The sequence below is a fragment of the Taurulus bubalis genome, assembly GCF_910589615.1.
Source record: "Taurulus bubalis genome assembly, chromosome: 9".
NCBI lineage: Eukaryota > Metazoa > Chordata > Actinopteri > Perciformes > Cottidae > Taurulus > Taurulus bubalis.
In genome coordinates this window covers 9926513-9998601 of record NC_136597.1, presented here as the reverse complement: position 1 = coordinate 9998601, position 72089 = coordinate 9926513, and the positions used below count along the sequence as shown (strand labels likewise).

At 44.3% G+C, this 72089-nt stretch overlaps 2 protein-coding genes across 2 annotated transcripts; both read left to right on the top strand.

The window, feature by feature from the left end:
• Positions 1-15153: 15153 nt before the first annotated feature.
• Positions 15154-21084, top strand: ptpn5 (protein tyrosine phosphatase non-receptor type 5; the record flags this gene model as incomplete). The annotated part of the gene is made up of 12 exons (XM_079224021.1): positions 15154-15423; positions 15926-16048; positions 16157-16252; positions 16474-16724; positions 16894-17086; positions 17517-17601; positions 17885-17964; positions 18102-18239; positions 18348-18458; positions 19632-19792; positions 20119-20232; positions 20991-21084. 12 exons carry the CDS (start codon positions 15154-15156, stop codon positions 21082-21084), a joined length of 1716 nt encoding a protein of 571 aa, XP_079080147.1.
• Positions 21085-31656: 10572 nt separating this feature from the next.
• Positions 31657-65046, top strand: dusp8a (dual specificity phosphatase 8a; the record flags this gene model as incomplete). The annotated part of the gene is made up of 6 exons (XM_079224004.1): positions 31657-31893; positions 40938-41076; positions 62405-62571; positions 62691-62850; positions 63205-63328; positions 63545-65046. 6 exons carry the CDS (start codon positions 31657-31659, stop codon positions 64785-64787), a joined length of 2070 nt encoding a protein of 689 aa, XP_079080130.1. The 3' UTR covers positions 64788-65046.
• Between the last annotated feature and the right edge of the window lie 7043 nt (positions 65047-72089).

Sequence of the window (72089 nt, the reverse complement as noted above, 5' to 3'; positions counted from 1 at the left end):
CACAATGTGAGGCGCAAACAAAGATACAAAAGAAATTGTGCAATATAGTCACATAATGCAAATAAAAATGCAAATGAATGTTGTCTGTTCCTGTCCTGTATTTGACATTCCGTCATTGTGACGCCCATGTGTGACGTTGACATTGTCTTAACAAGAAGTAATGCAAATCAGACATATTTTCATATACAGACATATTTCTTGTTTCCATGTAAATTATGTTTTCAGGTGATTTATAAACATCACGGCCACAAGTTACATTTTCAATGGCATTGCTGCCATGTTAGATTCTTACTGTAAAAATAAAATGGTGTCTATATGATGATTGACTGTATATTTTGATTGCACTTTTTATCAGCGTAAACTGGAAAGAGCTTCAAAGAGCAACAAGAGCAGAGTTCAAACATCAGTCTCAAAAGGTGATCCTTTGGATGTGGAAGTTACATGCTGGAAAGAAACCAAAGCATTTCTAGCTCCAAACCAAATAATAAAGACAATGGAGGAATTTCCTAATTAATCCAAAATGGTTATATACATTGGCTGTAAGCCACACACTCAAACTGGAGGTGTTCATCAGAGATAAAGAAATGTTCCAGTTGAAGAATGTGAAAAAGTGATTGCTGGTTGTTTGGCTTGTAAAAGGACATCTACAATCTAAAATCAATGACTCAAAAGACGCTTTATGTACACAAAAGCTGGCAGTGTTTTTTATATGGGCAATTCAAAGCATTGTTAAACTGAAAATGAAGCTTTCCATTCCGAGTCATCTCATGTCGAAAAGGGCTGAAACTATCTCTTATCATCAGATACACACAATATTTTCTTGACTTTTATCCCAGTTTAGGATAACTGGGAGGATGTTATTAAATGGTTCTGGTCCAAGTGAACCCAACCTTTTCCTCAGCTATCTGTGTGATAAATTGACAGATCTCAGATTTTTTTTAAAGGCTTGAAATAGAAAAAAAAGATCCAATGTTTGCTCACGCAATCTGCCGCCAATTGAAAGGCTTTCCCTCTTTGACTTTCTCTCTATACATGCAATACTGTTGCTTATCAATTACAGAATTGGTCCAAGAAACTGTGTAGTTTTAGTAACAGCTTTAAATAACGACTTGCTAGAATGTGTTGAATGATGCTGCAATATAACCCAGCTGGGACAGATTCAAGAGAAGGAGTAGCATGAGTAAATAGTTACCACCACTACTGACTGTCAGTCAAGCAAACAAGTGAAATTAAACACTGAGACAACATTTTGTATTGATACTTTATATCAAGAGAGCATTTTGATAACTGACATTTAATGGACTCAGTTTCAGGTAGCATTTTACTCTCTCACACACACACACACACACACACACACACACACACACACACACACACACACACACACACACACACACACACACACACAGTCATAAGCCTACGGCTGTACCGAATGGTTTAAGGTTTGGACGCGTCATGCATAACGTTAACTTTCAAATGAGTATCATTACTCATTTGAAGTAGCTGAAAAAGCTCGAAGCTCAGAGCAAATGAGCCTACAGGACTACAAGCTAACAGCAAAGAGCTCACGGTTAACTCCATGACGGCCACAACGAAGTGCACAGACAACATGTTAGATCTGGTCTCGAAAATACATCTGAATATCAAAGTTGGATTCAGAGACTGCCAAATTGTTGTGCTCCTGCAGTGTTGTTTCACATTTTCCACACAGTGTGATATGTTATATAGTGTAGTTATGATCCAACTGAGCACTACCTGTTTTCCTTCATTGTCCATTATGCTGCTCAATGGAGCGGTTGTATGTGCTGTGAATTGTGACAGCAACATTTACCGGTCCAAGTAAACACAGTTTCACAGCTTTATCCAGATGACTCCTGCTGTTTTTACTTTTCGTGTTCCTTTCAGAACGATGTTCCAAATCTTTATAAACCGTCCTCGACCAAGTACCACTTCTACCAAAAAGCAGAGAGGAAAAACAAAAGAGTGCCTTCTTATGTATGCTAATGCTGCGTTCACACCGAACGCGTTGTGAATTATTTGCGTGAGTAGATTACATGCAAAGTCAATGAACAGGCGCGAATGGTTGCGAAAAATGCGGCCGATGCTGAGTTGCGAAAGCCAGTCAGCGTTGAGATGCTCCGCCTGTTGCCACCGCCGTCCTGCCGTTGCCACCGCCGTCCTGCCGTTGCCACCGCCGTCCTGCCGTTGCCACCGCCGTCCTGCCGTTGCTGAATCAAACTGCTGCTGGTCCGCCTGAAGTAGCTCTGGTCTTCATTCAGACACTCGTTCTGGAGGAGACTGAGCTGAAAAAAAAAAACAGAGAGAAAATTCACAACGCAGCATTACACTGTTACACTTATTCTTTAAAAACCAAAAGGAAAGAATATCTGCGGTTCATTTTAACAGCAGTTTGAGTGTTGGTAATATCCAGTGGCTGGTGGGCACCAAGGTGCTTAAATTCCAATTTCTCCTCCAAATTAAGGGTTTCAAACCTGTGCTTGAGTATATACTTCATTTATTTTCTGAAGTTCGCTAGTGATCGCTAAGAAAGTCTACCCTCTTCTTGTCAAGCAGTCAATTACAAGCTAATGTTGCCTCCGACAGGTAGCCAATCAAATTTGAAATATGAAATTACTCTGTAGTGGGGCTACGGGCTGTCAGCTCCACTAATCATCACATATGTGTGATCTACATAAAACACGGTGAGCATGTGTGTTCGTACTTTACCACGTACAATACACATTGCATTGTGAAAGAGGGGTTTTCCCCACCGAGCCGCGGCCGCTGTATGCCACACAGGCCACCATAGGCCCACCGCAGACCCCACGAATCAGGAGACGTCTGAAGCAGCATGACACTGGCTACACATGATGACAACATTACATTCTAACACAAATGATATGCAGTTTAGGAAGATTCTTTATTCATCAATAATACATTATAGCAGATAGCTTTGAGAATGAATAATAACATAATTGGTATATGCACAGATCTCTCCGATGACCCACCTGCTCCTAATGACCAGTCACCACATTATTTTTGTACACTACTATCAATCCTATCCCTTATTCCTAGACCCGGACAAACACAATTGCAAACTATCCACCCCCTACTCGTCTTAATTATTCAAGACAGGATCCCTACTGTGAGTTTTATGCTGTGTGCTGAATCCTTGTCATGGTTAAAATAACAGGCCTCTTTTTCTTTTCTGCTCAATGTCTACAGGATAAGAACGTGTGAAGTTCAGATCTATTTCACAATATTTAAACATTTAAACATTAGTCCTGTTAATCATATCATCTCTAGCAGTGACTCCCAACCAGGATAACTTGTATTCCAAGGGATATGTATGCAGTTTCCTGGAAGAATTGTAAAGCAGCTAATTTGAAAAAAGTCAGCTGACTGGGAGTTCATGGAAATTAGTTAGCAGGTTAAACAAAAGTCTTAGCTGGTAGCTAAAAGTAATGCATAAGCTGTAATAGTTAGCTAAATGTCAAACAGTTGAAATAGCCAGCTGAAAATAATGGATACATAGTTGAAGTATCTAAGTAAAGGCTAAACAGTTTGCTAATAGTAATTAGTAAGATAAACAGTTAAAATAGCTAGTGCTAAATGTAGCTGTTGTAACCAGTTGAATGGTTGAAATAGTGAGCTTGATTAAGTGGTTGAAAGACTCAGCATCTGCCTTTCTTCACTTGTTCAAACTGGCTTGTGTGAAAACATGATTGTTTTATAAAAAGTAATAGTGATCAACAGGGCTCTTAAGTGTCACGCATTGAGCGTGACTGTCACGCATTTCGGTCTTAAGTCACGCCCTCCCGCCACACATCGTATTTCTCACGCTGAAAAAAAACTCTAGGCTATTTAATGTGCCGCAGCGCGCAAACATGACCTGGTCGCGCTGCCCTCACCATGGAGGAATCAAGGACGTCTCCCCCGAATCCCCTGCCAATCAATAAAAAGAAATGGGCTACACGAATAGCCAATCAGAAAAACGTATCTGTTGTATCTGGGTGAAATGTAATCCCCCAAAATCCCTCAAAATCTCCCCCTCTGCATAACTGTCTCTCATTTGTTTGTTTATGTGGAGCAAATAGTCATAATTGCAGCTATGACCCATGAACATGTGTGTTTACATCTTTGCTGTCAGAGCTTGTTGTTTAGATTAGAACGCTGGAGTAAACAGAGACCGCTAATCTAGCGTTTGAAACTGTCCCATCTGAAGTCGCGTCCCTTGATGTGTTCAGTGTTGAAAGAAGTTACTTAACAACAGTGGGGTGGTGAGGTCGCAGAGACAGATCCCTGCAGCGAGGGCGGAGATGCACTGGAAATACATTATCTCTGCGCTCCATTAAAAACTCCATTAAAGACATCGGAATTTCTTAGTATTTTCAGCTTCCAAGATTAGCCTCAGATAGACTCACTCTCTTCTTTCGCTGTCACAAACAAATGCATTGTTGGCTAGGATACATGAAATAAAACCTGCAGAATCCCACACACTACTGGAATGGTAAGGCACACACAGACTCACAATCATTCACAGATAAACACATAAACATTTGTGTCATTTCCAATACAGCATCACATTTGCAAAAGTAAAGAGACCCTATAATGAATCCACTCGTGTCACGCATGCAACTGCCCTTTGTTCTAGTTTTATTGTTGGCTGTATAACACACTATGTCATGTTCTCCCCATTATAACTGTGATCGTCTTTTTCTAATTGCATATTGCGGTAGGTTAAGATATGTCACTTTTTCCCTCCACAGTCAAGTTTTGACATCTCTGGTTCTCAGGCGACAGGGACGTGTCAAAGTATTTTAAATAACGACACAGGAACTGGGAGGACGTGTTTTTGACTACTTACTGTCATTTTAGTATGAACATGCAAAAACATGTTCCCGGGTAAAGGCCTGAGAATCATCAACATGTGCCAAAGTTAGTTAATATCCAACCCGCTATCATTAAACCCGTCACATACGGACACATGGTCAGGAGCCGTCTGCATCACTTTTCAACACACTGGGTGACACTTGGCTCAAGGTTTAGCCAACACAACTTCTTGTTTGGCCTTGCAAATATCTCCACTGTGGGACTAATAAAGAATGATCTTATCTTCTAAAAAAAGATTGTGGTCTGGGTTAAAATAAGGTACATGTTGTATATAATGTAGCCGACAATGCATTGCGTCAGTTTGAATAGTGTTGCGTCACCTCTCCTGGTTGCCCTGCGTCAGTATTAGACGGTAGGGGCCTTGACAAAATGTCAGGCTGGAATGAAACATACAGCAATATGAAATGATAAGTTACTGAAAAGCATATGTCTAGGTATGTATTACTATTTTGTGTCCTCCTAAGTTCATCCAAGTTGACCAGCAGCTACTACTGGGATCATTGGTCATTCAGTAGATACTTGACAGCATAATATGAGTACTGATATGAGTACCCACATTGCAATTTGCATCTGTTTGTTAGATCCTCTGTGCCTCGTAGAAAGACAGATTTTTTTTAAACTACAGCATATGTTTATTGCGATTTTTTATTTTCCCGCACAACAGAAGATATGATGCAATCAACGCAAACAGAACCTCCAAAATGTCAATAATGGACAGGAAAAGAAAAAAGAACTTGGATATACATCAGGCATTATAGTCATTGATGTTCTCCCTCCACACAGCTGTTCCCCAGGTTGTACTTCCCATTATTAGATCAGTAAATTGATCTTGATGTGCACAAATTAAAGTTCTGCTTAAATTCGTTCATAATAATTTTCTTTTTAGGTAGGTAATTGTGTGCCTTACTGTATAATGTTATCATGAATGTATCAGTAACAAAGAATATTCTTTTTCTCTTTCATTTGTATGCCTTGTGATGATTTGTGTTTGGTTTGAGCATGACTGACTGAATATACCTCGCTATATTTCATTTACCCTTCCAGTGAAGATGGTTTCCACACAGATAGCACTCTGTCATAGCCGACTGCAGCAGACTGCAGTCATCAGTCCGATGAACACTTCACTGCTCCCTGATTCATTCCAATGTAAATGTTCAGCAAGATTAGCCGGCCTGACTGCGTTTAGACTGTGTTTTATAACTCAAGATAGGCAGGCTGTCACCTGGGTGTGATGAGACACATTCAAATCCGAGATTGACAAGGGTTTAGTGACAGGAAAGCTTTGAGCTCAATTAGCCTGGTAAAAACTCTCAAGACTAAGCATCACTTGGCTAGACTCTCCAGAGGAAGCTATGAGACTCAGCTGGCTTCGATTCATTCATAAAGATACCAGCAGTAAGCCATTAGGACCACTAGATGTCTTCATTTGTCACTGCTGGAATGCTGGTCCTCCATCGTCTCAAAGAAGTAAACTGAGATTCCAAAAATTGTAATCATTATCTTTCTTGTTTTGACTAATTGCAGTGTTGGTGATTTCCAGGAAGTAGCAAAACGTCTGTTGCTTCTGAAACTTACAAATTCAAACACCACATTAGAGTGAAATCGCGAGTGCCAGTTTTGTAGAGTAAAGCTGAGAAGCAGACGGCTCAAGGCAGCCGGATATCATCCTCTGTTTCCTGTGTCATTATTAACCCCCCTGTCGTGTTCGTTCCTCCCCCTTACTTTAGTGTTCCCGGTCAAATTTGACCGGTCTGTTTGAACTGCTCTTACATTAACACAAAAAACATGAATCATCACCAAATTTTATTTAACACCTTTTTAAACTGTAAACAATGTATCAGACTAGTGGTTTACATTAATAACTGCTGTGATTATACAAAGAATAGACATTGAAAATGTATCGTTAAATTCGGTCCAGAGCCTCATCAGTCGCCTCCTCATTGTGTTCACGGAGTAAAATGAGAGCAAAGCACAAATACAGGTCTATTTAGGGGGAAAGTGAGAAGATATGAAGCATTGTTTAGTCTGGAAGGTGTGCTTCACGTGGGGGGATGGGCACATAAGTACGGGATAGAGACGGGTTCCCATAACAAACACCTGACTTTTTTGTTTGAAGTTTGAAATGTGTACAACTTTATATATGGGGCTGTGAACAGGTGTTCACACATTGTGATTGTGTGTGTGTGTGTGTGTGTGTGTGTGTGTGTGTGTGTGTGTGCGCGTGTGCGTGTCTGCATGTGCATGTGCATGTGTGTGCATGTGTGCATGTGTGTGTGTGTGTGTGTGTGTGTGGCAGGGAAAAAAGATAAAAATAAATGTGTTTCTCGCTCTTCAAAAAGACGTCCAAACATACTGACTTTCAGACATGTTTGTGCTCTCCGGGCAGTTACATAGGCAGCAGGACTATTCAATTCAATTCAATTTATTTTGTATAACCCAAAATCACAAATTACAAATTTGCCTGACAGGGCTTTACAATCTGTACACATGACATCCTCTGTCCCAGGACCTCACATTGGTTCAGGGAAAAACTCCCTTTCGGGAGAGCAACAGAAGAGGATCCTTCTCCCCAGGCGGACAGAAGTATAATAGATGCCATGTGTACAGAATTAACAACATATATGGGGCTGTTTCCATCTGATAAATGTACATAATCTAGTGTTTCATATTAATTTCCTACGGCGGTCACATTTGACCGGGAACACCATAGGTGTTACAAAGTTGACTAAATCACTAAAAATTCAATGTAAGTAATGATCAGCAATTTCATATGTTCAAATGCCTTGTGTGGAGGATATCATAAAGTTGTAAATCGTCCAGATTAGACCCAAGCAAGACAGGAGGGTTAAATTAGATGACTTATTTATTTCACACTCACCATTTGCACTGTGTGTGTGTGTGTGTGTGGGAGAGAGAGGTCATTTTAAAGGGGGATGAGGAGGAGAAGATAAGGAAGGATAGGGGAGTTCATTTAGTTGATTGGAGCGGGGGAAGGCGAGTCTGTGTCGGAGAAATACAGTATATGGACGGCGAGGAAAGGACTCTGTGTGGGTCATAAATAGTGAAGGCAGAAGGGAGAGAGGAGGAGACAGGACGTGTTCAATACAAGGAAATGGTTTAATAGTAATGGCCTAAATAATAGTAATCAAAAAAGAGATCATTAAAAAAAGTCAGTGCAGTTTAAGTTATTCGAAGAACAACCCTGCTCTCGTGTCTGTACGGTAAATCTGCACCTAGCGCCAGTAGCCATTTAGATTAGCTTAGCATAAAGACTGGAAACAGTGGGAAGCAGCTAGCCTGGCTCTGTCCAGGAATCTGCCTGACAGCTCCTCTAAAGCTCACAAATTAACACAATCTTGTTTGTAAAAGTGTCAAAATAAAACACGGTTTTGTCAAACTATTTCTTGGCTGGACTCACATGACTCTGTGGATTGTGTTACCTAAGAACAGCGCCACGTGTCACCCACTGATGGATACTAGAAAATAATGCCTGTTTAAGGCACTTAGGCATCGGCTTTACTTTTCAGACCCGGTGCTTCCAGCCTGGTTGAGAAACACGACTCCAAATACATGTTGCTCCGTTTTTTGCTGCTGGATATGATCATATGTTGTGTTTACAGCTTGCCTGTTTCTGCACTATAATAACCATTACATTAAGTATTTAGTCATTCAATTATTTGTCAGCAAAGATGTATGTTTCTTCAATTATATTATACTATGTATACTTTAGTGCACTGCTGTACAATACAGTACAGTGTACATGTTGTGTAACAAAGTAGGGCCTAATGTGAATACCATGTATTGTCTTTTTTTCTGAATTATAATATAAGTACATTACATCCCTTACACAACATTTGGCAATGCTATAGGGTCATGTCAATAAAACAAAAAAAATGACGTAGTGTGTTTCCCAGTATTTGTGTTAGATCACTGTCTGCTGCTCAGTTCAGGGAGCTGACAGGGAAAGGCTAACATATGGCAAGACAGGAAGGAGGGAGAGATAAAGAGAGAGAGAGAGAGAGAGAGAGAGAGAGAGAGAGAGAGAGAGAGAGGGGAGGGGAGGGGGGATAGGAAGCGAGGGATAAGTAATTGCAGCGAGAATATGGGGGACGACCGAAACGATACCACGAGACCAGAAAAAGAATGAGGATGACGATGAGTGGGAGGAGGGAGTGAGAAACAGGGTGAGAGGGTTGCAGAGCCAATAATTTGGAAGCAGAGGAGGTGACAGTGGGGGGGTGTTCACTGCTCAGTGATCCGACACACACACACACACACACACACACACACACACACACACACACACACACACACACACACACACACACACACACTAATGTGTTTTCGTCATTTAAGAGGACACAGACAGAAAGACTTACTTTTAAAAGATAAAGCTGGAGACATTCTATGTCTTTATTATTGTACACAAATTCACTGTAAATAAAGACCTACATGTTTGTCTGTCTCTTATTAATTTCTGACTTAAAAAATAAAACTATATATTTTATATATAGTTTTATTTTTTAATAAGGATAAATAATTTTCTATAGCTGGACACTAGTTTTTGGAAACATTTCTCAAACAGGAGTACATTTGTTGGGGACTATTGTCAGCTACAAATGAATGAATATTTACGACTTGAAATGAACTTGTAATAAGGAAACATGTCACCTGCAATATCTACCTTATTGGTGACACAGGGAAACTTGTTTGTTGGATACATTTGTTGTTGGAAATGGTGTTTTTACAGGATTTGTTGACAGAAATTAAAATATTGAATGTCACCAGCTTCATCCTTTAACCCCAAAATGTAATTGTTTAACATGTGGGAGTGATGCTTTGCAGGCGAGACTCAGTAATGTGACTGTGTGAACAATGTGATTAATACACACATACACACACAGAGTATCTCTCCCTCTCTCTCTCTCTCTCTCTCTCTCTCTCTCTCTCTCTCTCTCCCGCTCCCTCGCTCGCTCTCCCTCATTCTGTCTCTGTTGCCAAGGCTACCGTACAGCCTCTTGCTGCATATACCTAGACGAAGCTGCCGCCTGTGGATCTCTCTCTCTCCTCCAGGATACAAACAAAAGAAAACCCTTCAGACTTTGTATTCCTCTATTTCGCACACAAACACACATTCTCAGATTCTGCCGTTCCTACCCTCACACACGTCCTCTGCCTCTCACTGTCAGTCTGTCTCCGTCCTACATGAAAGCACGCTCCCTCTCCTCCCAGACAGAGGGGCAGTAAAGGGATTGCCGTGGTTCTTGGTGTTTGGCTCCTGGTCTTTGGCTCAACGGGAGCAGAGCAGCAGATGGCGATGTGAAGACGGGCTCAGCCAGGTAAGAGGACTTATCCTAACCAGACTTAAGGCTCTGGGTGAGTGACTGTTCCAGCTCTCCTCTACTCCCTCGCTCTCTCCCTCTTTCCCCCTCTGTGGCTGTGCGGCATAAGGTGAATACCAATTCCTCAGCAAAGCCCCCACTGTTCATATGGCTGCTGCGCTTTCCCGGCTGTGAAAAGGTAGGGATGTGTGATGTAGCCTCTGTATGTACGTGTTCATTTTCTGATTTTCAGAACTGATTATTTGCCAACAGGTTGGTTCTTTGGCGCTGCTCTCACTGCAGTCTCCTCACTCATCTTTTATTATTCAGAGCTTGATTTCCACTGTGTTGTATCATGTCTCTGTCACAATGTGGGAGTTACCAGAGCGAGATGCAACAGTCCACCTCCCTGGGTGATTCATTACTAATCCATCCAGCTCTGCACTGTGTGGTCGCTCTCGCTCTCCGTAGCCATGTACGTGATATGAATGGTGTTTTGTCCTAGCATGAATGACTGCCAGAGAATGCCATTCCTGCACTGGTGTTTTGATGCAGTGCAATCATGTAACGTAATCCTTTGTCACCGGCAATCCAAATTTATCTTCGGCAGCCTGTGAATCAATTCCCTATGCAGCACATTTCAATTATTCATACAGTATAGCTTCGACTGAATTGTGAGTTTATACGTGTGTTAATAACATTTATCTTTGCAATGCCCCTGGAGCGGTTGTGAGAGATTGTAGGAGTGTATGTAAACAATAGAGCTGATTGATTATCTGTCCCTGTGATGTACATTAGGAAGCTGCAGGCTTGCTGGGTATTTAATGCTAAGGTCATCGTAAGCTCATGTGTGTATTGATACCAGGATGTTATCTGTGTGAGTGTGTATGACAGAGAAAGGTTGACGAGGCAGGTCTTGGCCCTCGTGACTTTATCTCAAGTTACCATCCCGTCATCACTTTCAGTAAGAGCTTCCTCTTACCTTGTCCCCCTGCCACGTTCAGCACTTCGACAACACGCTCGATATTTCAACCTCGACGCGCTTTTGATTCACCTGGAAACAGGAAATGCCGCTCTACCTGAGAGTTATGCTGTGATGGTGGGGACAAAGCAAAACAAGTCCTGCACATTCATGGAAATAGAGCAGATTTGAACACATTATATTTCCAGACGGACACGCTGGGAGCCTCAGGAATGTCCACTAAAACACAAACCAGCTGTCACCAAAAGAAAAATAATAATAAACCAGATTAATTCCCCTTGTTCCTGATTGCATGGACAGAGCTTCACACAGCTGTCAGCAGACAGCGCTTCCTGGCCCTGCGGTTCTGCTGTATGGCCCCGTTCAGACTCAGCAGGGTGTTGGGTGCTTTGAATGGACGCAGATCAATGGAAACACTACACACATACTCTATTTGAAGACTGAGGGGGTGGTGTTTGTAAGGACCCAAAGACAGTAGACCTTCAGTGAGGAATGAGGCTGAATCAGCTGTCAGGATTCATGACATATTTGCCATGAATCCACTTTTCACAATACATTTCCCCCAGAATACTGTATTGTGGCTAATTGGAGTTTATGTACCATTAGACTGTCAAAGGTGTTTAACTAAACTGCCTCCCTCTACGACTAATATTCAGCTTGTTACTGCAGCTTGGTATGGTCTGTCACACTCTGATTTTGTGTCATTTTGAACACCAACTTTATTGCGAGCTCCCCAACAATCGACACGGATATTGTAACTATGATTAAAATAGGCAGTTTGTGATAATTTAAGGGTATTTATAACAATCACCATCATTGCGCAAATCCACAGAAGTGTATCTTTTAATTCTAGTGGGGATCGCAAAATCTCCAAAGATACCAAATGTGTGTCAAATGAGGCTACATTTTGGAGAAAGGATGAACAAGACATCTCGAATATTTCAATATTGGATGGGCAAATAAATTAGACTCATATAGCTTCATGTAAAACAGGAACATGTTGATACAGAATACATGAAACTGACACTCACAGTGTGACATTAAAAACTCAAAGAGAAAACAAAAGAGAAAAACAGTTTGTTGAAGGTTTAAATGCAGTGACTTATTTACCATTCAGGACACTGAGGTCATGTCCTCAGTATTATGTCATGTACTTGGGGGATTTCAAATGTTATATTCTGATTTCAGTATTTTCAACATATAAGTTCTGCAACCTCTGTCGATAAGAATGTATTTATCATAAACCTACCTAGACTTCCTGGCAGTGAGAAGACCTTTGACACAGCGTGTTGGGATATAAAATACAATGATTCACCGTTCAGACTTTTCCGGTGTCTTGTCAAAAGTAATCATGACCTCAGTATTTGTAAAATCCCATCTCCAAGTGTACCAAACATTTCACCAAGCAATCACCCAGCAGCCGAAGCGAGCAACAGAAAAAACAAAGATATTTACCTCAAAGAATCAAAGCAAAGAGATTTTTTTTTTTTTAGCCAAACGTGAATATTGTCACTGTTCTCCCAGTGCAGATGTTTGTGCTTTTCATTTCTCATGCAGTGTGTCTGCCAACGTGTGTGTGCTACAGTGTATGATGGTTGCCACAGTTACCAAAACGCCAACCTCACTGCGTCATTGCCTCAGACAACCTTCACACACAAAAAAAGAGCTGCTTTTCCTCCCATTCATCCCTCCATCAACTCATCTACTCGTCCACCTATTGTTTGAAAACGGAAGCAAGCTGAACTTTCTCAGCTCCTCTTATACAACACACTCTGTGTGTGTGTGTGTGTGTGTGTGTGTGTGTGTGTGTGTGTGTGTGTGTGTGTGTGTGTGTGTGTGCACTGTGTGTATGCAGGTTGCTATGAATACAGGCAAGGCTAACTGGCGTCATCACTTCAAAACCACCTTCGCAGCAAGCAAAGAAAGATAGAAAAGGACTCAAAGCAGCTCCCCTCTGGTCAACACCTGCACTGTCTCTCTCTAACACACACACACACACACACACACACACACACACACACACACACACACACACTGAGACTTATCTCCTGCTACTGGTGTGGTCTCATATTCCGCTGAGCTCACCTCATTCGTTCAACAGGGTCCAGCGGCACAGAAGGAGAGGAGGGGAGATGAGAGAGAGAGCAGAGGAGGCTTGACTTCATGCATACTGATGCGACTGGAGCAATCTAAATGTATTTCTGAGGGTGTCTGCTTAGTCTGGCTCCAATCATCCCCGCCTCGTAGGGAGAGAGAGAGGCAGAGGAAGAAAGAGAGGGGGAGAAATATTGACAGTTTACTGTGTCACCTTACATCACCATCCTCCGCTCGCGGACCCACAGCTGGGAGCTGACGAGGGTGCTCCTCAGATCCATCTCTTGATGAAACAAGGTTCCCAACCTCCCAAGATGACCAGTTGAGTCACAAGACGTCTCACCCGGATGTGCTCAGATGACCCGTAACACACTTCTCTTTTCTTTATTGTCCAGTTTTGAACACATGAGATGTGTTGTCTTCTGTCCTTCAGATTTGACTCTGCCACACAATGGCTGACAACGGCTGGTTGCCACGGGATACAGGATTTATCTTGATCATGTGATCTGACTCCCACCAGTTCCCTGCCATCTATCATAGGTGAGTCATGTGACATGCTGTTCAGTTTTTTTGATATCCCAGGAAGCCAACTGGAAAGTCATTTTTGTCTGCATTGTTAGTTGTTAGTCATTGATAAAAGAAAAAAAGAAAAAACTTCCAAACTCACTGCTGACAGATTTAGCCATCAGCAACACATTCAGATAAAAGTGATTTGTGCACAAACACCACCACTCTCACAGGCCCCCACATTCACACATCACACACACCACGCGGCAGTAATCAGCCAAATGTACGAAACACCTTCATTAATGGTTAAAGGACAAAAGTGCAGCGCGGAAAAGGTCTTTGAATGCACCGCTGACTGATACAGAGAGGCTGTGTGTGCGTGCGGGCGTGTGTGTGTGTGTGTGTGTGCGTGTGTGTGTGTGTATGTGTGCGTGTAGGTGAGTGTTTGCGTGTGTGCGTGTGTGTTTGTGTGTATGTGTGTGTGTTGTCAGTAGATAATAATGCTCAGGACGAATGAGAGGGATGAGAGCCACTCTGTTGCCAAGGCAACGGACAGGGCTGTAAACACGCTACCCCTGACTCATCTCTCCACAATAGAGCCTCTCTCTCTCAAACACACACACACACACACACACACACACACACACACACACACACACACACACACACACACTCACCCAATAGAGTCCAATCTGAGGGAGACAAGAGGATCCGGAGATGAGAGCCACTCCAAGCCGCTTAGCTATACATCTGAATAGGCCAGTGGAATAAACGCAACTCTCTCTGTCACACACACGCTCATTTAAAAACACAACCTGACAAACACAGGCAACATTTAGTTGAACTGGAAATCCACTCGTAGTTTGGTTGAATTGTTTTATATTAGCAAAGCAACTGAGACAAACAAGTATTAACGTGTGATTGTTTATGAAAGACCATTGAAAGTGAGATACAGAGAAAAGTAGACTGGACTTTTTGTGTTTATAAGGGGTTAAAGGTGCTCGTTTAAAAATTCAGAGCAGATCGATGATTGATGGATTGCCCCTACACAGCTCTCAACATGGCCACGCTGCCGGCTAGCGGTGCCAACAAAGGCAACGGCGCAGACAGAGCTCATAATGTTTACCTGGAAGGGAACCGAAGGGCTGAAGCTACTCCACAACAACTGAATATTGAATTTAGCATCTTTAAACTAATAACTAAAGCGATGTATTAATTATTTTTTTTACTATCTTGGAGATCTCACATTCTTGATCTTGCAGTATTTTATTTAAAACATTTTGATGATGTATGCGGCAGCGCATTATAAAATAATGCAACATAGAAATATATCTTCATTTAATTAACAGGGGTATCATGACCCGCCGGCTGAGCAGCTCCACCCGTTCCCACACTGAGGACTCCATTTTCCTGAGACCCGACGAGGACCCCGTCTGGCTAGATGAGCCCACAAAGACTGATAAAATAGGCGACAGAGCCTCTAAAAAAGACAGGCTCCCAAAGTGCAAAGATGGACCTGCAGGGGTCCAAAGCCCGCAGGGAGAGGAAGTGTTTATGCACAAGGTGTATGCGCTGGTGATTCAGATCCACTGCTGGGCTGCACTGTTTGCCGTCTCCCAAGTCACGGTACGTTAATGGGCGTCAGTTGAATTCAGAAAAATGTATTAAAAGTAATTTACTTAAAGCTGGTATTTACTTGTTTGATTGCTACTCAAATGTCTGCTTTAAATTAGATTAAGTTGACCTTCCAGCTCAGAATAGACCAGTAAAATCCACAGTAGTTTAATTGCAATATTAGCAATGCAAATGGTTGAGCACAAGGTGTTCTCTCTTGACCCTTATTATTTTTGCACAGATGTTCTTATCATAGCCCAAACTAAAATGTTTGGGCTGGAATTGTACACTCTATTACCATATGTAAAAAATAAATGAATAAATAAGGCCTTTGTAAACTCGGCCATGATTATGACACTAGTTATGCATGTGGTCTATTTTACATATTCTTTATGCATCTTCTTTTCTTCTGGGTTCCTTTTCACCTGAGAGAAGCCACAGCGCTGCCTGATTACCAGTGCATGGATGACAGGTGAGTTCACAGTGACAGTCTGCCTTCCCTCTCTCCTCCCAGGGGTACTGGGTGTTTTTTGTGGTGGAAGGAAATGGACCTCTCTCTTCCATCTACAAAGCCATGCAGGTCATTGACTTCTACCTGGGCTTCATCTTACCCTGCCACCCGATATTTGGAATGGACGTAAGTGTCCGTCTTGGAACTCACCAATAGAGCCGTTTGTTGTGGATGGAGAGTGCAAAATAGAAGATATGCTGACTCCCCCTGTCTTTTTCTCTCTCCACTGCTCAGTCTATGCTGTTGATGAGGGAAGTTGTGAACACCAAAGAGCACAACTGGATTGTCCATGGAACTGCAGGCATTGGTGTGGCCATCTGTGTCATCATGGTAAAACCATTCAATTCCTGCCCAGTTATTTCTGCGTGAATGTGAGAAATATAGTGGATGTTGAATTATTTGAATTCACCATAAAGAAGCATGACACTTTTGGAGGAAATTAGATTGACTGGATTATTCAGATTGGCCAGTTTCTTGCTTGCTTGATGTGTTTATTGGCTGATAAATGGATACACTTAGGTTAGGGCTTTCTTCCTTTAACCTGTGTCCAGGTTATCCACATGGCGTGTAAGTGGCGTTACGGCTCGTGGTCGTCAGGAACTGTGTCGCGGGACATTGGTGATCGCCGCCAGTCGGTGAGCCGCCAGCCCTCCTTTACCCTGTCAGAGTGGACAGACGCTCAGGAGGATCTGATGGACATGGACCTGATGCCCCAGACGCCGGTCTTTGACATAGGCATCGACGGCAGGACGGATGGAGACGCCGCCACCCTCACCGTCACATCAGTGGGGCTTCAGGAGAGGTCAGGGTGGGCGGCAGAGGCCCGGGAGTATTTTTGGATATAAGACAGACAGAAAAGTCTTATTTCTTTGCCATATACGTGGATTTTAAATCCATATTGCACATAACAGATGGGTAAACTTGTGTTGCACTGATAAATGCATTTGTATGATTCAATATGTATCACACAGGAGGGGCTCCAACGTTTCCCTGACCCTGGACATGTGCACACCGGGCTGCACTGAGCCCTACGGCTACGGAGGGCAGCTCTCCCCCAGAGACCAGTCGGCAAAGGAGTACCTCCGACAGGGAGCCAACAGCCTGACCCCTGCCATGCTACACACACGGGCCATAGATGACCAAAGCCTGCAGGCTGAGTTTTATGTGAGCGCAGAAACAGCAGCTCACCCACCTACACACTTTAGATTAACAGGGATGAACATAGACTCACCGGAAAAGACGTACGCTGACACACACACATATACACAGCAACTAATGCGCGCGCACACACACACACACCCGTAAGCTTTTCCACTGTGTGTTAGTGGGCGAAGGAAGGATAGATACAGGCATATTTGCATACGAAAACCCACAGAGGATCCGAGTGTCTCCTAGGCAGGAAGATGCACGTTCAAGACCACACACAAGTAGTTTGTAAAATCACATCACACACAATTAGACAGCAGCAGTTTAGTCTGAAGGGGAGTGGAGGACTTGTTGGATATAATTGTCCTGCAGTAGAAGGCATGGGCTTCCCCTCCATTTCTGCAAGGACTGACTGTTATTGCACCCATTGTTCTGTGTCCATCGGCAGGAAACTCCCATGAACTTTGTGGACCCTAAGGAGTACAACTATCCAGGGCTGGTGAGAAAGAACCGCTACAAAACCATCTTACCCAGTGAGTACAGCTGCAACACGAGTCGGAACAGTCACTAAAAGAGATCATGCGGTTGTAAATATTGTGAAAACTGCTTTTTTTGTGCTGCTTCCCTTGAATAATTTCACATGCTCATCAACTATTTAGCTCAGATGCTTTTGTAAAAGGTCTGTCTCTGTGCAGCAGAATATTGATATTCACACTGAGACACAGCACCACTGCATCTTCTTCTGCTGTCATCTTTTTGAATTACAACCCATCTGTCTCTATCTCTTCATGGTAACCTTACACTGTCATCCTCCAGACACACACAGCAGAGTGATCCTGAAGTCACAGGATGAGGACGATTTCCTCACTACTTACATCAATGCTAATTATCTCAAAGTAAGTGAAAAGATTTGTGATGTTGCCACTTTATTCATGCTCCATGGATAAAACCTTGTATTGTGTGTGTGTGTGTGTGTGTGTGTGTGTGTGTGTGTGTGTGTGTGTGTGTGTGTGTGTGTGTGTGTGCTCTGCAGGGTTATGGGGATGAGGAGTGTGCCTACATTGCCACCCAGGGTCCCACCGTGAACACAGTGGGGGACTTCTGGAGGATGGTGTGGCAGGAGAGAAGCCCAATCATAGTGATGATCACCAACCTGGAGGAGAAAAACGAGGTCGGGCAGAGCGATGATGATGATGGATGCATTAATTGATAAATGGACAGATAAATTGATAATTGGATGGGTAAAAATATCCACTTGAGTGTCCATTGTGTCTTGCAGAAATGTGCAGAGTACTGGCCTGAGGACACTGTGACCCATGAGGGCATCGAGATTACGGTCGTGACAGTGACACAGGAGGATGACTACAGTCTGAGGGTGTTTACTTTAAAGGTAACACACAGACAGACTGTTGAAAATAAATCACATAAAGAACAAATACAGTGCACAACATTGCTGAAAACAAGTTGAGGGGCAAGTTCCAACCAATTGCAAAAATACTATCTTGGCATCATGCTGTATTGAGGAAGACTTTAAACTATAGAACGAGACCATAATGTCATGTTTACAATGTTTAGTGGGGTAATAAATCAAGTGAGAAGTAAGATCTTTTTTACATTGAGCAGTCGACACCTGAAGTCAATTATAAAGCATGCAAGACACGTTTGCATTGGCTTTACTTTTCAGACCCGGAGGTTGTCACCTGGTAAACCATCTTTTGGACAAATTAAAGTTTTGGCCAGATGACAGTACCAATGAAAAAGTTCAGGGATTCATCCTGAGGGGAACATGAATGTGTGTATACGCATCATGGCAATCCATCCAAAAAAGCTCTAAACATTTCACTTAAAACTACAATTTAAACCTGGTGACAGTAGCAGAACTTCGGTCAGAGAATAACCAAAGTCCTTCCATCGACCATGAATGTCGACCAAATTCCATGGCAATTCATCAAATAATTAGACAGAGAGAGATTTCAGTGCGGACCGAAGTGGTGGATCTACAGGCCAACATTGCCATTCCTAGAGCCACACTACCAATGTGACTAAAAATGCAACAGCAATTTATATTGAATTTGGGGTCATATTGGCATTGGCATCAAGCCAAACATGACAATTCAGTAAATGCAGCCTGCATGTGATCACTACACACCAAGGGATTATTATATAACTGTGCTAAATTAAAAGATTGTTGTTTATGTTGTTTGTTTGGATTAATGATTATTGTCAGACACTCTGGGAATGGAGGCAGTTGATGGATTTGATTATGTTACGGGAAATGGAGGAATAGACTATGAAACCTCTTTTTCAAAAACCCTTACTCTCTTTTGTCTTGCCGTCTTGCTCTGCGTTCATTGTTGTCGTAGCAACTAACACCAAGGTAACAATTTGGGTATGCATGCAGAGCAACAGGCATTCTCAGTGTGTCTGTCTCATGTGTATGATTACATCAGCACTTTATGCCTGTGTGTGTGTGTGTGTGTGTGTGTGTGTGTGTGTGTGTGTGTGTGTGTGTGTGTGTGTGTGTGTGTGTGTGTGTGTGTGTGTGTGTGTGTGCGCACGCCAGTGTGAGGGAGAGGAGCGCAGTCTGCAGCAGTACTGGTACACCTCGTGGCCTGATCAGAAGACTCCAGACAAGGCTCCGCCTCTTCTGGAACTGGTGCAGGAAGTGGAAAGGGCCCGAGAGGAAGCCCCGCCATCCAGTGGCCCTATAATTGTCCACTGCAGGTACAATAGTAGCTTGTTGGATATATAGAGAAAGAAATAGTTAAAATGTGTTCACATGACTGCGTCAAAAGGCCTATACTTAAAAAATAATAATACATGCACAGGAAAAATTTCCCAGCTTAATATTAGAGGAACACTTTTTAGTGCTGTTTTTTTTACAATAGAAACCACTTGGCAGAGCCGACCATTTGCCTCCTTCCATTTCTCGGCTGTCTGATTCCCCCTGGGAGGATTTGACAATAATCAAATTAATGGTGTGCTAATCAATACACAGATCGATCCATTTTCCCCTGCGTCCCTTTACCCCTGTAACGTTTTGTCCGCAGTGCTGGAATTGGTCGAACTGGCTGCTTCATCGCCACCTCCATCCTGTGCAAGCAGCTGAGGACTGAGGGTGTGGTTGACATCCTGAGAACCACCTGCCAGCTCCGTCTGGACAGGTGGGATATTCTTAGCGCATGTCTTTATTTAATTATTGGCATTAAATCTATGTTTGTTGTGGAAAAAGAGCATATAGTCAACGTAGTTTTAGTTGATCTGGTTTCAACAGTAAGTTGTTGTGGGCTAAATTTTCAAGAGGACAACCACGATAATTTAAAGTTTTCACAGTTGGATTATTAACCAGTGTATTCACAGCTTTCTTGCGATATGCAACGTATTTATATAGAATTAAAACCGTATTAACCCCAAGTGGCCCCAAAATAATATAATTCAACCATAAATATTTAAATAAACCATAAATATGACTCAAAGTGACTTGAGAGAGCTCCCCAAGTTATGAAAATATAAATTTTGATATCCCTAGTTTGATGCCACACATGATTGGCACACCTTTCTGGAAGGCTGATGACCTATGGAATCCGCCAATTGTGCCCAAGCCACTGTCAGACAAAGCCTCAGCAAGATATCAACCACATTGCATTTTTTTCCAGCCAAAAAAATATTGGCTTTGCTCAAAACCACAAATGTCAACCTTATGGTGATGAAGAGGGAAAGTCAGAGTCATTACAGTCATGAGGTCGCACTCTGTCTTGTTGATGATGAGATATTTCACTGGTTAAGTGAAAACGTTGACCTTGAACGGACCATGAATTTCTGTGCAGGATCTCACGACAATCCATCTCATCGTGACATCTCAGTCTGGACCAATATGGTGGACCAACCACTCTGTGTGTGTCTTTCTGTGTATGTTTCTCAGGGGTGGGATGATCCAGACGGGCGAGCAGTACCAGTTTGTGCATCACGTCCTCAGCCTGTATGAGAAGCAGCTGCCTCACGCTGCTGAGGAGTAGAGTGAGCGCTCCAGCCACACCCAGACCGAGACACACCACTGTACACTGTACCGCCTCTGGTGGTATGCGCCACTGTACCTAGCATCATCCCAATCTCACCCTTTAACAAGTTCAAACCATGTAGATCTCTTCACCCAAGGCAGGCTCATTCAGACAGGACTGAATGGTTGACACGAAATATGTGCATACTGTGCATCCATGAGCAGAGTAACTGGGAGGTGGGATTGAAGATAGCCCCCAAAATTCCTAATCAGACACTTACGTGATCCACACAGTCCTGGAGAGTTGTAACAGCTAAGGCCCAAAATAATCCAAGCCCGCACTCCTGACATCATTTCATTTGCACTTAACAAATAATAATAAATCCCATTACTGTTAATGAGTCTCAATCATCAAGGTCTCATTTTGTACTCAGCCCCCTCACACACTGTATGTACAGTTATCAAAAGGTTAAACTGGAGCTGAAGTATAATCAGTGTCAGTTTGCGGTCAGGAAATTCAAGTTCCGTCTCCCAAAGTTAGTGTCAATGATAAGGGCCCATGCAGTATAAGTGCCAGCATAATTCAAATCTATTGAGAAATGATCAAATGCCAGTCTATTATTAAACACCATATATATATATATATATATATATATATATATATATATATATATATATATATATATATATAGATAAAGAAGTTCACATGAAATTTAAGTTATCATTTTATTCTTTTCTCATTCACTCTCATTGACTCTCACTTTTACTGTAAAAAGAAAAAACATAATAGAAGGCCTGTTTCAACTTTTGATGCATTCAGGAGCCACCTCATCTTCAGGTTGCATGGTGCTAAGTGTTCATTAAAGGCATGTGCAATGTAATGGAACATAGGAATGTATAACAATTAGGTTATTGATTAAATTATTAGGATTTCTGTGCAATCTACAGTATTAAAGTTGTAACATGCTGCCTGTGCAGTCTTCATGGCCCGTGATGTTTACAGTAAACAACTCCTGCATTAAGGCCACATAGACGTACAGTCAGAGGCGTCACAGAGCCGGCGACACTGAGGGGACAGAGGCCAGAAATAGAATCAGATCGTCATAAAAATCAATGCAAAGCCCAGAAAAAGCTCTGGAGAAACTGGCATATACACACAGGGAAGTGCAATGCACAGGAAAGCATTCATGAAGAAAATGCATCTATTGATGACGTATGGTCACATACAGGTAATCTTCTTGTAAATGTCCCATTCTCATCATTATCGGCTTCAGAGTTACGTGCTCCGTGATGCCTCTGCTTCCAACAGTAGCTTGAACACATCCGTGAAGAAGCCCATGATTGTTGTATAGAAAGGCCAGACCTAATCTGTATGAAGCACAATAGACCAACTGAGGTTGTCTCTGATGTTCAGCTGTAAAAGTTATTTTTTTCCGTATTGTGTTTTGATTGTGTTGAGTTTAATGGATTGCATGTGCCGTATGGGACTCCATAGGTCCACAATCAAAGCGACGTGATTGGTTGTCCTGCTTTTTGTTGTGTAAAAGGGTTTAAGCCTATTATATTGCTTGCTCTCGGCCAATGCTTTTGATACAGTTTGCTTTTGTGACACCAACCAGAGATATTTTTAGAACATTTTGATACAATCCTTTCGAGTAGATGCCTTGTGTATATTTCTGTTTACACCATGATGGAATGTAGCTCATACTGTGGATCAAACCATCGGTTTATATTGCAAGATTTGACAGAACAAAATGTGACAACTACCTAAGTTACCTTATGGTAAAGAAAATAAATAGATTATGTTCAGTCTTCAGTATTATTACTTTATGCCTCTAGGCTTTGCTTTAATATGCTTTGCTTTCTGTGTATTTTTTTATCGTTTTTCTTGGAGAATTTTTACCTCAGACTGAGTTTGTACGCAGTCCCCACTCGATTCCATCTGTGACTCTAGGCCGCTCTCAGTTGACAACACGAGAAATAATTGCTATGTGTAAGGCAGCTAAAACAGTGAAAACTGTTTTTTATGTAACAAAAATCACATTAAAACAACTTCTAACTCGACTCAATGCATCAAATCAACAGTCATGAACACTATCAGAGGACAGATAACTGTGTGGGCTCGGACCAATTACAGACATCAAATAAACGACCAAATTAAACTGCCAAAATTTACTTCTACAGGAACATAGGACTGGGATTGATAAGAAAAGCTACGATCTTTTGTTAGACTTTTGACGTAATCCTCTGATAATGTCCAGTGTACTCGATTGAAAAGCTATTATTTTGAGTGCTTATTTTCTACGCTTACCTGGTCCTCCTCCGGTGATCAAAATAAATGGGGATGACGAAATAGCCAAACAATCTGACATACAACCAACCAGCAATCAGTATTCCTCTTCCCTGCTACAGTATCGCTTTAAATTGTGAGTTTTTGCATCCAAATAAAGGTAGATTTTCATGAATCTGTGTTGCTCTCTCTGTGACTCTCAACCACTCAAATACACACAAAGCTCATTTTAAACCAGAGTGCCAGTGACGCTAATTACTGTGGTAATTAATACAAAGTATGACATTTGTAATTAAAATGTCGTTTCTGACAAAGCTATATTGGCTTTGTGTTGAGCTGGAGACGTGATAGCCAGTACTGCACCTTTACTGTACCTGCACCACAGAGTGCAGTTCAATATGTCTACCACTTGGGGTCAGTATATACAATGTAATAACACTTACTGCCAATAGCTTGTTCATCCTGCATTCATCTGCGAGCTCACTGACACATGTAGTTGGCAGAGCAACAGAACAAAGGGTTTCAATCAAACAAAAGACATTAGGCCTTTTTTCCACGGCAGACATTTTGACATGTCATAGTAGGAAAAGTACAGGTGCATTAAATACTATAATGATAACACGCAACAACTATAACGAGAGCTGCATTCCACTGAGGCGTGTTGGCTCTCTGGAATAACTTAGTCAATGGAACTGACTGAGCTGTCATTAATGTTACAATTATCACCTGTGCCTTCTAAAACCTGTCAAAATGTCTGCATTGAAAAGGTCCATTCATGATACTGAATTCAAACACCCACTTATTTCAACTGTTTTAATAGTGGTTAGTACGAATGTGATACTGCAGATAAGTAAATGTGAATTTATGTTACCATATATAACATTAGAATGTGTTTTTGAAGTATTCTTGATGTCTTTTAAAGTCCCCACATACCAATAACACCCACACACAGGTGTTTTCACTTATGTTCCCTGCTTAGAGCTTTTCTCTGGGCTGTGTGAGCTACAAACTGTGCTCTGTTGGCTCCCCCTCGCTCTCCTGTTAGTTCTGTTGTTAAAAAGTACACCTCTATCCTTCTTTTTAGTACGTGGTGACATAACGTAAATCCCAGCATAGCCTCACCCAATTACCACCTAATTAGAGGTATAATCAGGCAGGGTAATTGAAAACACCTCTGCGGCCTCTAGATCGTTATAAAACATGTTTAAAGTTGCAATATCTGTGAGAAAGCCAGGCTTCATTGTTTCCACATAAAAACACAAATTCAGCCATTATATATTGTTGTAGCAATCTGAGTGAAACAAATAAACAACTCAAAGCAACATTTCTGTTATTGATCATAATGAAAGCATATTATGACGCTGATCTGTTGAAAAAACAATCTTATATATTTCTTAATATATATATGTTATCTAAATGTTTTTTAAAAATCTATTTTGCACTTTATTATTACTATCTGTATTCACTTTATGTTGGACAGGAGAGAAACAGTTTTTCAAATCTTCTGTATGTTTGCACATGTGGAAGAAATTGACAAATAAAGCTGACTTTGACTTTATGTTAGTGATATTTCTTCTGTTTTTTTTCCGTCCCTGGGACTGACCTATTGTATGGCAGCAGTGAATGCACCACACACTGTGGACTGCACGAGTTATGGCGCGTCTCCTTTAAAAAGCCGGACTGTCCCTTTAATCCGCGGATCAAAACGTTGACGTCACCGAGTCCCTGAGCCTTCTCCCCTGAGCCGCCTGCGCTGATTGGTTCGAGGTGACGTCAACCTCACAGCCTTTTTCCTTTTTTTCTCCTCTCCCTACTGAACCATGACCTCATCGCTTTAGTTCAAGAAAGTGCTAAAGTGCACCTTCTATAACTACCCCCCCCCCTCCTCGTTCCCCCCAACACACACACACGTACACACACGCACACGTTTCAGCTAATACTTAGCCTTGCAACGTATCCCTCCACGAGCTGACCACGTCAGTTAACTTCGCTTTCATGTCTCGTTTGTTCCTGGCGGTGTCACCCTCTGTCAGCTGCACGGTGCCCCGCCGCGCAGCCAGGTGAACACCGGCAGCCGCATGAAGACGCCGCGGCTCTCCCCCCCTGACACACGGAGGGAGGCCAGCCGATTGACAGCCAGGAGCCGCGTGGAGCCCGAGGTGAGTGCGCGCGTGCGTGTATTCATTCGTAGGAATGAGGAGTGTTGTTAGTACCGAGCGTGTTGCTGCCCACAGAGCTAGCTCACGTTAGCAGGGGGTTGCTCGCTATCTGCGCTCGTGCCCCCGGCTGCTGCTGCGGCGGCGAGCCTGTCAGCGTGCACGCCCCCAAACCCCCCCTTTTATGTGCGCTCCCGTGTTATTATGGGAATTAAACCCGTCCAGGCTGAAGTTATCGATTCTTCTTTTTTGACAAGCATCAGGTCAAATACCGTCCGACCATTTCAAGGTAGGTAGAATGCGTGTTTTACATGTTTTCTGTTTGAATTTGAGCGCTGTTGTTCACCGCAGCCTGTCCGATAATTTTTCGCATGCAGACATATCCACGCGTCATAACAACACAGGGCAGGTTTCCCACTCAGACAACGCGCGGTGAACCTGCACATAAACGTGTATTTTAATATTGCTGTGTGATAATCATGCACCGTTTGTAAGCCATCCGCATTGTGTTCTATTCTTATTTCTAATCCAGGCCGGTTTATTATAGCGCGCTATGACCGCTTCCCATCCATCCACTGTTATTAAACGTTATCAAACAGGCCACAATGTGCCATCTATTTCTTTGTGCGCCCCGTTTTCTTTCTTGGTCACAATATCTGAGAATATGCCGTTTTTACAGAGGGGATGTTCCACATTTTTATTTATACGCTATTTATAGGCAGTGTATTTTTGGTATTATTTTCATCGGTATCTATATCGTGATTATTGTTACGTTAGATTCCTATAGTCCCATCTTGCTTGTTATATGATCCTGCAATTTGCAGCAGTTTACTGGGATAGTATTGATTAGAGGGCACCAACAACTGGTTATGTTGTTTACAGTATGATGACGCTTTTGCTCCAACTGGGCTTTGACCAGGAATTGATTTATCCAAATTACATGATCCCTGCAACAGCACTTCTCATGTTGCACTATTTTCTTTTTCCCATGGAGGCCATTTCCGTGTTACCCACTCCAGGCCTGTCACTCTACTAACCCTATTTGTTACCAACACATTTATTATTCACATCCAGCTGCTCGAATACATTGCTTTCAACCACATAGGCATTCATAAATAAGGGTTTGCAGATAACATTCAAGTCGGGTCACTCAAGTAGATATGACAAAATTGTATTGATTATATTAACAAAAAGTGTGTTTAGCAGCAATTTAGATAATTCTTTAATTATGCTTTTCTTTCTAGAAACCACACATTACCTATAGTTCCAGCTTCTTCCTGAGTTTTCTTTCTCTTATGTGATAGTAAACTATAATGTACTTGAGTTTTGGACTGTTATTCAGACAAAATAGGCAACATTAACACAGCAACTCTGATTTTAAGAAAATTTGATTCATCAAGAGATCAGAACAGATTTCATGTCAATTAATTAATTAACCTAATATTTTCTTTCATTTCAAAGACATAACTAATTAGTCTTAGAAATCAGCTATTGTAACAAAAGCTGTCAGGAAATAGGTCGTAAAATACTCTTATCAGCGGTAGCTAGTAAGTAATAACTAATCCAGCAGTGTTTTGAAGGAATATCAGCATACCCAAACATGATCTGTCATTCCTGTTACTAAATTCTCCACTTTAATGTGGTGAACCCTATAATATAATAATATGACGGGTTTGGTTTGAATACCTGCAGAGTCCCTTGTTGTGGTCATATGAAAGAGAAAGTGTGTAAACAGACGCAAGCTTTCATTTCACGAGTGAGCCCGTGTCACAGAGTGAAGGCCGAGGGATGCTCTGATGATGTCATTCTTTGTGGTCCAAACAAACATGTCATGTTTTTCATTGTACAAAACGAAGAGCCAGCTTTATATCCGTCCACTCGAGGCTCTGGCCACAGGTGACGTTATGCAGAGGGAGTTAATGAATAACCTGGATGGTATTACATCAGCGTTGGTCGCCCTCCAGTTGCTCTCTTTGTGTTTGCTTCTCTCACTGATGTCTGATACGGCAATCTATCTACAATATGGCATTATTGAGCCGTCGTCATGCTTCGCTCATTGTTTTGTGTGAAGGGCCTATGAATATGCCCGCGTGTCTCCATTTTATGGAGACAAAGTTACTTCCCCAATTTTGTTTTATTGACCTATTACAAAGAGGCTTTTCTTCATTATCAGTCTTTTGTTATCAGCTGTAAAGAGAGTAACCGTGAAGTCTGTTGCCGTTGATACAAAGTAAATAAAAGTATCACACCTGTTTCGTCCAGCAGGTTAGACGTGAGAATGGCAACGTTAAACTTGCTTCATGCTTTGTTTTGTAGTAAGAGTTAATACATGTGTAAATATAGCTTGACAATCCATGTAGTTGTAGCATTGCCGGTTCCCATGCTTTCAACGATGCACAACTGGAAGTTCCAGTGCTTTTGAGTCAGCGTAGGTACATTTGGGTATTCAAATTCCCCAACAACGTAAAAGCAAGAAATCCTTCAAAATGAACCTGTTGATCCAGTTCTTCAGCCTTCAGCCGAGGTGTAACTGCATCGCGTCATCTTCAAGATGCACACAATCATGTCTGCCGAAGTCTTTGGACTTTGTCCACTTGTTTGCATACTTCATTTTTTCGGGAAAAGCGGTCGGATGGTGTTTTTCGACCAGCTCAGACGGGTGTGACCAAATCAGCAGAGAACAAATCTCTTGATGACTTCAGTGTTGTCACACCGTTCAAGTTGTGAGAACCTATTTACATAAGTGTGTGTAGCATTGTCAGTTTTATCTCTCTCCCCTCCTGTATCCCGATCCAGCATCAGCACCAGTAGCATCCCATCATCATCATCATCATCATCATCATCATCGTCACCCTCCCCGTGCCCCCTGCTCACCGACCGGGCTGTTTCTATGGCAACAACAGAATCTGCTCCGGGCCTGTACACGCCGTCTCTGTCTCTCTGCTTTCTCTCCTCTCTGCTTGTTTTCCTCTGTTCAGCCAGAGCCTCACAGCGAGCTCCTGGCTGCTGCCTATTTTAGTGCGAAGAGCTTGTTTGTTCTTTCTCGCTACCTCCTCTGCTGGTGGGGAAAGAAAGAGGGTTTTGCATAAGGGGTCGGGGTTGTGGTTGTTATGCTGAGTAAGCATACTGAGGTTCGTGCTCCCTCTTTGTAACATATCTATTTCCCTCCCTTTCCATATTCTGATTCATGTCACCGTCTTTCTGTTTCGTTTACTGTCTCCTCTCCTCTCATCCCCACTCTTTATTCCCCGTCTTGTCCACACCAACAGGGTCCACGGAGAGCGTGGTCACCGTAGGATAAGTGTCCAGTGGCGTAGGAGATGCAGCGCACCAGTCTCTCCCTCTCACTACCGCCACACATGTAAACCTGCACACTCCGCCCCTCCCCGTCCCCGTGCACTGCACAAGAGCAAGAAAGAGAGTGATAGAGGAGGAAGGAGGGATTCAGAGAGAAAAAGTGAGGCTGGGCGGGTGGTGGGAGAGCAGTCGCCATTAGACATATGCAGTGTCAGATGTTGTGCTCAGCAGCAGGGAGACGGAAAAGAGGGAGAACGATCCACCCCCCCTGGAAGCTGTGGTGTTAGCCACTCGGCTAAAGGGCTTCGCGCCATAAAAGGTATGATATAACAGGTGATGGGGCAGGTCGTAATGTAGCATGCAGGGGCTGTTCGTAGAGGAGCTGGAAGGCTTAATGTCTCTGCAGAATAGCTGCTGGGACGCACATTGTGGGGAAAGTGAGGGCATGTCAATATGTGCTGTGTCGCTGTATAGGTCAGACAATTGTGCCTTGCTTAAAGTGTTAATGCCGAAATCCACATCCAGCCATCACTAAAACACAGACGGGCAGATCAGATTAACTGGATTAGGTGCGTCTGTGTTGCTTTCTTAAGAGAAGATACACATTACGTCTGTGCGGTCTTCATTGTCCGACTTTACTGTCTTTTCTTATCCAAGATGTGTCTGTTATGCCTTGTTTTTGTCTGCACAGCCATGCCTTTACTGCAGCAGCGTGGCTGTGTTTACAGTGCAGGCAGTTGCTGCTGTCTATCTAGATGTTCTTCCATGTTCCTGTGCTGCTGCTTTTTGCATCAGGCAGGTTGCCAAGCGGTAGCAGCAGCATGTGGACATCTATGTTCAGGCTTGGCCAGCAGCCTATGGGAGATATAGGCCTCGGAAAATGATTATCTCGGGGATCGGTAAAGGAATGATGTCCTTATGCTGGTATGAATGGCACTGCAGTGGGATCTACTCCACATCCACGTCTTTAAGTTTGGTGCAGTCGGCTGAAAGTTAGATTCTGAGTGTTAGCTAATTATCTTTCCCTTCTTATGTCAGCATGTGTCTCCCTCTTTTTAGCAGCATTTTCTTTTCTTCATTTTTTTGCTCAATTGTCCCCTCCCTATCCTTGAGCTGGCTGAGTTGCTAGGCTGGAGAGATCCTCACTGAATAACATCCTTTGCCCCCCCCCCCCCACCCTCCCTCTCTCCGCGGCAGTGGTGTCAGAACAGAGGTGAAAAGTTGCAGAACAGAGCTGCCTGGACGTCTTCCCAAGACACTACCGATCAGAGGACACCGTTTCTCTACATTTCCTCTCTCTCTCTCTCTCTCTCTCTCTCTCTCTCTCTCTCTCTCTCTCTCTCTCTCTCTCTCTCTCTCTCTCTCTCAGTCTCTGTCTCTGTTTTCTCGCCCACCTTCTCACCACTGTTCTGGTCTTGTTCTGCTTCACATAGACAGCTCTCTTCTGTTTCTATTTGCATAACATGACACATTATTTTTTGCTTGCCAAAAACTAATGCCATTTCTCTGCCATCTTTTCCCCTCTTTGATTTATGAAGTGAGCATAAATATTGCTGATATTTTCATTTTAAATCATGCCAATGGCTTTGTCTTTCTACTTTATCTCCCTCCGCTGTCTGTTTCTACTCGTCTGTCGTACTCTCCCTTTTCAACCAAGGTTTAAACCTCTATTTAGACTTGGGGGTAAACGAGAGGAGGCCCATTCATTTTTCATGACACCATGTGCCTCGAGATGAATAAAACAACACGACTGCATTCACATTCTGACCTTCTCACTTGTCGCATGACACCTGGTGAACCAAGGAAATGGTCTTCAATCCACATGGTTTCTGTTTATATGTTCAAACAACAGGCACTTTGGTTTTTGCAATGATCATGTGTAGCCGAGCACACTTCTTTCCAACACACACATGCAGCCAATGCAGCCAATCTTTACCTTGATGAATAATTGTGTGTGTGTGTGTGTGTGTCACATTAAACGTAGGAGCGCTGTGGTGACCGTGAGCGGAGTGATTAGTGATAGACAGGAGGAGGCAGTTCATCAAGTTTATGGACGGCTCTCTGTAACACACACACACACGCATATTCACACGCACGCATACACAGGATGTCACACAGGCCGTTTGCCTGTGTCCAGACCTGCTCTCTGAATTCCCCTAGCTTAATTTATCTCACGCCCTCAGTTTCCTGTTTCATGAGCTACCAAGAGACCCTCGATCAACAACAACCAGCCCTCACACACACTTATGCTGACACGCACACACACGTTTTATTGTTGTAAATGTCTATCTTAAGTCTTTGGCTTTGTGTTTGGATGTGTGATATTCCCACACATCTCAGGACTGATAAATCTCAGGGGATGATCCAGTTGGCTTTGAAGCCTTTAAATAGCTTTTATATTCATGTTTAGCATTGTAGCTATTTTTGGTGCTCAGTCTGTCAGTAAAAGATAATACGACGTATAAAAATACAACGTGCACTTGACTGTGGTTTGGAAATTAATACGCAATAAATTCTGTAGTCGTTGCTTTGTAGCAGTGGGGTTTAAATGATTTTATTCATTGCACTGGTATGAGTGAGCTGAAGCTCTGGACGAGAGGTGGTTCGTGCCCTTGATGTCTGATCATCAGCACCTCAAAACTCCCAGACTTGTCTTCTTATTCCTTTGTTTGTTTCCTCTTTTTCAGGCACCATGGATCTCTCAGCACCTGCTTCGGTGGTAGCCTTCCTCCACTGACCTCACCTCCTCATCCTCCCCATCTCTTCCTCCACCTCTCCTTCTCTCATCTACCTTTCGTCCTCCACGCCCATCCCTGTTTCTGGAAAACCACTCCGCCCCTCCTACATCATGGCAGGCGAGAAAGGGCCGACTAAGCGAAGCGCTATGGACATCAAGCGCCTGGCGAGCCTCATCCAGAGAGGAACGGGCCGTTTGCTGGTGATTGACAGCAGAACATTTTCTGAGTACAATGCGTCGCACGTGCAAGGTGCGGTCAACGTCTGCTGCTCCAAGCTGGTGAAGAGGCGACTGCAGCAGGACAAGGTGTCCGTCACTGAGCTGCTGCAACCCAACGGCAAGGTGAAGGTGAGCAGAGCTGACAGTTGATGCTTTTTGTGTGTTTCCCCATGTTCCCAGCCTTTCTGCGAAGCTAAGCTAACTGGCTGCTGGTTGTAACCGTACTATGACCATTTGGACATGAGAGTACATCAGAGTATCCACATTCTCTTGTAACTCTCAATCCAAATGCAAATATGTGCATTTTTGTTTTGTTCAAGTAAAGATTTAGATATTTGTAATTTTTTTGTATGCAGTGTTTCCACATCTGCAGACAACACAACCTTAATCAACTTTAAAAATGCACATTTACTAGTAGACCTTTTGGGATTTAAAAAAGGTCCTGTGACATACAAAGCAAAATATAATGACTCTTCTTGCAAATGAGGGTTGTTAGTTGAAATACTGCATTTAACAGTCTCAGATTCAAGTTGCAATTCTTGAGCAAGACTCTGCATCACCAACACCTCAAAACATTTCCAACAGCCTCTGCCCTGTACTGCCTGTGGTTCTGGATTAGCCTCCGCTGTGCTAGCTCAAGCCTGCTCCACATCAGTGGGGTTATATTTGGCGGGCAGGTGGGCGTACTGTAGGTTTGCTGGTTATCAGTGGCCCTGAAATCGGATCCTCCCGTTTTCCATGACTTCTCCTCCGAATATGACAGCCTTTTTTCCATGGCCTGTCCACCCGTGGCACGCTAACTCCTGTATTTTTAGTCGCTGTGTGAAACTGAAGGAAGTCTGAGAGGGGAAACCTTAGCGGGGGGGTTATGTGTGGGATGTGTTTTGTGCCCTCGTAGGCGTGCATACTTTACCCAACAGTTTTACACAATTCGACAAATTGATCAACAAAGCTGTGTATTTAATTCAAGCACAGTACACCCAAAGCTGTAAAACGCTGATTCACAGTAGCCGATGACTCATAACAGGTGATTGAAATGTTTTTCTTGGGTGTGACACATTGGGTTTGAAAAGCAGCATTAACTGATTGCTCTTGCTTTGTTGTTTTAGTTCCTCGTTGCCAGGAATCTGACCTGTAACACATCTCAGTCTTTCAAATCTACTTAGGAATGTGATTTATGACCTACCATTTTATGCCCTTTTAGATAGATCCGTCCCGGAGTTGTAGCGAACAAACTGACTCTGTATTTCCAGTTAGTGCACAGCAAGAGAACTTTAATCACCAAAAACACGCCCTGCTCACAAAATGGCAAATAATTATACATAATTGCTACAGATTATTGCTTTGCACTCCTTGTTGGATTACAGTTCACACTTGTAGGTGACCGACACTTTCCTTCTGGTCAGATGGTAAAATGAAGGAGAACTGTGGATTATTGTTACTTTCTCAAGTCAAATGAACTGCGGTTCAGCTAATAGCGTTAGCATAATTAGTACATTGGCTGAGAGTCCCCATGCGCCTGCTGTTTCTCACCGGCCCTCTGTTCTACCAATTAGTTTTAATTCAGCTTTATTGCAAATGCTTCTGGCAGTCAAACCCGCATGCCTTTCTTCTCACCAAAATGTACCACTATTAACTGGACAACGATCTTGTGTAACACCTCTTGTATTTGTGCATTCTGCCAGCCTGAGTTACACGTACCAGGAAACCAGAGATGCTGCAGATCCTGCATCTCGGAATGTGTGATAATCCCGACTAACAGATTCAGTTTTGCTCAGATTAATGCTTTTATTTTGGGTGGTGATGATGCGTGACCCGGTCTGGTAGTCCACGGATTTAGACAGAAATGGGAACAAAAGCTGGAGCTGGAGAGCTGTGAAGTGTGAGAGGTTTTGGTTGTTCTTGAGTGTGTTTCAATGCTATTGGGTCCATCTCTGTGTGGGGCCCTGTGGTTGGCAGGTTTCGCACTGTGGCACTCCATAGAGCCATGCTTCCTCTGATTTCTCTCACTTTCAATCCCATGACGGTCTGTCCGTCCCACAACTATAGCCTGCAGCTTCCCACCACCGACACATGCCGTCATCATTTATTCCTTCTTCCTCTCCCTATCTTGTGTTGCCCCATGGCTGGTTTGTTATTATCCATTCCCCACCCCCAGTAAAGAGGATAAGGCTTGCGATTAATGCTGGGCTGGATAAAGCTGGAACTAGCCGTGTGAGAGAGGAGGGCCCGACGGATCCAGACTCTTTTGTTATTGGCTAAGCATGACATCATCCCTTTTGTGCGGCCACTGGCAGGCCGCGGGCTGGGCACGTGCAGACGGGCTGTGCGGTGTTAAAGCCGGCTCCCAGCTAACCCCTCACACACACACGCACACACACACGATCCTCTCTACCCCCCACATGGCTCTGAGCATCGCCAGGAGCCGCCTCAACCAGCCAAGACAGCAAAGGACACCATTGTGGCCCTTTGTTGGGGAAGTGAATGCAGGAAGCGGGAGAGCAGCACTGAGGGTATTCGTGGTTGTACTGCTGCCTCCGCCTCCTCCCTGGCTGCCTCCCGCCTCACATCCCATTGAGCACTAATAGCCTGCATCCCCCAAGGCGCTGCACTCACCCTCTTTCATAGAAGCTCCCAACGCTTCAGTTAACTGAGCTGAATGAACATCCATGACCAGCGCAGTGGCAATCAAAAATGGTGTCCTCTTTCTTCTTCCTTTCACAGCCCTTCATAACCTCTTTATTAATGCTCTCTATTAATGTGGGTCATGGAGAGCTGGATACAGTAGGTTAGGTGGTGGTGGACCTCTGCTGGGAGAGGGACGGCACAGGCTTAGCCGGGAACGAGGCTTCCTCGTGCCTTTTCCTGGTTTCTTGGCTTAAACCTGGCTAATCCCTGCTGCTGTGACCAGGACAGCCGGACAGTCAGGCCTGACAGATGGACCAGAGGTTTCCACTACCGGCAGCCAGCCTGGGGAAGCACCCTTCATCACGTATGCAGGCATGGAGGCCAGACCTACAAAGAAGACAGCAGCCTACTCGTAGTGACAGAAGTTACTTGCACAAGCTGCCACATGCTAGAATGGGGAGGAACTGATATATTTATATTCACGAGCGTTTCAAGTTTTGTAGTTTTTGTGTGAGAGGACACAAATGGAGTCAGAAATGTTTTCTGTGATTCAGCCTTTTTGAATGATCTGCTAGATCTGCATACTGACGGGGGATCGTGGTATCTTTGTGGTATTTTTGTGTTTCCGCTAACAAAATCTAATTATGATTTCCAGGCAGTGTGGTGTACAGGTAATGAATTTGAGTGAAAGAGAGTATTGTACTGGCCCGATTCTAGAATCGGCACTAGGAGGGTAAAATTGGGTCGGCGCATCCTTATTTGCCAGTTGGGGACTGATCATTTTGGCCGTTGCTTTAAAAAAAAAAACTAAGGGTGGTGAATCAATGACACTGGTGTAGCTTTAACCCAATTAGTCGATGAATCAACAAGCAGATCGACAGAAAATGAATCAACAACAATTGGAAAATTATGATAATCTTGAAAATATATTAAGAAAAAAACATTCTGTTTTGAACAATCTTCAGGTGTGATGATCTAGCTGATAGAAGTTGTGATGCGTTGTACTTTAAACGATCATGATAATTACGAGTTGCAGCAAGTTGTATTCTGACACTTATGGAGTTTATTATTTGGTATTATTTGTTCCAATAAAGTCTCACACCTGTAATTACACTCTAGTATGTCTGCAAGTGTTGTGATACCAACATATTCGACATGATACTGAACAGTAGCCCGATTGTTGTTGTTTACTATAAAGGCCTCGTAGCAATAGAGAGATCCAGCCGGCGGGCCTCTGATCTTGAGTCCCCTGCTGCTTGCACAGGGGGAGACTGCACAGGATCAACTAATGCGTTTATGCAACAAAGAAGATCCCCATTAGTTCCACTTATGACGCACCATATGTTGTGTTTATTTTAATCGGAAGGCAGTAATGATGCGTGATTCAAGGATGATTTTGAAGATTTAGGGTTGAGTATTCCTGAGACTTTAAAAAAGAAAAGAAAAAAAGTGTCAGACATAGGGCAGAGACGCTGGTAATGTCTTAATAATAATAATAATAATAGCTAGGATTTATATAGCGCCTTTCATGAAACCCAAGGACGCTTAACAAAGACATAAATAAACATAACAAATGCAACAGTAGCTAGAGGACATAGGCTTTGGTGAAGAGGTGAGTTTTGAGGAGTTTTTTGAAGGTGTCCAGAGATGGTGTGTTGCGGAGCTCTACGGGGAGAGAGATCCAAAGTGTGGGGGCTGTCACACTGAAGGCTCTGTCCCCAAAAGTTCGCATTTTTGTGTGAGGGATGGAGAGCTGACCCGTGCCTGAGGATCGAAGGTTCCGGGACTGTGTGTAAGGGTGGAGGAGGTTAGATAGATACTGAGAGTCTTGGGAATCACTGTACAGTTTTCTTCATAGTATTGTTCTGGGCATTTCCAGTAACCACAAAACAACATTGAAGTAAAGAACATGATTCTTGTGTCGTCTATCTTAACAGCAGCAGAAGAACTGAGAACTTAGTCGATGACTCACCGCGTGGATTGTTTTCCCGCGTACCCAGAGGGCAAACGCTGGGATTTTTTTTTTTCATGTTTCATTCACATTTTTTCTTTTGCCAAGTTCAAACAAAAAACCCGGTAGTGGTTTTTCTACAGAGCAGGATATGTCATGTGTTTTACTTTGATGAGGTCATGACATGAATCATTGTTTGCTTTCAGGATCCGACTATTTGACATAGACACAGACAGTTTCAGACATACTGCACCACAAAGAAGGAGCAACATTTATGTTAAAATAGATTGCTGTTAGGTCATGGGTGTAAATGAAAGATGGAGGAAAGGATTCATTAAATGTTTCATTGTATTCAAAGCCAGGAGGGTGGCATGGTAAAACCAAATCTACAGCATGCTTGTGCGCTTTGAAGACGACAATTTAGTCAGAGTCAGACTAGGAAATTGTACACTTATATGTAAACGTCTACAGGCGTTACTTGCATGTGAATGTGTAAGTCTAGTGTGTGTCTAAATGTCTGACATTTAGCGCTGTGAGTGTGTGGCCAGATCAGGTGACCAGACCTCTGAAATGATCAGTGATGATGATCTCACTCTGCCCATGCACATGAGCATCAGGGACTTTCAACGCTGAAATGCATATTGAGGACGATTATGCTAACTCTAAACACAAACTTGTTACCTAAACCTATGACTACTTTGTGTTTGGTCCTCACAAGGATAGAAGTACAGGAAAGCTATGACACACACACACACACCCACATTACACCTATACAAGCATACATGAAAGTGGCAGCTGCCAGTGGCAGTCAGTGACATCATCTGGTCCCCGGGGGTGTATCTTTACAGCGGCACAGTGGCATATGTGTGTGGAAGCTTAAACTGTCTGATCAACTGCTAGGAGAGGACGCTGCCTGTTGCAGCAGGTCCTCAATCAGCATGTAATAAACTTCGGGAGTTCCCAACCATTTAACGGGTTTGTAGCCGCATTGACATAATAACCCTATTCAGAATATACATACAAATCAATTATTTATTGGCGAATGAAAGAGGGATTTGTACAGTGTTGTCTGCAGTTGGTGAATCACTTTAAGGGCTGACTTTTGCACACAGTGCCATCTTGTGCCCTCAATTGGCGCGGTGTAGTTTATTCCCCCGGGTCTGCTCTGAGCCTCCAAACAGCTTCATATGTCGGCTGAAGCAAGTTCAGACTACAGTCGACTTGTTCTACGGGACATCCCAGAGAAGGACGCATTGAGAGGACCCGGACTGCGCTTCAGGAATGTGGGGCCATTTTTAGACTGTTTGTGCTGATGTTGTGTCACAGGCCAGTTCACACACACAGACACACATACTGTCCCGCTCAGCGCTGACCTTGCCACTGGTCAGGAGCACTGCTGAGGTCAGGGGAAACCATGTTTCACTTTCTTACACAAGCACTTACCGTACGCCGGGGCTGGGTTTCCGCAATTCAACTGATATCTTTTGTTGCCCCCTGTCATCTTTGTTTCATGTTGTGTGTTTGTGTGCGTGTGCGTGTGTGTGTGTGTGTTTATAGAGGAGCATTGACAGTAAGGCCAAGCCTTGACTCGCAGCCTTCTGTCAGACCTTGTTTTTCTCCCACTCCTTTTATATTTTATAACACAGGGTCGGTAACATGCAGAGACTTCTGTTTCTTGCCCAACACTTTCATTATTTATCTTTTACACCCACATTTTCTCTTTCTCCAACACAAGTGTACACACTTTAGCTGACTTTCTTCAGCTCTGTCTCTTGCTTTCCCTTCAATCTCCTTTACTCTTTTTTGCTGTTTCCCTCTGCAAATGACGGGATAGAAATATCCTCTCCCTCTGACCAACCTTTGTTTCTATGCTCTTGTGATGCCAGCTTTCCGATCTTTAAGAGAAAGCTTGGGTGCCAATTGTTGTACCCCCTCCCTCTTATCCCTCTCTTTATATTTGATCGTCCTGCTTCCCCTCTGATCACTTTCCTTTCCCCCTTCTTTCCCTCCACTCTGTCTCCCCGGCCCCTCCTTTTTCCTTCTCTCTGTCAGTGGCATTCCTTGTTTACCTGCAGTGTGCATGCGCCAGAGCGCCTGGGCCAGCTCAGTAGTAGTAGCTGTAGCACTGCAGAGGGATGCGAGTTCAGTACCGCTGCTGCAGTCTGACAGCCAGCCACACGCTCCCTCGGGTCGATGACCTCTAACACTGCAGTAAACTCTATTACATATTGAGCTGGAGGTGTAGCTTAATCCTATCATCTAAACAGAATCTAACCAATATCATATTTTGTTTTTTTACTATCATTCATTCAATTCTATTAAATATTGAGGTAGCTGTTTTTTTTTCCCTAACTCACAGGGTTCAGATGGGATGAGTGGAGGTGTAATTGTATCCTCTTAGTGAATGAATTCTCCACGTTTAGTATGGATTTTTTTTTTTGCAATACAGTCTAAATCAGTCTGTTAACTCCATCCTTTCCAGTTGAATTTGAATATTCCTTCTTTTTTGTTGGTAACATGACATCAACACATCATTATTAACTCCAAGAACCTCAACCAAGTGCAACTTAATTGCAAGTACAGAATAGTTTAACTGACAGTCCAGGCAGAAAACATGCATGTAATACATGTTTGTTTTTCCCCGAGAGGTGAAACCTTTTGCTTTGTGCAGCTGACCGACAAGTCTGCCGATTATGCTGTACAGTTTGTGTATTTGTGCTGTGCATGTATGCATAGTAAAAGGCCCGTAATCCCCAGGAGATCAGGCTCCCAAATTAGATCTGATCCCATTAGGATCATTAGCCAAGATTACCCAGGGTTGATGGATGTCAGGGATTTTAAACAAAGAAAGAGAGGCATGAACAACAAAGAAATGAGTGCTATGGGCTGGCCTCGACAAGCTGCAATCTACAGAGAGAACAGATACAACTTTGAAGTCATCAGTGATAACTTCTTTAGGCTTCGTAGATTATTTTTGGTTGTTCGAAGTCACTCCTGATCGATGCTGCAGATCAGGCTTTCTGCTTCAGCTTTCCATGCCTTTATGTCCGTGTCGGTGCTGGATGCAGGCAGGCAGAGCGTAGCCGGGTTTTACTGGACCGGAGCTACTTGTAGGCAGACTTCAGATGGCTGACCTTGTCCTGTCTAAATCACCTGCATGGCTGTCTGCCCAGGCACTGGGCCACAGCTGCTCTGCAAGCAGAAACATAATCAGCCACCCTATGCACGCTGTATGGCTGTGTATACATGAGCTCTCGTCACCAGCAGACACAGAGAGCGATGAAGGGATGGTGGCCACGCTGAGAGAACGTGCCGCTTTGCATTGAAGCCAGCGGCTATTCAGCGGCACGTTTTAGATGAGGATGGTGCTCTCTATGTTAAGTTAACCAATGTGGGATGTCCTGTTTCATCCTCATCCCCTCTCCACTGGCTGCCTGCCTCTTTTCTTCTTTTTTACTCTTCTTCCCTCTCTTCCTCTTCATTTTCCTCTAGCATCTTTCTCCATCTCTCTCTGCCCCACTACTTCACTAACCCCACCCTCTTTATCCCTCTCTTCTGATCGCTCGCTCGCCCTCCTTCCTTCCTCCTCCCTCTCTCCTCTCCTGTCCAGTAGCGGCTCAATGATGCAGTGATTCATAGCTGCAGTAAGCGCTGCCTGGTGGTCATGTGACCAAAGCCTGCCTGACAACATGGAGAACAACACAGCCTGGCTGGTTTGTGCGCAGGCACATGCTCACACTATCTCATACAAAGACACACACACACACACACACACACACACACACACACACACACACACACACACACACAGAGGCATACTCTATCACGCTGGCGCATGATCACACTTCTTCACAACCTGATACAAACAGCATCACACTGATACGCAGATGGATCCACACCCTTCACAATGTAGTCAGCTTTTTACATTTCATGGGTATTATCTCCCACTATGAGATACAACCCTCTCAGCAGTATCTGCACGGTAAATATTACCGTCGCAGTGCAAACTCAGCCCGCATGCATTTTTCATAAACCTGTGCTTTGTCTTCATAACTAACTCAGGAATCACCTGTAGTTCCTCCTGCTTACTGTTGCAGTCACTGGCATTCGTGAAGCCAGTGTTTATTGTCATAACTCCCAGTGGTGTGTTTGTGAGTTCTGTTTGTTTTCCTTGTTGCTGCGTCCTGGTGGGTATCAGGTGAGCAGAGTTATCAAGCTTTTAGGGGAAACTATCTCAGGGTCAGACAGCTGGGGGTTTCAACCCTGCAGCAGCTCATTTGCATAGTTTATTTGTCACTAAGTTTGGAAGCAAAGACTTTGCTCAGCAAAGAGGGAATACACTTCATTTTCCTTTTTTAAGGATCAGCTGGTCTGAGAAAATATATTAGTTTTATTTAGAGACTGTCCTTTATGTGTGTGTGTCCCCCAATTGCAATGCATTCTCAGTTACACTGTCCAGTATTAGATTCTTCACATTCCAGTCCTATTAACTAACTATTTCTTTGTTGTTGGCTTGTTGGATGCTCAATGTACTTTTCACCGTGGCACTGAAATATAACTCTCCTCCCATCCTTGTCGTTTATCTTTTGTGCAGGTGGAGCTGGGCAGGAAGCAGGAAGTGGTGGTTTATGACCAGAGTTCCAAAGAGGCGGGGCATCTGTCCAAAGACGGCTTTGTGCACATTCTCATGGGGAAGTTGGAGAGCACCTTCCACAAAGTCTCCCTGCTCACTGGTACGTGAGTGTGACGAACATGAGTGCGATGAAGGCAGTGTTTGTTTTTATTTTTTTATATGTCAACAAAGGATGAGTTCCTCGATCCAGAATGGCCATGTCTCCTTTAATTACCCTTTTCTTATTGCACAGCGGGCAAGTGTGCCTCACCTCACCCGTTTGCCTGATTTGAGTGTGTGTAGTTCCACAGTTTGGTCAGCAGATGTCACTGATGAGCCCGACAAGCATTCGTCTCCTCACATTATACTAGTGATTCCTCATTTCTTAACTGGCAGTAATCAAAGGTTCACAGGTATGTGTGAAGATAGGAACGAGAGGAGGAAGTTTAAAGGCCCGGATACAAAGCCTCTCGGATGACTCTTTGATGTTTAAGCTTCCCCGTCGTTCTTTTCCCCAGCATCACTGAAATAAAGCTGAAGCTTAATTTCAATCCTCTGGTCTTATTTACCACAGTTATTATCCTGTCATAGTGTCCACTAAGCACACTAAGACTTATAATTGAGCCCCAGCAAGACTGTTAATAGCCTAGTTGAGTTACTAACATCTCAAGTGCGGCGGCTGCAGCTTTTTAAGGGACATTACGCACACACCGACCAGCAGAGGCTTACGAGTCCGTCTCAAATGTGTCAGCGCAGAATGGGCAGCGTAATCTGCTCAGTCAGGATTGGAAGTGAGACGGCAGAAGCATGCTGCTTGAGCAAATCTTTGCTCTCTTCCCTGCATCCCCACATCCCCATTCTTCTCCTCTTCTCCGTTCTCTCCCTCCGCTGGCAGATTAGTGCTTTTTCATGAGTCATTCATAGATGTCGAGGATTGCCTCAAAGCACCCGGCTGCACAATTAGTCACAGAGATGTGAGGAGCACATGCTTATGACGGGCACACCCACAGCCATGTTCAATATCTCACACACACACACACACACACACACACACACACACACACACACCGATTATCCCCGAAAGCCAGGACTTTCCTCCTCAGCTTTTTTGATTGATTATTATCATACCCTTCTTAATGAAAGACCCCTTGTCAGCGATTCCCTCCAATTCCTCTTTATCGGTCCTCTCAGCTTACTGTCGCTACGTTTCATTAAAGAAAAAAAAAAAGGAATCACACTTCTTCCATTTCTGTCCCCGCTTTTCTGCTGTTTCCAGGACAACAGTGGCAGAGAATATTCCCCAGAAGGACTCAGCCAATGGCGTTGGCCGTTGTTTGGGTGGTTGTATTATTGGGGTCATTGGTGCTAGCAGCCTGCGTCCGTGCATACTTGACGTTTATGTCTTTATACGTGTATGTGGGTGAGCAGAAGGGGGTGGGGGGGGGTTGCGTGTACACGCTCGCATTTGTGCATGATAACATGCGGATGAGTGCTGCAGGATCTGTTTATGTGTCAAAGGAAGCTGCAGAGTTATCATGAGAGAGATGTTGTGCGCTCATTAAATCATTTTAATCAACAACACATGATGCTTAATAGCAAACATACGGGGGAACTATTTAAATCATCACTTCTTTGTTTAACAATCAACAAAAGAAAAGAGCCTTCAGTCTAAAAGGGTGTGTGTGTGTGTGTGTGTGTGTGTGTGTGTGTGTGTGTGTGTGTGTGTGTGTGTGTGTGTGTGTGTAGTTATTTCTACTTTGGGTACAAATAATTTGTGAACTCAACTTTAAGAGTCTGCAGTACAAAGTCTGAGTGAACATACTCTTTAAACACCTCAAGCATACCAGCATTGTAATTTCTAGCAAGTATACTGCTAAAACAGTTAATCGATCTACATCAATGTGTTTGCTACAATTAATTACTAGTCATTTATCAAGCATAAATATCAAACAATTCCTGCTTGCAGCTGCTCAAAATCTGAGAATTTGCAACTGGTCAGACAAAACAAGTAATTTGAAGACGTCCCCACAGGCTTTATAACATTTTTACAGGCATGTTTCACTATTTTTACAGCCTAAAAACTGATGGATACACAATACATGTTATTAATTGAGGCCATTTTTTCCCTCTCTTTCCCCTCATTCTTGGCTTTGATTGTCTTTACTCCCCGTCTCACTTTCTTAAAGATTCAAGGTAAAAACAGTCATCCTCTCTCTCTTCCCCTCATTCCATTACCTCCCTCTTTTCCACCTCTCCCCTTGCCCCTCTACTGAACCTCAGATTTATGATGCTGATAATTCCTGCGATGACTTCATATCTGACGGACTTATTTTCAGCCTCACGTACACAGACCACACAGGCACACGTAAAGCACACGCACAGCACTGCTGCAAATCAAGTGAGGGGTAATGCGGGAGGAGAGGGGGGGGGCGATAGGAACGAGGGTCAGATGGCGAGATGAAAAGAAAAGAATCCATAAATGGGATGAATAAAAGATGAATCACTGAGCTCCCTATCTGGGGGGGAAGATGAGTTTCTGCCTTTGCTGTTACTTATGCGCATGCTTTCCAAAGAGAGATTAGGACATCGTCTTGCAGAAACACACATCTCTACTTTTTCACATTTTGACTTTAACTGTCCATAAACAAGGGGAATTCATTGCAGCAAATATTGGGTATTGGCACATATTCTGTGTGTGTGTGTGTGTGTACTGGGAACACATTGATCTAAAAACAATTGGTGACTCCTCTTAGGTTTCTCCCCATTCACTATCTAATCAATAGCTCAGGCTCGGAAAAGCACAGCACTTCCTACATGTGGATGATGTCATGGAGCGAGCCATGTCTCAACAGGGCAATTGTTTTTGTGAATGAGACAAGTCATCTGCAGCCAATGACTCTCACCCTGTGTTTAGTTAAAACATATATTCAGGCAGGATGCTGTGGTGGCAGTTGTGAAAATGATTATGCGTGCGAATGCATCTGAACACTTGCGTTGTTTGTACGTTATTACGTCATTGACTGTGTGAAAGTGTTTGTGAGAAACACGTCTCTCTGAGGACAGCAGTATTTTTACCACAGTAATGATCTCACCCAGTTGGAGCTCGGGCTGATGCGTCTTGCCTTTTTCAGAGTTCTGACTTTGTGTGTATGTGTGTATTTTTGTAGAGGAGAACATCGCTTGGTTGGAGCCAGCTGCCTCCCCAGCGGGTCTAAAGTTTGCATGTTTCCCACCAATCTGCAGCACACAGCCAAACCAAAGGCAACACTGCCTGCTAGTGTGGAGCTAGGTGATGTGTGAGCTAACGGCAACTGCGTAGCTGAGTCATGCGTCACATCGGCTCTGATGTAGACCTGCCAGGATCAAATGTTTTGATGTTGGCATAAAAAAAACGTGTGTTCCAGTTTTAGAAAGAATACAAAAAGAATAATAATCAAGAGAGAGAGAGAGGAACACGTGTGTAAAATGCACTCATATTCTGCAGATAAAAAGAGAGCTCAATAATCGTTTCAAGAGGATGGGAGGTGGTGCTTAAAAACGACAATGCGTTTTATTCATAGCTCACTTCTTTTGTTGAAATACTGTAAAAACTGACAACTGGAAAATAGAATTAAAAAAAAAAGATAGTTGAAGGCTCTGCCAGGAAACAGTTACTGTAAGTCGTGAAAGAGGAAATTAAGGTGTAGGGACAGGGATGCAGGGGCGTATTTCATCAATCTAATATGTGTGTGGAGTTTGCAGATGTGCAACACTGTTCCTAATCTTCTCTAGCGCCATCTGCCAGTGTTTTTCGCCAGATTACTAAAGCGTCACACGACTGGGTCAAAGAGAGGGAGCAAAGGAGAGAAAAGGGAAATGAGATAGAAATGACGGATGGCTGCACGTGCCGGATGTGTCTAGATTCTCTGCGCCGCTGGAGAGACGTGGAGGGCAGAGTGTACTGACCTTACAGTCTCCCTTTTATCCTTGATTATGCGTACTAAAACTATGAGTTATTCAACAGAACAATTTTGATGAGGGAATAACTGTTGAGGTTATTTATTAGGAAACCATATTAAACGTTTTTCTGGTTCCAAACTGAAAAAATCCTGCTCTGACTAGATGACAAAACAATTCATCACAAAACGATCTACAGATTAATTGATAATGAAAACGATTGTTCGTCGCCAGTCTATAAGATGTAGCCCAGACAGACAGGTTTGTGAACCCGACGGCTGAACCGGCTTGGTGACATTTGATCCGTGTCACATTCCATACTACGTACAAACTCAGTCGAACTGGGTTTTTAATGTGTAGTTTCACACTAAAAAGTGATGCAATAAGGTAGTTAATGCAATTGCTGATTCCTGTAAGGTGGTACATTTCCCCCGAGATGTTCATAACTAAATAATAATAAATCAGTGGTGAGACAGGAAACTAAAATTAAAGTGTTAAACCATTTGCTTTTCTGGTCAAGATTTTGTTTTGACAGGGACTAGTGTCCAAAGTTTGATTGACGTCCCAATCTTGTACAACTGAGAAACCGCATCCTGTGTTAATTCATGTGTGATTGGTAATGCAATACACGTTTGTAGCTGGGAATCAATTTGTTTTTTTTAAAAAGGGTTAGCATGCTGACGACTCCCACGCTGTCAGCCTGCCAGCTCAGTGCAAAAAGCACACAGGACAAGACATGGCGATGACATACTGATGAAAGGTATTAGGAGATGAAAGGTGCCTCTCTCTCATTTTCCTTCGCTTGCGCTCTCTTTCGTTCGCACACACTAAAAACACACAGGAGCTGCTGTGTGCCCCGCGGCTTTGATGAGATCAGGTTAGGGTGTGACTGCACCGACTGAGGTACAAAGGTCAATTCAGTTATGTGTCATTCTTCTGTGCTGTTATACAACGGGGCGGCGGCCCCTGTGTTTGTGCGCGCGTGCGTGTGTGTGTTTTTGTGCGTGTGTGTGTGTGTGTGTTTTTTCTCGTGCGTGTGTGTGTGCTCGCGCATCAGAGAGAAGCTGAAGAAGTGAGGTAATCGTGGGAGGCCGAATCTCACAATGCAACCGTTCACAGAGACATTCCAATGAGCTACATAAGGAGGTCTGTTTGTGTCAGTGTGCATGTGTGTATGTGTGTTTTTGTGTGTCTGTACGCATGTCTGCATGAATATGTGCATATGAAGTAGTGGGTGCACGCGCATGAGGCAATGTTTGAGAGTGCAAGTGTGAGAAAAAGAAAAAGATGGAGGAGAGCCATTGAGGAGATGAGGTAATACTCCTTATTTCATCCTGAATGTGTGTGTGTGTGTGTGTCTGTGCGCACAAGTGTTCAATTGGTTATATTTATGTGCAATCATGTGTGTGCATGAGTCAGAGTGTGTGTGGTCGGAGAGGCCGTCATGCTGACCCGTGTTGGTCAGCCTCCTCAGAGCTGAAAGTCTCGCTTTAAGGTTTCCTCCTCTTCTCCTTCTGGAGCCCAGCAGGAGGTCTCCACATCTTCTAACCCAGAAACACACACAAACACACACATGCATGCACACCTGCAGAGTTCTATGCTGCAAGTCTGTGCGGGTGTGTGCTCCCGACAGACACGGATACTAATTTGTATGTGATTTTAAAAACTGCCAAATGCTGAAATGTTTTCACAGGAAGTGCATTCTCTCTCTAGTCGCTGCAAACAGGGCCTTCTCTAGTCCTTTCTGGGTTGGATGGGGACATAGATGTGTGATTGAGATCAGCTTGACCTGATCAATCAGTGACAGTTATTTACCACTCGGTGCCTCCGGCTGTGTTGTGATTGGCTACAGTGCGCGTCAGTGAGGTTGCACACCAATTGCGGTTTTGTGCCCGAGGTCCACGTTCTCCCTGTCGCCCTCCTTCATTTTTCCTCTCTGCACCTTCTCCGTCATCCCCCTTCTTGACCTTCTAACCTGCCATCTCTGCACCTCCGTGCCCCTTTCTCCCCCCTCTGGCTCCCCCTCCCTCTGACCCCTCTCCATTACGCCGTGGGGAGCTTCAGCAGATCAATGATTTCATTGAGAAGTTGCCAGTGGTGCCATTAGGAGGTGAGCTCACCTTCCCCGGGGAGATCTGACACATTATTCTCAATGACCTCGCCTTCCTCTCCATCCCTCCTTCAGCCCCTTTACCTTCCCCCTGGTTTCTTCCTCTCTTTCCACCCCTCCTCCTCCCTCTCTCCTCTCTTCTGTTTCACGGTGCTGAGAACAGAGCTCTATTTTTAGTTCCAGACTCCTGCGGTCGTCACATCTGGCGCCAGTGGCCTCGGTGCTCTCACCCTGGCCTGTAGATACACAAACACACAAGGACACACACACACACACCAGCCACACCCCACACCCCAACCAGCACCAAGGGAGCACAAAGGTCAAAGTAAATGGCCTGCAAAATTATCTATGACATCACCTCCCTGCTCTAAAAAGTGTTACAGACTCTGAGAGGCTTTGGAGCTGCACGGTGGCACAACGCTCCGTTTTTTGGAGTCGCTCTGCAGATATTTAATGATCTCCTTTTTTAGGCTCACACCTTGAAGAGTGATTGTGCAAATGCTTAACTCTCGCGCACACACACAATATGGTAACAGGGCCCAGAGGACGCCTGTACTGAGTTGAGTTTTATGTAACAATGTTTTGTTTCTGCCAGTGTTCTCACCCCCTCCCTCGTCTGTCTCATTGGCCTCACATGATGAGCTTGATGTCATTTTCCCCTTCTTTCCCATCAAAACCGAAGAACAAAAACAGACCAGCATGTGTGTGTGAGTGTTTGCGGGTGTGTGTGTGTGTGTGTGTGTGTGTGTGTGTGTGTGTGTGTGTGTGTGTGTGTGTGTCTGCATGCACGGTGTGATGTGTGCGTGTTTATGCGTCTGTGTGTATTTATGTGTGTCGTTGCCAAATGTTTCCATCATGACGTGGTCCCACTGCTCTGCTTGCCTCCTGCTCCTCTTCCCCTTCTCCTCCATCACTCGGAGTCCCTTGCTATTTTAAAGAGGCCACACACACACAAACACACACACAATGCACACAAGTGAATCACAGTCATATGCATAGCATGCAAAGAAAGAGAGAGATGCTTTTCTCCCAGATGCACGCATAGGAGATGTGCATGCATTCCAATCAGTGTGGATAAAGATTAGAGCTCAAGACGTCAGTGCACACACACACACACGTTATATGTGAAAAATGACTAACATTTCTCTTCATCTCTTACTGTATTGCATGCACACAGAATGAAGAGCACGTACTATGATTTCATCAAACTCACAATTTCAGTGTGAAACAAAATTTTACTAAAATATTCACCGTTCCCAGGCACATAAAAGAAAGTCTGAGATATGTTGCATTATTCCCTAAAAAATGCCCCTTTTGTATGGTACAGTCTGTCCTAGTTAAGCTGATAAACTCACTGAATAACTTTCACTAGTTTCAGGAAACAAACAAAAAAACTGCAAAGGCATGACTGCATTAACAAAAATCTACAAGTTGGTTTAGGCTTTACAAAAATAATATAAAATGGCATGTATAATGACCTTTGCTGCAGTTTGCAGTTTGCCTGTTTAATACAAAGTAAAGCTTGTGGAGAAAGCCTGAGGGACAGTACTTGTACCACAGTGCCTTAAATACTTCTACCATACTTGTTTAAGCTGCTTTGTGTATACAGTCATACCTTCTGGCTCCTGCTGCATTTGAAATCTATCTAGAAGCCGTTTGAGCGTCCCAACTCACCCCTGTCACGAAGTCATCCAGCATGGAATAAAAATAGTTTGTTTAAACTGTTACCTAGGCAGTGTCAACACATCAGGTCAACAGGAGCTGAAGTTGAACAGCGTGCTACCCCGGGCCGGTTTCTCCGCGCTACGCCCCCATTGGCACCTCATAACTCCAACTTCACCATGAATTTGGGCCAAGCACTCTATAGTTCAATTGCTGCGCCGTCAATATACCGCTGCAAAGCATTCATCCCGATGACTGACACACATGTGGAGCGGACATTTTCAAGGGCAGCTAAAAGTGATGCTAGTTTATGCTACCCAGAGCTGGCCTCTATCCACCAGATTCCATTCATGCTCGGACTGCCCACTGCCACTCCTGGCGTAGCGTCATTCCCTGGAACAATGGTGGATTCCTGTTTATCACTGTGCTATCTTTATGCTTGACGTTGATGCACGATATCTATGGCATACTTTATCTGTGCTGCATCCTCATTTACCTAATCGGTTGCCACGTTTTTTTTTTTTCTTCAGCTTTTTAAATCAGATTTAGACTGCACCTCCAACATGTGGATCAGGTTATATTTATTGGCAGCCTTCTGAAGTGTGTTGCAGTATGAGAAAATCCATTTTATTGTGCAGTTTGCTAATAATGTTCCAAAAAAAGGCTCATTGAGTAGAGTCGCTGCCTTTAGCAGAGCAGAGTTTAAATCCTCTGCGGTTTAGCACGTTCCCTGGTATGTACACAGACTTGTAACAGAGGTCTTATTACCGTGATTTCATGCTGACCACACACAAACTTTTGAGCTGAACCTCTAGGGCTGCCGCTGCTTCCTGATAAAAGTGGGAGATTTTCCATCCCCACAGCAACAGGCTAATTTTGGAGTTCCAGGCAAGCCCACGGGCCCAGATTGAGGAATGCTGCACTTTGTGATCATTCCTGGTCCTCTTAGTATCTTCTCCCTTTGCACACACACACACACAGACAGACAGACAGACAGACAGAGACACACACACACACACACACACACACAGACAGACAGACACAGACACGCACATAGTTGAAGGCAGCCTACAAAGAGGTCACTTCCCCCTTCTGTTGCGTAACTATTTCCTGTTTCTGATAAGGTGACATCAGGGCTCCCCGGGGGTGAAATAGGGAGACGCCAAGGGAACTCGGCATGTATGGATACAAATCTATGTCGTGAGTGTTTGTGTATTTGCACTTTTAACTGTGTCTTTTGATTTAGGAGTAAAACGAAAATAAAGTCCAGAGCTCCCACCATTCGCTTTAAAAAGTAATTTTAAAAGCACCATAAAGGCGTTGGCGGGGAGCTCACAGAAACAGCTTGCCCAGTTCCTCTCACGGCATCGCGTCATTCCTTCTCTATTGTTCTTCTGTAGCTGGTGGAGTGATGTCACTGCAGCATTGTGGATGTGACACACACACACACACACACACACACACACACACACACACACACACACACACACACACACACACACACACACAGTCTCCAGGGTCTGTAATGGCAGGAAAGCCAACCCTGACCGCGGGTGTTGCGATAGCCACTGTCACCATGTCCTGTACGCCCAAATGAAGTCTCCAGGGCGTAACGCCTTATTTCTGCTGCATGTCTGTCTGTGTAAGAAGGCACTGCTGAAGGACTAAAACTTCTGTGAGTTAATGTGCATGGTTTGTATTGGTTTGTTGCCATATTTTTGAATAAAATCTGTTTCATAGACTTTGATTTGGTGTCAGTATTTCAGGGAATTCATTTAAATATGATCTCACTGGAAAATCAGCAGAACTATTTGTTTAACATTGCTGTTGGGTAAAGATTTATTTGAAAAAAAAGCCCTGTTACACATTTGAGGGCATGCTGTGTGTGCTGATGCGATAATAGGAGTCGTTGTGTAAAATATTATTGGGGCAAACGGATCTTACCTGTCAGTGACCGGCACAGACCGACTAGAGAGAAACACCCTGGTCCAGTTTGAGCAGGTAAACTGTGTGTGTGTGTGTGTGTGTGTGTGTGTGTGTGTGTGTGTGTGTGTGTGTGTGTGTGTGTGTGTGTGTGTGTGTGTGTCCAAGTCCAACAGAGGACCAGATGGCTTGGCTTCCATCACTGGTGTCAGGACAGTGTGTCGCTCAGCCGTCCTGCTGCGCTGATGGAAGCTAACTTCCATTGAACTGATCTTAGACCTGCATTTCAGTCTGTATGTAGCAGCGGTACAAACTCCTAAAAAACCTAAATGATCCCTGTCAGCGCCTCTCTGTCAGATCCACCGTGTTCCGTGTGTTTGCCAGACATGCAAGAGAGGGAGACCTGAGGTGTGTGTTTGGAGTGTTATTGCCTTCAAGTACCGCAAGGAAACCCTGTGCATCCCAGTTCAGGTCATTAGCATTTAGAATGAAATAACCATCCGTTATGCTCAAGTGAACCTGTGTAGACAAACTCACCTCTGGGGAAATTAGGCGAAATCAGAGTTTACACACACACACACACACACACACACACTGTTCATCTTTTCATTCCTGCAGACTGATGTGCATGGTTCCTGCTCTTATTTACCCTTTATTATCCCTCTCATGCACAAACACACGTATATTAATCCTTAATATACATCCTCAGAAAACAGCTGCGAGCCGCCTCACTCTCAGCTAAAATTAACATTCCCTTTATACGTTCACACTTTTACACAAAGTGAATGCCAGACTTTATATGCATGCAAACATACTGTAAGCACATGCCTGTGGTGGCCAGCAGCATTTCATTTTGAGCCTTAAAACAGCCCCCCTCTTTCTCCACGCACACACACCGCTGAACATCTCCAACTGGGATTTTTAAGTAGTTCATCTGGTTTATGAGGGCCCGTCTGGTACTGAAAGCCCCCCTTGGTGTGTTTGATAGCTTACCATCTTCTCTTTCTTTGTGTGTGTGTGTGTGTGTGTGTCTTTGTATACGCACTTGCTTGAGTGTATCTATCTGCGTGTGGAAACTAATTTCTTGCCAGTGAGATAGATTTACTGCTGCAGAAGCCCCGGGTGCTGAGCTCCTCCAGGGGGTTAAGTTGTTTGGAGGGCAGGGGGTCTTCTGCATGACTGATGAGTGCAGGCCTCCCTCCAGGCTGCACAGATAGAAATGAAACTAGCGCATGCATGAGCACACATGCATGACCGAGTGGTGCATCAGCGCTGCCTTAATCGCATACACCCCTCCTCCCGCATGCTCTTTACATCAAAGAAGCACTCCCCTCCATCATCTTCTCGTCTTCACCTCCTCCTTGACGTCATCGGCTCGCGTTGCCTGTCTGAGAAGGGAAGGAAAGCAGCTCTAATAAATGTAGGGGGAAGGAAGGCACTTGGGAGAGGAGAGAACATCAGCGTTTTTTTTATATTGGTGACCATGCAATGCAAAATCAAACCAATACCAATTGTTTGGTTTCTTAGTTTGGGAATATAAATGTTTGTATCTTTCTTTGTGCAATGCACCAATGTTAAATTAAGACATGTTCCTAAATAAAATTGTAAAGTCTTAATTTTGAAAAGCTTCCTGATTAAAATCAAGACATATCCAATTAAAGAATTAATGAAATTGCCGTACAATCAGTCCAGATTGCACTTTTTCATCCACACACGATTACTCACCGCACCAGTAATGTCCCCTCACAATAGGACTACGTCATTTCAGTTACCATCTCCCTATGGATTCAAACACCCCCCAATTACATCCAGCACCCCCAGCTACCTAACCTCCCCCTCCTCTCCTCCAGCACCTCCCCCATCCTCAATTGCTCCATCCGTCCATCCATCCTCCCCTCTGCCTCCCCTGTTGACTACCTCACCCCCCAGGCATGGCAGCTGTGTTCTCCTGTAGGCATTACATCACTGCAAGAGCAGCCTCGTTACTGATCCCCTGACAACCAGCACTATCAACACACACACACACACACACACACACACACACTCTTGTGGACATATGCTTGTGTTTACGCATGTGGGAGCAAATAGCTGTCCACCCTGTCCCGTCTAACCCCCCCAGCAATGTCCTCTCTTGTCTTCCTCTCACCTTGCACCGTTCTTCCTCTTCCTACATGGTCTCAACACATGTGTGCACACACACACATACACACACACACACACTCACACACACACTCTTCACCCTAACCTGCCCTATCCGGAGAATGACGTCTCTCTTTCCCGTGATATCCTGACAGATGATCTGTGGTGTCCGATGACGCTCCTGTCGCTGCCTGTCTCGGCGGGGAGGGAAGGGTGTAAGAGGCGCTGACGGAAGATATTAAATGAAAAATATTTTATTTATATTATGATTAGTACCTTTTTAGGTTTTTGCATAGAATGTAAATCGGCATAGACTTGTTTAGGCATTTTTGTTTGCAAAGCACAAATAGAAATGGGTTTAAAGCACAAAAATAAAAAGTCAGAATCAGAACTATTTATTGCAAAGTAAGTTTACACATACAAGGAATTTGTCCTGGCAGGAGGTGCAAAACATTTAACAAAAAAAGCATTTAACGATAAACACATGAAACGGGAGCATGGATATTTACAAATGGGTGTATTTAATATTTACAGTTGAATAAAAATAATATTTACAGAAAATAATGGGGGCAACTGGAATTCCTCTTCCAGGATAGGAAAAAAACATGCAATGTGGAGAAAGAAATGATAATATTTGACTGTTATTTACTATTTTACAAAACATATAATATTAAGTAAACTAAACAATACATTTAATATAGCATGTTGAAGAATTGCAGGCAAAGTTTAAAAGAGTGACGACGATAGATCAGAGCGAAGATGGCAAACAACTTTTACAGGTTTTTTTCACAGTTTGCGATGCCATTACTTCAGTACATGATATATTTGCATCCACGACACATGCGATACAACTTCACAGACATAAAACTAGTTTGGAATGTGAAATTATTTAATCCAAACATGTATTTCCTTGTTTTCTCTCCAGTTGTCAGGTGCAGACAAAGTCTCTCACATGTTGATCTAGCATCTAACGGTCTTGGCGCCTCCAGTGCAGAGTGTTCCTCTAGTCTCCAAGGCCCCTTTGGCCTTTACACACCTTCTCTCTTTCTGTCTTACCCCGCTATCTCATACTCATCTCCACTTCTCTCCCTGTCTGTTTTGGCTGGTCTCTGTGTAAACTGTGCGTTGTCCCAGTAACTCTCCCATAAAAGCACGCTCTAAATCTAAGAGATGTCATGGAGCGGGGGAGGGGACGCCCGGAGTGACCGTCCCGACTATTTTGGTCGGAGCAGGGCACACATGTGCAGTCAATAAAAAAGGCCTGGCTGTCATTTATAGCGTCTTGGCTGTAATCCTCTAATTAACACGCCTACTATTCTGAGCCCTGTTACCCTGCTGAGGACCGGAGGAGGAGGAGGAGGAGGAGGAGGAGAGGGGGTGTAAGAACGAGGGCACGGTGTTTGCTCTAGGAACTCAAAAGAGTTTGAACATCAGCAGCTACTTTGTTTTGTTGCTGTTGGCTCCCACTGCGGTGGGTTTGCAGGTGTTAGGAAGTGGTGTGTTCCAAAGCTGGCTTTATGGCTTCGAGCCACACAGACAGAAGAACCAAATGGAGGTTTTTGTAAAGTTCAAAGCGGGGCGACGATCGCTGTGTTCGGAGTGTAGAGACCCAAAGTTGACCGCTGTGGAGTGCCACACCTGAAAACAGGGTGTGTGTGTGTGTGTGTGTGTGTGTGTGTGTGTGTGTGTGTGTGTGTGTGTTTTCGTGTGTTTTCCAAATCACCCTTATTTGTTCTTCGCTTTGACATCCTCCCAAAACCAAAGTCTGCATTTTTCACAAAGCTCATCATCACCAAGTGACCTATTTCCTCTCCCGCTCTGAGTGACCCGTGCTTGAACAGAGGGTGACGTAAGGCTGTTCTCACCCGAGTGCGATCGTTCAGGGGTCTGCAGTGATGAGATGAGGTCAGTCAGTTAGCATGCAGCTGGCCCCCTAACTAGACATCTTGTATCAGCTTATTTGCCTCTTTTTTTTTTTTTTTTTTTTTGAAGCATGTCTCTCTGTGGCGATGACTGAATGTACTTGAAGCCCATGTGACCGGGTTTGAATGTAATCAGTGTGCCGTGATGTCTCAACCTGAGACTGAGCAGACAATCAGACATTTCCCTGGCCCGCTCACGGCAGGTGCTGTTGTAGAATCTGTGCTATGTATTACGAGCAAGACGTTCAATGACCTAAAATGGTAGCAAAAAAGGAACCGCCATGTTAAATTGATCCGTTGTACAAACCTGGGTTAACTTTGGGCTTGATAATGTATTTAGAAGAGCTGTATTTGCATAATAATTACTTCACTTTTAGTTAACATTTAGTCCTGTCCAGCGCTTGTGTTAAGTCCTGTGCTGCTTTGGTTCCATAGCTGGACTTGTGGCCGACATGTTTGTCATTCCATAGTAAAGTACCAGAAGTCTGTGGCCTGTCAAATGGGATGATGGCTGCCGACCACAAGCTTGTTTGCTCTTCTCATCACCTCTAGTCTGCTCTTCCACTTTTGTCTGCTTTCGTTTCTTTTTCTCCCCACTCCTCCCTTCTCTACAGCTTCAATTTCTTTTGCTCTCCTCTCCTCTCATTCATCCTCAAACACAGTGTCCAAAGACAGGCGCATTAGACATGAACCAGCGCAGGAAACATGTTGAAGTCGCACACATTCCCTCACCTTCAGAGATAAATCAGCTTTCAGCATACTGACAGCCTTAATCCTCCTCTGCAGGAGGTGTAATATGCTCCGAAGCTACAGTACTTTAAGGCGAGCAACCTAAAGTAGGTATTCAGCTTCTGCTTACTGTTATGCTGTGAAGCTTTATTAAAGGTACAGAATATTGTTTGGTATTTAATAGGAATTAGATATGAAAATAACATAGGATATTTGAAAAGCAAAAGTCTGCAACCCTTTATATATCTTGTTTTGAAACCGTCAAGTTCCCAAACCCTCAGTAAACACAAATATCATCTTAAGAAGCGAATTGAGAAGCATATTGACGTAAGCCCTTTCCTTTCTCCCCTGTTATCGACAACAACACAGATACTATGCTGTGTGTGTGTGTGTGTGTGTGTGTGTGTGTGTGTGTGTGTGTGTGTGTGTGTGTGTGTGTGTGTGTGTGCCTGCTACACGGCCTTATAGCAGTGGCTTAGCCTCCATCCTGCTCCGCAGCAGCGAGGCCCCTGAGGTGGCCGCATATTTGTTGGGTGAGTAAGGAATGTGGTTACATGCCTTAGACATTAGCTATGACGGAGCGCTGGCTCCACAAGAGAGGGAGGGTGCAAGGGAGGTAGCAGAGGAGGAAGGTGGGAGGGTGTGAAGGAGGGAGGGAGGGAGGGAAGGAGGGAAGAGTCTGAGCTCACAGCAAGTGAGCTCATTCACCCCCAGAGCTCGAGGAGAGAGTGCAGCTCCGTCATCCTTCTTTGCTGAGCGAGAGAGAGAGAGAGAGGGGAAGAGGGAGGGAGAGGGAGGAGCGTAAACCCAACGACTGAGCGAATGAGAGACGGGCAGAGAGAAGCAGCACAACAATAGTGGGCTGCTCTTCTGGCTGTGGACTCACAGAGACAGAGAGAGCGCTCAGAGAGACACACAGGCGCTCTGTAAACCAGCTGCAGACACATTACAGCTGGCTTATACATACAGACTTACTCACTTTTGTTCTTCCTCCTGCTCTCTGTGTCGCCATTCTCCACACAACCACGAAATTGCTGAGTTTTGACGCAGGAGCATTTTAGGAATTTTTGTGGTCATTTTGTGGGATTTTTGCCATTGGTGGACTTGAGGAGCGTGCCTACAGACATTTTGGACTAGTTTTTGTTATATCGGGTCTGTTCTCGGAGGGTCACCGTTTGGACACTGTGACCGCTGACTTGAGTGGACTTGAACTTCAGCAGGAGTTTAACCTACCTGGGATTGTTACACTGAGTGTAACAATCCCAACAATCACTGTGGGCTCACCTCAGTAAGCCCTCTAAGGAGAACACTTCTGTTTGTTCGTTCGGACATTTTTTCTGCGTGGCAAGGGCTCACTCCATCCCTGAAGAAAGAGGGGACCAGAACATTTACCATTTGTGTGTGTGTGTGTGAGAGAACCAGAGTGTGTTCTGGGGGATGCCTCTGGATGTGGTGATTGCCCCAGCGGAGGACTGTTTTTGGCCGGACCGGCGGGACACAGACATGAGGCTGAAGATCAGGGTCCGCCGGATGAAAGAGGGGAGAGAGCTAAGAGGTGTGTATCCACCTGGACACAGCAGGAAAAGTGATGTGTGTGTGTGCGTGTGTGAGAACATCCCTTTCTGGCTAGTAATATGTTGAGGGTGTAGGCCTTTGTGTACAGAGGTTACAGAGGAATCAAACCTAGTGAACATGCAAAAAGCATGGACTCTGATTTTATATAATTCATACACAGAAGTTGTTGGGGATTTGGCTGTGAAATGCACCACTATCGTATACAGTTGAAGGTGTGTATGAGGGGGAAACCACCGATAACAGTTAGTGCACTGCAGACGAGTACAAAGGCACAGTGGGCTCCCACGTATTGAGGTATTCCACTCCATGCATGCTGCAAATGTAAGATGGATGTGATTTGAGTTTTAAGGACGTCTTAGTGGATCAATAGTGGGACGCACTGCAACAACAGGCGAAAGGAATCCATCGCCAAACCCGCTAATTGTTTTCCCACCTTTTTTGTTTGCGCAGTTAATGTATTTAGAGAGAAAGAATAGGAAGAAGGGGGATTAAGGGGATGACATTATAAAGACGAGAAGCGATGAAGAGGAAAGAGCGTAAAGAAAAAGGACTCGCGGGGGGAAAGAATGAGAGCCGTGACCCGCGGTATGACATAGTGCTCATGCTCTCTCAGCCTGTGGTCATTGAGATGTAAAACTATCACAAAGGCTCTTTCTGTTTTCTCTTTCTTCTCCTCTGCACTTGGCTTTTGTCTCACTTCTGCTCTCTCTCTCGCTCTCTCTCTGCAGAAGGGTGTCTTGTGGAGATTATGTTATCAATATGTGTGCAGTGTGCACTGCAGGTGTTTAACATAACACCTTTCACACAGAGCGATGAGGCAATGCAGAGCTGTGCTGCTGTGGAATTTAATCTTGTTTTATATAACGCACTTGCATGCATATTGCACAAATGATCTATGCTGTCATTAAAACGCTGGCGTCATAGTTGGATCCTTTGGGTCATAAATGTATGAGAGTGTGGGTGTAAAGTTTGTATGCAAATGTCGGCGCTACATATCAGAAGGCTGGTTCAAAGCCGTTAGCATAGCAGCCCTCCACACCTGCCACTCTGTTAGGTGTGTGTTTCTTTGTGTGTGTGTGTGTGTGTGTGTGTGTGTGTGTGTGTGTGCGTGTGCATGTACAGTCCACCCCGTCAAGGTTTTGCATCTGGAGGTGTCAAACTGTCGCAGAGAAAGCTAAGGGGGAAGAAATCACACATTTGTCATCAGCAGGTGAAAATAGAATTGTGTCTTTCACAGGTTATTTTGAGGCACTGCAACACGTCTCTGTGGAAATAGATAGGCCAAACTACAGGAGGGTGTATAGTCCTGTGTTGCAATAACACGGTACTGCTGAAACAGCAGTTGATCAAAGTGACATACTCCCGCTATCTGTCTGCAAAGATAGAGGAGCAATAAACAGTTCACCCGTCAGCCGGCACGGCGTGTTAATCACACGTTCCCGGTCCATCATCTACCTGACGCCCTGCCTGAAAAGCGATGACATCACCCCACTACCTCATCAATGGGCTGTCAATCTGCACATTTCTGACAGACTCTCCTCCCCCCCTAAAACACACACACACTCCAATCGCTTCTCCAGGCTGCAGCACGGCCTTTGTGAAGCTGAGTGGGACATGTGTGCAATGATGTCATGTTGGGAGGAAGGGGGGTGGGGGGTCACATTGAGATGCTAATGTCCCCTCATAGTGTTGGGGACAGCTGGAGAGGCACAGAGGATGGCGTCATGTCTCCCCCGATATGAACCACAGAGGAGAGCGATGGAGGGGTGCGGGGGACTCATTCAGGCAGATCAATGCCCCCATGGGCTGCCGCGGGGGGTGTGTGTGTGTGTGTGTGTGTGTGTGTGTGTGTGTGTGTGTGTGTGTGTGTGTGTGTGTGTGTGTTCCTCTGTCCATTAACAGACGAGTTAAAGAGGGCAACTAAAAGCTACACAGAGACTGAAACACACAAGGATGAGAGGGAGGGGTTGAGCTTGTATTGACAATGCAGTCAATTGCTCCAACTGCAGTGATGTAACAGCAGCGCTCCCATTAACCATAATAGCCAAGCAGGTGTTGTGTGTCTCTGTTCGTCCGGTCAATATCTCCGGGATTCCAATTCCATTCATCTTTCAGCTTTCTGCATTGATTCTCACAGGAGCACGGTCCTCAAAAAAGCTTGAATTTAATCAAAATATCTTCCACCAAACACACTTTTCATGTCAGTGGGATAATAACCTGCACTCTGAAACTGAAATGTGAATATTTAGTTTGGAGGAAATGACTGATGAGGAGGAGGGAACCAGCGAACAAAGGAGGCCTGAGTGCTCGGCTCTGACAGGGCAAGAGAGGAAAATAAGCAGTTGTATAAGTGATGAAGTGGGCAGAGGAAAACGGAAAAAGGAAGTCACTGCTGGCTAGCATTGCCAATGGCGACACAGTGCCCTCTTTCCCGGTTGTGTGTTTTCTTTTTACCCAAAAGATCTTTTCTTTTTTTTTTCTCCTCAAGTGTGTGTCAAAATTGGGTTAGTCACGTCCTGTCCAAGTACATTTTCCAGAAGTACATGATACATACAAAACATGATCTGGAGGCCCAACGAATAGAAGTTTGAATATGATTTCTGTGTAGAAAAAGATCAGCACAGCAGCCTTTATATCTGTTCAGCAGAACGTGTGTTTCTGAGGAACATGAAGGCACCTCCTTTAAATTGTTGGAGTCAGCCTGACTTGTGCAGCCAGCCAGTTAGCTTCATCTCTTGAGTTTAATGCAGCAGTGTGTCCGTCTCTGCTAGTTATCATGCTGCACTGAAGGTGAACTCATCTCTCCCAGTTGACTTTCTGATGTCATCCTCATAGACAGCTGGGCTGGTGTGTGTCACAGGGTATTTTCAGTGACCTCAGGGTGAGTGTACTGTGTGTTTATGCATGTGCTTTGTGTGCTTATATTGGAATGGACGGATGTGTCATCGTTGTCTTTTGGAGAATGTGAGGCCATGTCTCTTTGGGTTATTTGGTGCTCACTACTGTGTGTGTGTGCGTGTGTGCGTGTGTTTGTGCCCTTTTGAAGGCTTAGTGTGTGTTTTATGCCATCTTGACAGCACTCAGAGGGACACGATGAGCCAACTGTCATCAACATCACTGCCCTTCCTCGCCGTCATGGCAACGAGGCATAGAGTGGGGTCAGGTGACGAGGTGACAATAACACGCTATCTCCTGTGTGACTAACGTCCATTTCTGGCAGCCGTGTCAAGCTTTGACTACAAGGAAGGTGTTTGTAATTGTGTTGACGTAATGTCACTGTAATGTAAGTGCAGACAGGCACACTCAGTCCTGCTCTCTTATCTCTGACTTCAGTCTCTCTTCATACCAGTAACCCCTTACTCACTCTCCCAGTCACACACTGGCTCACCAGTCTTCCTGCCGTTTGGATGCGTATTTAACACGAGATGAGGTCAGCTACAGTAATCACGGCTGTGATTATTAATCCAGACACACACAAAGGGGCGAGAATATTTTTAGACAGTATTTTCATTCACATGTTCACTTCCCTTCACACACAAACACACTTTCTCTTCAGCGTTAAACACACACACTGTCTCCACTGTGGAACGTCCTGTCTTCTGTCCTTCGAACAACTTTCTAACAATGTCCTCGCACAGAAAGGGAAATGGTTGCAGGGTGACGTGAGGCTTTTCCTGTTGACTTAACTGTCTCCAGGAACATACCGCTTCCTCACGCTGATACAGTATATACTGTGCCTGTGGTGGGAGCTATATGTAGCCCCATTTATTTTCTTTGCATGTGTGTGTGCTCCACTCCAGCAGCTTGGGAACAAAGAACCAGGAAGAAACCCTTCAAAGAAGTACCCTTCCTCTTGCTGTTTTATCAATTACTGACACTGTAGCACCGCCCATAGGATCACTAGAAAGAGGCTCTGGTGGAAATTTTACAACACTAGCACAGTCTAAAGACAAACTGTGAACTACAAATGGATGTTTAGTCTACTCTCTAGAGGCCAGAAAATGTGAAATCATACACACACACGCTAGCATAGCAGCTTATCAGCGTCTACTTATTTGCATTAAGCTTTCCTTCCTGTATCTTAGTTATCTGAACGCTCTTTCTACACCCATGCATCTCCTGTTCCCTCCACTCCACCCCCCCATGTAGAGCGCTGATGTCATTGCTCCGCCGGTTGCGATTAATAGCTGGAAACAGACAACCGTTCTTCACTTTGCACTTAAAGAGACAGCGTACCCATAATAGCGCTGGGTCATGAGGATGCACCCAGCCTCACAAGCTGAGCTGTTGTGTAATAGCGCAAAAATACCAAAGTATCTATCCTGCGAGGGTTTGCACAACTGAACTTTTGCAGCTTTTTAGATCGCAAGTCTCTTGAGGCGCTGTGTGTGTGTGTGTGTGTGTGTGTGTGTGTGTGTGTGTGTCTGTGTGTCAGCCAGACGTTGCGACACGAGTAGTGCAGCTGGGTGTGTGTTACAACAGAAGGCAATGTCATGTGCTGCGTGTGCGACTTGAACAGTGATGTCATGTCTCACTCACTCTCACTCACTCTCACCGTGCATATGCACGCGTTTGTGCCTCGACCCAGATTGGGTCAGGCAGGGCTGAACCAAGATTAGGTTCTAATCTCCTTTCTGGGGCTCAGGGTTTCCTTGAAGCACTCTGCTCCATTCTACACACTCCTTCGCGAGGTCATTACCCACTCCTCAACTCACACACACACACACACACACGCCCCCACCTCGTCTCGCTGGCCCCCACCCTGTAGTTATACAACCGCGGTACTGCAGAGTAATGATTAGTGTGGGTATTTATGTGTGTGTGCAGGAGTGGGGGCAAGCAGTTCCTATGTGTGTGAGTGGACAGAGAGATTCAAACAGTAAAAAATGTAGCGTATGTTAACAGCAAGATTATGTGATCATGTCTTCAGATTGTATCTTCTTGGAGAGTATCGTCTTGTTAACGTGTGTGTGTGTGTGTGTGTGTGTGTGTGTGTGTGTGTGTGCACTGTGTGGTTGTCAGGGGGATGTTACTGGGCCTCTGTCCTGGCCCTGCACCTGTGGCCTCTCTCATTCCCCCAGCCTGACGCAATGCACTGCTACAGGACATGAGCTCATGCAGGAAACAGAGCCACACACACGTATGCCAAAAGTGGAGCCGCCTGCCTCTTAAAGGGCCAGACATACACATTCCTGGCCGCCCAGCAGTCAACCTAACTCACACACAGAAGCACAGAGAGCCTCTTTTTTTTGCTCCTGTTGCACTAAGCAAGACCCAGACATTGTAGCCCAGATTCACCTCTGAAAGCCTTCAGAGCGTCTGTTTGCTCTGCTAATGATGTTCTTGATTCGTTCATGAGAGGCTTTGCAGAGTTCCCAGGGTGCTGTGTGACTGCTCTGTGGAAAACCATTAGTGTATCTAACCCGTTCGCTCCTTCTCTTCTTTCTCTGCAGGAGGTTTTGCTGCTTTCTCCTCCTGTTTTCCTGGCTTGTGTGAAGGGAAACCTGCCACTTCTCTCCCTATGAGCTTGTCCCAGCCCTGCTTGCCTGTGGCTAATGTAGGGCCCACTCGCATCCTGCCACACCTCTACCTGGGCTCACAGAAGGACGTCCTCAACAAGGTAGAATTTTGTTTGCATCCGTTCACTCATTTTATCACCATCATTGAGAGATAACTGTCTTGTTATTGTTACCTGGCAATAAAATGTGTCCTTGAACTTATTTATCTCTGTCTCTGCAGGATCTGATGGCTCAGAATGGTATTACCTATGTGCTGAATGCCAGCAACACTTGCCCCAAGCCAGACTTCATCAGCGAGAGCCAGTTCATGCGCATCCCAGTCAACGACAACTACTGCGAGAAGCTGCTTCCCTGGCTGGACAAAACTAATGAATTCATTGGTATGAAAACGAGAAATGTAATAAAACAAGAATGTGTTTGGAATGGAGATTAGCAGCTCAACGCCCAATAGCCACTGAGGGAAGTGTCTTTATAAGGAAATGAATTCCTCTCAAGTTATGTGTTGAAGATTGCTATGATATTCACTACAACATACCAGCACATTGTCACAGTTCATACAAGTGCACGGGCAGCTTAGGTAACAGTAGGGACAGGTATGACACATCAAGGCAGGTGTGCCTCATGTACTTTTCCAGTAAATCAAGTCAGTTTGCTTTCATTAGCCGTTAATTGTCTCCAGACACTTTGAGCTAAGCATGCGTATTCATACCTGTTCGTTTCCCCTTCTTCAACAGACAAAGCTAAGGTGTCAAACTGCAGAGTCATTGTGCACTGCTTGGCTGGAATCTCGCGTTCGGCAACCATCGCCATTGCATACATCATGAAGACAATGGGCTTGTCATCAGATGATGCCTACAGGTACGCTTGCTCCTCCCACCCAGAACCAGTTGAGCCTCAGTAGAAAGGGCAGCTCACTTTTGTAGATGCTTATCAGTAAAACGGTGTGCGGACAAAAGGCCTTGTATCGTGCATCAGTAAAACTGTTCACACCCCACCCGATTCGGACACTGACAAACCATGGCAACAGATTAAGTCTTGTTAACTAATCATTTCCAACTCTTTTCCTCCTTCAAGGTTTGTAAAGGACCGAAGACCGTCCATATCCCCCAACTTCAACTTCCTGGGTCAGCTTCTGGAGTTTGAGAAGGGCCTGCGATTACTGCAAGCTTTGACTTCAACCTCTGATGACAAGATATCCGAAAACAACACGAAGCAAAGTTCAGAGATTAACGGAGGTTTCGAGATGAACGGTCACCACAGCAACTATGACTCATCTGTGGCAGATGCACACATCCCACCAGAACCTAAGCTGCCATCACCCACCTCCCTCCAGCAAGGCTTCAACGGCCTAAACCTCTCCGCAGAAAAGATCATGGACACTAACCGACTCAAACGCTCCTTCTCCCTTGACATTAAGTCGGTCTACTCCCCAAACAGTCCCAACCCCTGCCCCAGCCAGGCACCCACACACTCTGAAGACGTCCCAAAGCTGTGCAAGCTTGACAGCCCCGGAACCGGCACCTCCAATGGTGTCTGCGCTCAGTCTCCCGTCCTTGACAGTCCCAGCTCCGCCGACTCACCTTTCCCCTCACCGGGCTGCGGGGGCAGCATTGGAGGTTTGGGGCTCCGAGGAAGTGAAGGAGTCCATCGCACTGGTTCTTCCTCATCCAGACCCAGGAGGAAACACAAGCATTGCTCCGCCAGCTCCCCAGTCCACTCCCAACCGCATCAACCTCCACAGTCCCTCAGCCTGTCGCTGGACCGTAAGAGCCCCAGCCTGGACGAGAACCTAAAGGGCTCCCTGCTCCTGTCACTACCCTCACTGCCCACCATGGAGTCTGGGGCCATGTGGACCAAACACAGAGACACTGTCCAGGCCACCACTCCCGTCACTCCCGTCACTCCCACCACAGATGCCCCCTGGCACTTTGGGGCAGTGGAGGGCGGCGAGGGAGACATGGAACTGGGAGGAGGAGGGGACAGAGGGGGAGAGGAGTCGTCGGTGAGGTTTGGGAGCAGCTCGGCGTATGTGGCGTTTGGGTGCAGCGAAGGTGTGCGGTTACGAGACAAATCCCAGAGGGAGAAGTCCTCAGCACCACTGACTCAGAGAGACCACCGAGACTCCGTGTCGGCCACAGTGACCCTGTCCAACAGTGCGAACATCAGCGGGCCTGCGTCCGAAAAGCAGTTCAAGCGACGCAGCTGTCAGATGGAGTTCGAGGAGGGCATCTCCGAGACGCGATCCCGAGAAGAACTGGGGAAGATCGGGAAGCAGTCAAGCTTCTCTGGGAGCATGGAGATCATCGAGGTATCCTGACAGATAATGGACATGATCAGGGCTGTCCCTTGGGGGCAAAAATGGACCTTGTTAGAGGGGGCGAGAGGAGGACATATGACGAAGTAGAAGAGGCTTTGATTTTTGCTCCCCTCACAGACAGTGTTAAAGACTCCAATGGGAGAAGGACAAATAGATACACAAGCAGAGAGTTAATGTGAAACTGTAAGCAAGCGAACGAGCATTCGCACCTGGAGGGACGGAGCCTGTGATGTGATGCGGTGCTTTGCCATCCTGAACTCTCGTACAAATCTGAATAAAAGTCTGGGGCAGGGTGGGTAACGGGGGGTGACTGTAGGTACCGAAACTCTTAATTGTCTGAGCTCTGTCGCAGATAAAAAACGACCCAGGACAAGTGTCATGTTGCATCCCCACTATATAGAATATCCTTATTTTGACAGAGTTCGGACACAAACTGCTTGCCTGCGGTCAAATGTGTTGTTCTTTAATGGGTGTATAGCTTGTGATTTGAACCAAGCCCCATGTTTCCTCCCAAAGCTTCACCCCAGTTTCAGAAAGCCTCAGAACCTCGCACGGCTACATCCCCCCTCCTCCTCCTCCTCCTCTTCCTCCTCCCAGTGGCTCTGCCTGCTACAGACTCTGCATAGCAACATCAGACAACAATAACAGACTCCTTAACTGCACCGTCTCCTCACATCACCACAGCACAAGGCAGAGAGATCCCAATGACTTCCTCTAACGGCGGTACTGTATCCAAACCATGAAGGATCCTCAGCATGTTGCTGCTGAAAAGACTTTTGAAGACTCGTAGTGATGGGCAGTGTTCCCCCTTAAAGCACAGTGTGTCTTTCCTGACTTTGGTTCCCTTGTTTCCAGTGTTAACAGCGTGATGCAACTGATGTTTCGGGAGGGTGGCGAGGGTTCGCTTTAATGGCCCATCAGCTCCTTTATAGACCCCCTCTCACGGCTCCCAGTCACCATCTATGGTCACCACTGAGCATGCACCAGAAAGGCTGACTACAGACAGACAAATACTATATATACAATATGAATATATATAGCCATTTTAATGGACTTCTTATGGACTTTTTTGTTCAGTTATAGTTTTAATTTATTGTATTGGTTCATTCTGGTAATGAGAAATAATATAATGTTTTGTGGATTTATTTCTTTTTTCTTCTTGAATTATTATTATTATTATTATTATTATTTGCTGTATGGTATTTATGAACACAGACTAAAACAAATACATACATTCAACAAAATCAAGCAAGCAATATGTGCTGTTCCTTCTTTGGGGAGAGTGATGTTTGACTTTGAAATGCACTTTTCTGCTTTCTGATTACCAAGTTCAGTTACTCCCATGGCGACAAGATACAGTACTTCAAAAGCAAAGGCTTGAGTATTGAAGTTACAAATATAGAGCTTCTGTTTTATATTTGGAGGATGGTACCGACATCCCACTGGAACAGGATCTCTGTTGTGTGTCTTCACGTATTTATCACAACCGAGGGCCGAGCGTTAAGTAAAAACATAGTTTTGTTGTGCAGAGGAACAAAGTAGCCGCACACTCTCTGATCGCTCATACACAGTGAAACATGTCCTGCCAGTGTCATGATTTCTTGCATAACAACTATATGCAAACAAATGTGCGCTCTTTCACAAGTTTGAGATTAACTGACGGAGCGTCCTCCCCGAGCCAGCAGCAATTCTTCATCATCATCACCCGCCAAAGCCCAAACAACACACACACACACACCCTATTCTGGATGCAGTTACACATATTTCCACACATGTAAAAGCATAGGAGGTCCTACACACCCTTTTGTTCATTCTCAGGGGATCTTTCAGTGAGCCAAGCCCAGCACAGGGTATACACATCAGCACAATGCATGTCCGTAAACCTCCTTCGCTTTCTCCTTCTCTTTCTGTCTTTTTTTGCTCTTATTTCTTACTTTCCAAAGCTTTGATAAAAAAACAACGTTACAAAACAGAAAGAGGAAAAAAAAGCGGATCTTCACATCTTGAGATGAAATAAATTAAAATGTGGCTCTCCTGGTGCAAGATAGGTATTTATTTATAATGTAAAATGTGTTCATTTTCCCTTTTACCCTTGATTAGCTTCTCTCTCTGGTGATCTCTGACCTTTGACCTTGGGCTGCTGTGCTACAGTAAGTTCAGATTGATTCCTCTGTTCCCCCGAGGCTCAAGCAACTTCTCCTCACCCTCCTCCCTATATTTTTAAGAAATGTTATTAGAATTATTTATGACATGTAACAAAGATGATGCAGGCTGTCCCATTTGCTAAAATTCTTGTTATCGAAATATTATTATTATTATTGTTATTGTTATGTTGTGTAAATAGCAACTCATCTAAGAACACTGTTGAATATAGATGAGTTTTTAAAAGAAAATCCTGATACCTTAGGCTGCTTGACGCAAAAATACCTCAGGTTCTATTGAAAGGCTTTTCCTTCCCCTGTACATGTTTTGTGAAAATGAGACAAAAATACAGACATGATAAAATACAAACTCTTCTCTGCTTCTTCTTCATCTTGTGTGCTTGCATGGGGCTGATCGGGGCAGGGAAGGGAATCCCACTGAACAGACAAACAACTCATTACAACATCCCATACGAGTCTTGGAGCCTTCTTATTGATTTTGTGTTTAACCAGCTCCACTCTGACCACACTGAACATGGCTTCATTGATTTTTTTCTTTTCCGACTGTGACGCATGCTTCTAAATGCTGATGGGATGATGAATTATTTAATATAGTGGATGTGTTCAAAATAACTTTATAGAAGCATGTCAGCCGTATTATAAAGTTTAGACCAAATAATTGCTGTATAATAGTATAATATAGTTTAATAAGATTGGAAGAGAGTTCAAAACAAATGTTAACATTAAATGTATTGATACCACAATGCAAACATATTCTTACTAACAAGTAAAAGCCCTGACATAATACGTTGTATTAAAAGTACAGAAGTAGCATCATGTATGTATGTACTTGAATATGCAGCTACAACCAGGACCAGGTTAGCTAAAAAAATGAAAAAAGGGGAAACAGCTAGCCTAATCCAAAAGTAACACAATCTGCCTCCCACCACCTCTAAGGCTCAGTAACACATTATAGGTTGTATCTTTATTATTCTGTACAAAAGTAAAAGAAAAAAAGAAGAAAAAGGTGGATTTTACGGGGGATATGACAGAGCCAGTCTAACCACTTCCTTGTTTTCTTTCTTTAAGCTAAGCTAACCTGCTGCTTGCTATAGCTTCATATTTAGCAAACAGATATAGTGATTTAAGTCTTCTCGTTAGGATATTTATCAAAAACAACAATAATTCCCTCTGAAAGGTTTGTGGAGTACTCTACATCTACAAAGTCAAAGTCCAGAAGTTGAAAAAAATTATCTACTATCTTACTAGCTAAAAGAAGAAATACACAGATAGACCGCAGGTTGGCGGCTGGTCTGTTCCTCCATCAGTGAAACGGTCCCACCGGAGACGGAGAGGCCCGGAGGCACCTTCACATGTGTAAGAATACTGATATGTGTGTGTCTGAGAGAGGCGACCACTAAGCCACGCCTCTAAGTAACATCACGCTGCTGTTCCCTGTCTTCTCTCAGATTGACTCAACGTCTGGTATTATCCCTCTGCTTCCTCTTTTCATGCCAACCACACTCACACACGTCTGATACGCTCCACCTCTTCCTTATTCTGTCTGTGGGCACAGGAGTGGGAGGGCGGCTGCTGAGAGGGCAGTGTTTGCCAATGATGTGATGTGTTTGAACAGTGCTTACCTTCAGGGGATGAGAGAATGAGGTGAGGTAGTGGTGTGTGTGTGTGTGTGTGTGTGTGTGTGAGAGAGAGAGGACAAAGAGAGGTATTTACGCCCAGAGTACACGGAGTACACCAATGTTACAAAAAACAGTGTCCAAATCCAGTGGGAAGCCCCCATCAAGTGGGACTCGATAAATTGAGTCCCCCTCGATGGGGGCTTGACTACAAAGGCAGTTTTGGTTTCATGATGTCATGGTGAAATTTCCCCTCCTGCAATCAAACCACATCTCTCCGCTTACAAAACATCTCTCCCAAAGCCCAAACTATTTGGTTTGCTATCGCCAGAACAACCAGCGTGCTGATGTGGGGTGAACAAGTAAGTTGAGGAGAGGCGCCGAAGAAGATGGAGCAAATCCTTTCAACACACACACACACACACACACACACACACACACACACACACACACACACACACACACACACACACACACACACACACACACACACACACACACACTGACAACCAGATGGCCCTTGCCCTTTTTCAGTGAGCACAATACTGTCTTAATGAGCATTTGATTGAATCCAATATGAGACAAGCAGAGATAATGGCATTACCAGCATCTCCAGCTGAGTCCCTCTGCTCTTCCTTGCGCGTGTGTGTGTCTTTATTTTATTGCCATCATGGGAATTCCCCATCGGTATACATAATAAATCTCACTTTCATTCTTTCTGACATGAGCGGTCTGCCTGGTATGTTGGTGTCAGTATTTATCACCTGGATCATAATTGATAATCCTTTCACTGTGTGTGTGTGTGTGTGTGTGTGTGTGTGTGTGTGTGTGTGTGTGTGTGTGTGTGTGTGTGTGTGTGTGTGTGTGTGTGTGTGTGTGTGTTTTTCAAGGTGCCCTGAGCTCGTATTATATAGATCTGCATCTCGGGTATCCTGCCCGCTGACACACTCCCCTCTGCCGTGCTGAATCTGCATTTCTATGCAGGTTTCTTGTTCCCAATGTACTGTAAACTCCTTCAGTGGGCTGAAATAGATTTGCTGATGCAATTTTACAACGTGAGGACTTTTGTTTAGTTTTCATTCATATCTTACTTTCCTCTTTACTTCACGCGTTGTTTGTGCACTAAAACAAATGCATGGGAATGTTAAAGCCAGACAGGCAGCACAAACAAATACACAAGTGTGTGTGTGTATGTGTGTGTGTGTGTGTGTGTGTGAGTCATGTGTGTGCGCGTACGCGTGGATAGATGTGGGATGCATGTCTACGTGTGCATTTATTGACAGCATATATTTGCATGTGTATTTTTTATGCATGCATATGAGATGTTCACATGTAAGTGGAAAATGCATTTATGTGTATATTAATATTTGATGCATTGATACAATGATGATCATGCAGATTATTTACTCAATGGATCGTATGTTCTGAGTCTTGCATTCCAAAACCCAAACATATTTAATGTACAATGATAGAAAACAGAGAAACACAGCAAATCATCACATTGGACAGAGCTAGTGTTTTGTCTATCAACTATTCACTTCAGCAATTCTTGTTTCAGTTACAATATGCATTCTTTATGTTTTTATTTAGTCGTTTTTTCCTTTAATTTGTCACCTATCTGTATGTGCATGTTTGTACAAATGTATTGATTGCTTCTTGTCAATACAGTAAGTGTGTATAGATGTGGCATGCATACATGTATAACTGTAATGTAGATGAAAAACGTGTTTGTGGTTGTGTGTGTGTGTGTTTATGAATTTGTGTGTATGTAAATTAATGTCCATGTTTTGCGCCAGCAAAACTCATGTAAATTTAACTAAAAGTGTGACGCATTCGAGTGTGCTGCCAGTGTGTGAGTGTGCTTGTGTGAGTGTCTGAGTGTGTATCCTCCCTCTCACATGGGCTGATGGGTACCAGACGTATCCACGCTGAGGGCCTGCCTGGCGCCTGGTCCCAGGCCTTCTATATGGAAACAGTTAGGAACTGTTACGTCACTCTCTCTTTCTCTCTCTCTCTCTCTTTCCGCTTTTCCAATCGCACACATGTGCACACACACATCCAAAGTGTACTCACACACGCACATTCTCACGGAACATGCCCAGTTTCTCCTGCTTCTCTTTCTTCTCTGCTCCTTTTCGTACACTTTCATCTCAAACACTCTCATTGCACACAATCACTGCTCGAAAATTGCGTCAGCACAGCATTCCACACTTTTCCACGCATCACTAAGGATGACTGACTCCAAACAGCATTTCTTGCCCTTTTTTTTCCATGGAAAACTCTTGTCCTTATATAACCCTGTATTTTGGCAGCCTGCTTGTCCGAGTATTTCTTTGTGTCTGTCTCCCTCTCTCTAACCTCTCTCTCATCCCGTCCATCTCTCACGCAAGCGGGTAAAAACTCGAGCTCTGTGTGCCGGGAGGCCGGGCAGCCGGTGGTAGTTCCTCTCTCCTCTGTGCCAGGCCGTCAAGAGCCTCCGAACAAACATATGTGTCCAATATTCTTCTCCTGCTTCTGCCTTTGTGCAGTCATGAGAACAATTCATGTGCCCGTCTTCATTTCAACATGACTTACAACTCACCGCAGTGAAATGAGCTGAATAAATGAAGGCAGGCAGATCATTAGTGCATTTTCTGCAGCAGTGTGTGTGAGGCCTGTGGTGAGGAGGAAACCCCGGCTGGCTCTGAGGCTCACAGGGCCTCAGGTAATCCAATTTAATGCAGTTAGTGCTGTCATGGCCACCTGCTCATTACACTGCAGCGTTACAGCAAGACGAGAGGGGGTGTCTAGACTGGCAAATCACTGGAAAACAAAGAAAGGCTGCAAGAAAGGCATTGTGCTGTTTGGAGCCTTGATATGAACAACAACAAAAGGTCTCACAGAAATGGGCTACAGTCATAATCGGGGATCCATCTTGTTGATTTGACGTTCAATATAATTTCTATGGATGGAGGTGATGGAGTATAAAGGTGCTTGATTTGTGCACAGACACCAGAAAGTAGACAGACAGTCATTAGTAATGTAATGACAGTAATGACTCAGGCAGCTGTTGTGTAACTGACTGCTGCCACCTACTGCTGGCCCCCAGTCAAACTCAGCAGCTTCCTGTCCCCTGACTGGACAGTAAGAGGCGATCAATACTTTTGTTCTATCAGTCAAGCCAGCAGCAGAATGAATGTGCCTCAGTCTGTCAGTGCTCGGGTTTCGCTGAGCTTCAGTTTTCAGCAACAAAACAAAATGAATGGACAAGGATAAAAAAGAAAAAAGAGAGAAGGCATCTACATGTCCTAGCTGTGTTCTGTATGTAACAGCGAGGCACTCCCTCTTCACTGTCAGTGTGTGTGTGTGTGTGTGTGTGTGTGTGTTCAAAGTGCTGACTAAAGCAGCTGGTGGTGCTGACATCTGTCTCTGTCTTTCTAATGGTGGAACAAACTGCAACTCTCTTCCAACATCAGCTCCATCAGCACTCTCTGCCCAGGTCCGAACCCCATCAATGCATCGGCACACACACACACACACACACA